At 34.8% G+C, this 72,089-nt stretch overlaps 1 pseudogene; it reads right to left on the bottom strand.

The window, feature by feature from the left end:
* Positions 1 to 44,926: 44,926 nt before the first annotated feature.
* LOC114035766 lies at positions 44,927 to 45,330 on the bottom strand (annotated as a pseudogene).
* Positions 45,331 to 72,089: the final 26,759 nt, after the last annotated feature.

Below are 72,089 nucleotides of genomic sequence, written 5' to 3'. Positions count from 1 at the left end.
AGAAGGGAGGAGTGACTGAAGGAGGTGGTGGTCAAAAGCAAAGCAGTAGTGAGGGGAGAGAAGGAGAAAGACACAGAGAGTAATCATAACTGTGACTATGAATGGCATGAACTCTCCCATAAAACAGAAGCAGATAGCAAAATGGATTAAAAACCACAATCCTACAATATGTTGTTTACAGGAAACTCATTTGAAAAAGAGTGACACACACAAGGTAAAGGTAAAAGGCTGGAGCAGAATATATTATGCTTCAGCTGAAGTAAAAAAAAAAAGCAGGGGTAGCAAATCTGATCTCAGACAAGGCAAAAGCAAAAATAGATCTTATCAAAAGAGATAAGGAAGGAAACTACATCCTGCTAAAAGGCACCATAGACAATGAAGTAATATCATTACTACACATGTATGCACCAAATGGCATACCATTCAAATTCTTAGAGGAGAAGTTCAGGGAGTTACAGGAAGAAATAGAGAGTAAAACTATACTAGTGGGGGACCTCAATCTCCCCCTTTCTGAACTAGATAAATCTAACCACAAAATAAACAAGAAAGAAGTTAAGGAGGTGAAGAGAACATTAGAAAAGTTAGGTATGATAGACCTCTGGAGAACATTGAATGGGGATAGAAAGTAATATACTTTTTTCTTGGTGGTCCATGGCACATACACAAAAATTGACCATGTACTAGGGCATAAAAACCTCACAATCCAATGCAGAAAGGCAGAAATATTAAATGCATCCTTTTCAGATCATGATGAAATAAAAATTATATGGAATAAAGGGCCATGGAAAGATAGACTAAAAAAAATTGGAAACTAAATAATCTAATCTTAAAAAAATGATTAAGTCAAACAACAAATCATAGAAACAATCAATAATTTCGTTCAAGAGAATGACAATAATGAGACAACATACCAAAAGTTATGGGATGCAGCAAAAGCAGTTCTTAGGGGAAGTTTTATATCTCTAAATGCTTACAGAAATAAAATAAAAAAAGAGGAGATCAATGAACTGGGCACACAACTGAAAAAAAACTAGAAAAAGAACAAATTAAAAATCCTCAATTAAACACCAAATTATAAATATTGAAAACCAAAGGAAAAATTAGTAAAATTGAAATTAAGAAAATTATTAAACTAATAAATAAAACTAAGTGCTGGTTTTATGAAAAAAAAACAATAAAATGGATAAAATTTGATTAATTTAATTAAAAAAAAGAAAGAAGAAAACCAAATTCCTAGTATCAAGAATGAAAAGTGTGAAACTACCATGAAGGAAGAGGAAATTAAAACAATAATTAGAAACTATTTTGTGCAACTGTATGCCAACAAATTTGACAATCTTAGTGAATTGGATACATTTTTACAAAAATATAAATTGCCCAGATTAACAGAAGAGGAAGTGAAATACTTAAATAACCCCATCTCAGAAAAAGAAATTGAACAAGCCATTGATGAACTCCCTAGGAAAAAATCTCCAGGGCCAGATGGATTTACATGTGAATTCTATCAAACAGTTAAAGAACAATTAATTCCAATACTATATAGATCATTTGGGAAAATAGGTGAAGAAGAAGCCTTACTGAATTCTTTTTATGATAACAATATGGTGCCAATACCTAAACCAGGAAGAATCAAAAGAGAGAAAGAAAATTATAGACCAATTTCTCTCATGAATATAGATGCAAAAAATTTAAACAAAATATTAGCAAATGGATTACAGCAACTTTTTATAAGAATAATACACTATGACCAGGTAGGATTTATACCAGGAATGCAGAGCTGGTTCAATATTAGGAAAACTATCAGCATAATTGATCATATCAACACCAAAACTAAAAAATTACATGATCATCTCAATAGATGCAGAAAAAGCTTTTGACAAAATGCAACACCCATTCCTATTAAAAACACTAGAGAGCACAAGTATGAATGGAATCTTCCTTAAAATAATAAATAGCATCTATCTAAAACCTTCAACAAGCATTATATGTAATGGGGACAAGTTAGAAGCATTTCCAATAAGATCAGGGGTGAAAGAAGGATGTCCATTATCACCATTGTTGTTCAATATTGTACTGGAAATGTTAGCTTTAGCAATAAGAGAAGAAAAAGAAATTGAAGGTATTAGAATAAGCAAAGAAGAAACAAAGCTATCACTCTTTGCAGATGACATATTTGATGATATACTTAGAGAATTCTAGAGAATCGAGTAAAAAACTACTTGAAATAGTAAACAACTTTAGCAAAATTGCAGGCTATAAAATAAACCCACATGAATCATCGGCATTTCTATATATTACCAACAAAGCCCAACAGCAAGAGATAGAAAGAGAAATTCCATTTAAATGTACTGTAGACATTATAAAATATTTAAAAGTTTACCTCCCAGAACAAACCCAGGAACTCTATGAACACAATTACAAAACACTTTTCACACAAATAAAGGCAGATCTAAATAACGGGAAAAACATCAATTTTTGCCCACGGGTAAGCCAAGTTAATAAAATAAAAATGACAATTCTACCTAAGCTGATTTACTTATTCAGTGCCATAACAATCAAACTACCAAGAATTATTTTATAGAGTTAGAAAAAATAATAACAAAATTCATCTGGAAGAACAAAATATTCAGAATATCAAGGGAACTAATGAAAAGAAATACAGGGGAAGGTGGCCTAGCCATTGCAGATCTTAAATTGTGTTATTAAGCAGCAATCATCAAAACTGCTAGGTACTGGCTAAGAAATAGTGTGGTGGATCAGTGGAATAGTTTAAATAGGCAAGATACAGTAGTCAATGACTGTAATGATCTATTATTTGATAAACCCAAAGATCCCAGCTCCCGGGATAAGAACCCACTCTTGAAAAAAAAAAACTGCTGGAAAACTGGAAAAGAGTGTAGCAGAAACTAGGCATAGAACAAAATCTCACACCATATAACAAAATAAAGTCAAATGGGTTCATGATTTAGATCTAAAGATTGATACTATAAACGAACTGGAGAGCAAGGAATAGTTTACCTATCAGATTTATGGAGAACAGAACATTTCATGACCAAATAGGAGATAGAGAATATTATGAAAAGCAAAATGGATAACTTTGATTACATTAAACTGAAAAGTTTTTGCACAAACAAAGCCAATGCAACTAAGATTAGAAGGAAGGTAGAAAATTGGGAAAGAATTTTAACAACCAGTCTCTCTGATAAGGGCCTCATTTCTAAAATATATTGATAATTCAGTCAAATCTATAAGAATACAAGTCATTCCCCAATTGATAAATGGTCAAAGGATATGAACAGGCAGTTCTCAGATGAAGAAATTAAAGCCATCTATAGTCATATGAAAAAATGCTCTAAATCACTATTGATTAGAGAAATACAAATCAAAATATCTCTGAGGTACCACATCACACCTATCAGATTGGCCAACATGACAAGATAGGAAAATGATAAACGTTGGAGAAGATGTGGAAAAATTCGAACACTAATGCATTGTTGGTGGAGTTGTGAAATGACCCAACCATTTTGGAGAGCAATTTGGAACTATGCCCAAAGGGCTATAAAAATGTGCTTACCCTTTGACCCAGCAATAGTACTTCTAGGGCTATATCCCAAAGAGATCATACAAATGGGAAAAGGACCCACATGTACAAAAATATTCATAATAGCTCTTTGTGGTGGCAAAGAATTGGAAATTGAGAGGATGCCCATCAATTGGGGAATGGCTGAGCAAGTTGTGGTGTATGAATGTAATGGAATACTATTATGCTGTAAGAAATGATGAACAGGCTTACTTCAGAAAAAATCTGGAAAGACTTGTATGGTCTGATGTTGAGTGAAGTGAGCAGAACCAAGAGAACATTATACACAATGTTGTACAGAATAACAGTGACATTGTGCAATGACTAATATTGATAATCTTAACCCTTCCCAGCAATACAAGGATCTAAGACATCTCCAAAGGCCTCATGATGGCAAATGCTATCCACATCCAAAGAAAGAACTATGGAATTCAAATTGCTATTTTTTTATCTTCTGTTGAGTTTTGTTTCCTCTTTCTGGTGGTTCCTCCTCTTGGTTCTAATTTTTATTTACAATATCACTAATGTGAAAATATGTTTAATAGGAATGTATATGTATAGCTTATATCAGATTGTGTGCTCTTTTGGGGAGGGTCTTGGAGAGGAAGGGGGAGAAAAATTTTAAACTCAAAAGTGTATGGAAGTGATTGATGATAAATCAAAATAAATTAATAAAAAATTAAAAAAAGAAATTATTTCCTGTTCAAAAAAGAAAGTATAGAGAACATCAAATTATAGATCAAATGGAAATTACCACACTTTTATAGAGGTTTATGGGTTTTCTCTGAAGATTAGCCTTTGTTACAGATTATCTATTCCAGTCAATTAATAAATCAATCACTAAGTGGCTAGAAATAAGGAAACTGAAATACAGAAATGTAAATTGACTTACACAAGGTCACAAAGGTGATTGGAGGTAGAATTTAAACCTGTGACATTTGACTTTAAATCCAGAGAACTTTTCCCCTGTATAATGTTTCCCCTATATATCTCAAATATTTTCTTCAAGAAAAATATTAGAAAGCATTAGACATTGAGAAGAGCAAGCAACATGACAAAAATTAAAATTGATCACATCTTAACTGAAAGGTAATAACTGGTTACTGATAGGGCAATCATTTTAATTCAACTCAATTTGACAAACATTTATGAAGCAGATACTACATACAAAATATAATCTCTCTCTCCCTCTACATATATATATATATATCACAGAATTAATATTACTCATATTTCTCCAATTCTGAGCAATATGATGCAAATATTAATATTCCTCTTTTTAAGAGAAAAACAAAACTGAAACACAGGGAGGTTAAGGCCATTTTCCTAGGATCGTAAAGTTAGTATTAATATCCACATAAAAATAACATGAAAAATGCCTATTGTATTGGGTTAATTTAATTTACATAGATTTTCTTTAATCTATCTAAAAACTATCCCTATAATGTAACTGAATCAGAGGACTAAAATGAATGTTTTCATTATAATTTTTATAGTAATAGAAAGTACACTGCACTTGGTAACCAAGGGTCTAGATTCCATTCTTGGCTCTATCATTGACTATTTAAGTGACTTTCCTAAGGTCACATAATAACTTTCACTCATTTTACACAATGAAAAAGTTGTAATGTATTACTGAGAAGGTTCCTTGCAGCTCAAAGACTGTAATATCTGAGATGGTACATATCATACCCAACAATCCTATCTATCAAAAATTCTACCAAATACCTACCAAAAATCCTACATTGTCACCAAAAGTAATTTCTCAAGCTTTGAGTTTTCATATGTTGAACATTATAGGGAAAATCATATGTTCTCTTCTATAACTGGACATTATAGTTCTTGTATTAAATGAGTGCAGTCATGAAATGTTTTACTTGATAGGATCTTGGAGGTCATCAAGTCCAACTCCATCATTACAAAATTAAGGAGTTTGACCTTGAGAGAGGAAAAATGACTTTTAATAGTATTTTCTTTTTCCCATTACATGTAAAGACAATTTCAACATTCATTTTTAAATAAAATTTTGAGTTCCAAACTTTCTCCCTCACTTCTTTCCCCCACAAGGACAGCAAGGGATTTCATATAGGTTACATATATGCAGTAAAAAAAACATTTCCACATTAGTCATTATAAAAGAAGAAACAGAAAAAAAGAAAAAAATAAGATAAAATAGTATGCATTTAGATCTGCACTTAGATTTCATCAGTTCTTTCTCTGAATATGAAAAGCATTTTTCCTCATGAATCCTTTAGAATTGTCTTGGATCATTGTATTGCAAGAAGAGCTAAGTCAATCACAATTGATCATCACTGAAAGCTGCTGTTATTGTGTACAATGGTTTTTGTACCTGGTTTTGCTTACTTCACTTTGTAGCAGTTCATTTGAGTCTTTCTAGATTTTTCTTAAATTTGCTTGCTCATCATTTCTTATAGTACAATAGTATTCCATTACATTAATTTACCACACCTTGTTCAGTCATTCCCCAATTGATTGACATCCCTTCAATTTCTAATTCTTCACCACCACAAAAAGAGCTGCTATAGATATTTTTGTACATGTAGGTCCTTTTCCCTTTTTTATATCTTTGGGATACAGATAGTAGTGGTATTGCTGAATCAAAAGATATGTGCAGTTTTATATCCCTTTGGGCATAGATCCAAATTTCTCTCCAGAATAGCTGGATTAGTTCACAACTCCACCAATAATACCAATTTCCCTGTATCCTCTCCAACATTTATAATTTCCCTGGGAAAAGGATTTTTAAGTTCACAGAGGGAAACAATTAACCATAGTCATCATAATTACTCATAGAAACATTTGGAAAATAGTTCAAATTGCAAGTCTAAGTGTAAATAAAGGTGATAGTAATACTAGTCACTAATTTATTTGAGTGGAGTCTCAGATTTGAACAACTTGATTTAATTCCATCTTGCTAAATTAAACCCTCTTCCCAAAACATATCTAAAAATTGTTACTCATTTTTTCTGACACCCACCTGAGTTACAAAAAATGATTACACAGATGGTAATCAGATTTGGTTTGTTTTTGGAGAAGGGCAAAAAATATGAATATGCAACACATAGAAAACTATAAAGATGCTCTAAAGAGCCCATTCAATGCCTCATTACAAAGAGAACTGGTCACCAAAACCATTTACTTATAGGCAAAAAGATAAACATATTTAGCCTACTATTAGCAGTTAAGCCTATGGCAAAGATCATTTATTCCCACCTTACTCCAACTGACATTCTGTCAAAATCATAGAGCACCTGGTCAGTGCATCCAAGCAGGAGGACAGTACTACTATGGTTATTCCCTTGGTAGCCTTCCTTAAGGAAGTTAAGTATTAAAAATGTAATCTTTGAACATTATTTGAACTCTAGCAATAAAATATATGTGGTATTTAGAATATTACACACTTGAAGTGTCACCTGCCTAATATAATATCTAGCAAGCTGTTGTTTATACATAATTGGAATTCAGTCAGCTATTCAATAAAGTCAACAAGCATTCATAAGGTGCTTACTATGTTCCAGGCATTGTGCCATGTGTGGAGATCCAGACAAAGACAAAAATAATCCTTTCCCTCCAAGAGTTCACAAGCTAATGACTGAGACAACAGGCAAATAACTATGAACACAAAATAAATACCAAGTAAATGGAAAGCAATCTGAGAGGGAAGGCATAAGTAAGAGGGTAGAGGAGACCTCCCACAGAATGTGGGACTTCAATAGAGTATAGAAGAAACCAGCATTACTAGAAAGTAGAGGTAAAAAGGGACAAAATTATAGAATAGGGAATAACTCTTTAAAAGGTACAGGGTGGGAGATGGAGTGCCCTATGCAAGGAACAGCTATCAGGTCAATACTGCTAAATTATAGAGTGTGCAGAAGGCAATAAAATACAAGAAGACTGGAAATTTTTGAAGGATCCACACTGTTAAGGGCTTTAAAAGTTAAAGGAATATATTATAATTGATAAAAGATGTAAAGAAGTTTCAATTGAGGTAACTGGGGTGACTGTGCTTTAGGAAAATCACATTGGCAACTGAGTGGGTGATAGATTGGATTGGGCACAGACTTGAGATAGGAGATCAACCAGAAATCTATTGCAAAAGTAGAAGCTTTCAGTGATGAAGGTCTATACCAGCGTGATGACTTTGTTAGTGGATATAAGGGCATATATACAGGAAGTGTAAAGGTTCAAATGATAAAAAGAAAACAGATTGGATATGTAAGTAAGTGTGAATAAAAGGTCAAAGATGACACCAAGATTAAAAGCCTGGAAAAGTGGGAAAATAGTGCCCTCAAAAATAAACAGGTTTATAAAGAGAAATGGGAAACATCCATCCTAAGGTATGTATGTATAATTCACAATAGAAAAACAGAAGGTATAGAAAGACAGGTAGAAGGAGAACTAGAAGAAAACATATTCAGGGAAGTCAAGAGAGTAGAGTGTATCTATGAGAAGAAGATGGTTGACAGTATAACAAACTACAGAGAATTCAAATAGGATTAGGATTGAGATAAAACCATTGATTTACTAGGTAAGAGATGATTGGGATAACACCAAGAATAATTCCCCACTAAATTAGCAATCAAAGGTTATGAGTAGTTTTCAGAAGAAGAGTTTCAAACTATAATATTTACAACATATACAATACATGTAGGTCTTTATACAAACTATATGTGAATATATATACATATATTTAAACTATATGACTAAAAGAAAATACACACAAAATCACCTATAGTAAGAAAAATTTAAATTAAAACAACAGATTGCACCTCAAGTGATTCAAATTGAAAAAGATGGGAACAATCAGAATTGAAGAGTGTGAGAAAACAGTCACACTTATACACTGTTAGTGTAGCTGACTTTGAGTGAGCAAGATAACTATTTAGATACTATGTATGATACATCTTAGCTGTGTGAATATGGACAAATCACTTTAACTTTCTGAGTTTCAGTTTCTTTTTTATGCAAAGTAGAGGCATCTAGGTGGTGCCTAGGAAGAGTGCCAGACCTGAAATCTGGAAGACATAGATTCAAATCTGGCCACTAAACAGTTTTGTTATCCTTCATAAGTCACTTAACTTCTTTCTACCTTATTTTCCTCACTTTAAAATGGAGATAATAATAGCACCTACCTCTCAATGTTGTTAGGATAAAATTTGAGACAATCTTTTTTTAAAATTTGTTTTACATCATAAATTCTAAACTGCCTCCCTCCCTCCCTACCCTGCAGTAGAGAAGGCCACCATTTAACAGAGATTTGTAAATATATGTAAAACCATACTATGTGTATTTCTATTTATCAGTTCTTTCTCTGGAAGTGGAAAACATCTTCCTTCTTCATTTATAGGTTCTTATGGTTAATTTGAGAATTTATAAGACTCAAGATAAATTGATTGTTCACAATTTTCTTCAAACAATATTGCTGTTACTTTATCAAAATGTTCTTTGTTCTGCTCACTTTATTTTTCAGTATTTCACGCAAGTTTTTCCATGTTTTTTTCTAAAAAAAAAACTCATTAAACAGCTCATCACTTCTTACAGCACAGTATTATTCCATCATAGCAGATAACTGTAAAACATTTTGCATGTCTTAAAGCTATGACCAAACACTAGCTATGATGATGATGATGATTAAGATAAAGACATACCTTTAGTCCCAGTCTCATAGAGTTATTTGTTGGGGTAAATGACAAAATTTGGTTCAAATTTCAAAGAAATATGTAAGTAGAAGTTATGATTATTAGTGAGGAACATGGCAGTCAAGGGCAACACTAGTTTTGAATATCAGTTTATATGGAATAAAATACATTACAAAAGAGAATTATGATACATTTTGAGTACTGTAATTTCATAAAAAATGGAAAGAATTTGGTTTGAGGCATGACTAATTTAAGTTTTTCTTTTTCTTTCTTTTTTTTTTTAGGCAACACAGCTAGTGTCAAGTGTTTGATCTGAGGCTAAATTTGAACTCCAATACACCTGACTTTAGGGCTGGTACTGTATTGGTGGTCCTCAGTACCACCTCCCTTCTATTAGCCCTCTAGCTAATAATGCACCACCTAGCTGCCTTGACTAATTTAAGTTTTTCTGAGAGATTTATAGATATGATTGAATAGGGATGCTAATATTGCTCTACCAAATTTTTGGACTCTAAGATCTAAATATTTGATGATGAGTAATGGTACTCAAATAGGTGGAAACAAAACAAATTATTCTGCAAACAATATTATTTCCTAGTAAGGTAACTGAAAAGATTAGACAATAGTTGTATCTACTGAATTTTTCCTCCATAATTTTTTATTAAAATGGTCTACTTACATATTAAAAGCATACTTGAAGAAAATATGAGAAGGAAACATAGAAGATTTTTGTAGATAATTCCCTGCAGTGACTACATATTCAATTAATTTTAAAAAAAAAATAGAGGTAGAGAAAAGATAAGATGATGTTCTCCTTTTTAAACTTTTTTATTAATTTATTTTGATTTATCAACAATCATTTCCATAAGCTTTTGAGTTTTAAACTTTTCTACCCTTCCTTCTCCAATTCCCTCCCCAAGACAGCACACAATCTCATATAGGCTATACATATACATTCCTATTAAACATATTTTTGCATTAGTGATATTGTAAGTAAGAATTAAAACTAATAGAAGGAACCACTAGAAAGAGTAAACAAAACACAACAGAAGAAAAAAAGTAGTGATTAGTATGCTTTGATTCGCATTCAAACTCCATAGTTCTTTCTTTGGATGTGGATAGCATTTTCCATCATGAGGCTTTTGGAGATGTCTTAGATTCTTGTATTGCTGAGAAGGGTTACGTCTATTAACATTAGTCATCGCACAATGTGACTGTTACTGTACATCATTCTCCTGGTTCACTCACTTCATTCAGCCTCAAACCATACAAGTTTTTCCAGGTTTTTCTAAGTCTGCCTGTTCGTCATTTTTATAGCACAATAGTATTCCATTACATTCATATATCACATTCACAGTTATGATTACTATCTGTGTCTTTCTCTCCATCCTTCACCCCCCTGTTTATTCTTTTCTTTCTCCTTTCTCCTTTTCCCTCCTCACTAATGTTTTGCTTTTGACCACTGCCTGCCTCAGTACCACCTCCCTTCTATTAGCCCTCTCCCTTTTCTTCCCCTTTACCCTTTCTGCTTCTTCCCTCCCTGCTATGACCCCCTCCCTTTTCTTTCCCCTTTTCCCTCCTACTGCCTATAGGGAATGTTACATTTCTGTACCTAACTGATTATGTTATTCCCTTCTTGAGCCAAATCTGATGACAGTAAGCTCATTTCCCTCCCTTCTTTCTCTCTGCTGCAATAGGTTTTTGTGCCTTTTCTTGATGTAATTTACCCTTGTCTGCCTCCTCCTTTCCTTTTCTCTGAGTGCATTTTCATAGTTAGATCAGATTAATCCACTTACTTGGATCCATTTAACTCACCTGATTAGATTTTTTTTCATCATTACATCAAAGTCAATTTATACCCACCGCCTTTATTTATACCCCTTTAACATGGTATAATAACAATACAGTTCTCAAGAGTTACAAGTGTCATCTTCTTTTGTAGGGATGGAAACAGTTTGCCTTTATGAATAACATGCTGTGTCTATCCCGTTTACCTTTTTATGTTATTCTTGAGTTTTGTATTTGAAGATCAAATTTTCCATTGAGCTCTGGTCTTTTTATCATGAAGGTATGGAAGTCCTCTATTTCATTGAATATACATCTCCTCCCCTGAAAGATTATGCTTATTATTGCTGGGTAGTTGATCCTTGGTTGTAGTCCAAGCTCATTTACCTTAGAGAATATCATGTTCCATGACCTAAGGTCTTTTAATGTAGAAGCTTCAAGGTCCTGTGTAATCCTGACTGTGGTTCCATGATATTTAAATTGTTTCTTTCTGGCTGCTTGCTGTATTTTCTCTTTGACCTGTTAATTTTGGAATTTGGCTACTATATTCCTTGGTGTTTTCAATTTGGGATCTCTTTCAGGAGGTGATTGTTGGATTCTTTCTATGGATATTTTTCCATCTGTTTCTAGGACCTCAGGGCACTTTTTCTTGATGATTTCCTGAAAGATACTGTCCAGACTCTTTTTTTCTTTCGTTGTGATTTTCAGGTTGGCCAATAATTTTTAAATTGTCTATCCTGGATTGATTTTCCAGGTTAGTTGTTTTACCAATGAGGTATTTTACTTTTACATCTATTTTTTTCTTTTTCTTTTTCTTTATGTTTGACTGATTCTTGCTCCCTCATAGAGACATTAGCTTCCATTTGCCTGATTCTAATTTTTTAACAAATTGTTTTCTTCTATTAGATTTTGTACCTCCTCCCCCATTTGGCCAATTGTATTTTTTAGGGACTTGTTTTCTTCAGTGTACTTTTTCTCCAGTTGCCCAATTATATTTTTTAGGGACTTGTTTTCTTCAGTGTACTTTTTTTTTTCCAGTTGACCAATTGTATTTTTAAGGACTCTCCTTCCTCTCTCATTTGACTTTTAAAATCCTTCTTGAGCTTTTCTAAGAAGGTTTTTTGTGCCTCAGACCAATTCATATTCCCTTTGGAGGTTACAGATGTGGGTTTGTTGACAATGTTTTCCTCTTCAGAATTTCTGTCAATCTTCCCTCTTCTCATAATATGAATCTATGGTACATTTCTATTTATTCATGGTGTTTCCTTGTTCACTGGCCTTTAAAGAGATTGAGCTCTCCTGCTGGGGAGCAGAGGGCATTGACCCAAGCTTCTTGTGTTGGGAGCCTAGGTCATGGTCACTGGCTTTGTGTGCTGGGGCCTCTGATGTTGGCAATTGGAGGCTGTAGGGTTCTGGAAGCTTACCTAGTGTTGGGCTGGAATCAGCAAGGCTGGAACTCTCAGGCAACTCTAGGTTGTCTGCTTTTCTTTTCCTTCCTTTAGCTTTCTTCATCACCTTTCAGGTGGATGTTGTAGGGTGTTCATCTGCCTGGGGCCCTTTGTAGTGCTGCTTCCACTTTTTGCTGAGGCACTGGGAGACTCATTTGCTGTAGAATGCTGAGGCACTTGGTGGTTTTCTGAGCTGTTTTCCACTGGTTCCCCCACCCTCACTGAGGCACTTGGAGGTCCAGGTGTTGGTGTTTGCCTTCACCACCTCGGCTTCAGGATCTCCTCCTGGTGTGCTAAAGTTGGACTTTCTGATAGCTTGCTGGGACGCCTTCTGTTCCATACTGCTCCCCTTCCTCCAGGGGAAGAGGGACGTTTTCCATTAATCCCTCAAGCTACCTGGGCTACTGCACTGCTACTTCCCACCTTTCTTCTGGTTCAGCTGTTCCAGGGTTTTTCCTGGGGCAATATTTTCTGAGCTTTCAGACGTTAATGATGTTCTCTTTATTATTTGTTGATTTAACAATAAAAATGAATCTGTATTGGTAGAAAAAAAACTGTAGTCTTAATGTCTCTCATTCCAAAATGATAAGATCTCCTAATAGAATCATATAAATAATTTGTTTTTTAAATTACATTTTACTTACTTCATTAAATATTTCCCAATTACATTTAAATTTTTTTTAAATTCTGATATAAATTCTCTCTTTCCATCTTACTGCTCTCTAGGAAGTGGGCAATATGAAAATAATTGTATATATGAAGTCATGAAAAATATATTTCCACATGAGTCATGTCAGAATTTTTTTAAAAGCAAGAAGGAAAAAGAAAGTAGGAAAAAGGATGTCTCAGTCTACTAAGAGTCATCAGTTCTCTCTACAAAGGTGGATAGTATTTTTCACTGTGGGTCCCTTGGAATTGTCTTGGATCATTAGCTTGATCAGAGTAGCTAAGTGTTTGATAGTTGATTATTACAATATTGCTATTACTGTGTGCAAAGTTCTTAGGTTCTGGCCATAAAAAGGCTTCCCGATTTTTTTTGACACCATTCTACTCATCATTTCCTGTAGTACAATTGTATTCCATCAAAATCATATATCAAAACTTGTTTAGCCATTACCCAATTAATGGGCATCCCTTCAATTTCCAATTGTTTGCCACCCCAAAAAACTGCTATAAATATTTTTTTGTGCAAATAGGTCCTTTTCCTTTTGTTTTGTTTTTGTTTTTTCTTTTTGTTTTCTCTTTGGGATATAGACATAGTAGCGGTATTACTGAGGCAAAGGGTATGCAGTTTTATAGCCCTTTGGGCATTATTCCAAATTGTTCTCCAGAATGGTTAGACCAGTTCACCGTTCCTCCTACAATGTATTATTTTCCTTATTTTTTTCATATTCCCCTTCAGCGTTTGTCATTTTCCTTTTTTGTTATGTTAGCCAATCCAATGGGATTGACTTGGTCTCTCATAGTTGTTTTAAATTGCATTTCCCTAATTAGTAGTGGTTTAGAGCATTTTTTATGTGACAATTGATAGCTTTGATTTCTTTCTTCTGAAAATTATTCTTTCAAATTTGATTCAGTTCCCTATATATTTGAGAGATAATACCTTTATCAGAGATTCCCAGATTCCTGCTTCCCATCTAATTTTGGCTCCATCAGTTCCCTTGTCAATAGATATTATGGGTAAAATTTTCCATGTTCTCTTAATACGTTTATGATAATATATTTAGTCTGAATAGTTTACCAATTGATCTTGTTTTGGTATACTGTGTGAGATGCTGGTCTATGCTTAGTTTCTGCCAAACTGCTTTCCAGTTTCCTCAATAATTTCCATGAAATTGTAAGTTCTTGTCCCAAAATCTTGGATCTCTGGGTTTATTAAATATTAGATATTTATGGTAATTTAGTACCCTATACTATGTGCATAATCAATTCCCCTGACCCACTGCTCTATTCTTTAGCCTCTATTATATTTTTTTGATGATTAACATTTTGTAATACAGTTTAAATCTGGTACTGTTATGCCACCTTCCGTCACATTTTAAAAAATTGATTCTCTTGATATTTTTAAACTTTTGTTCTTCTAGATTAATTTTGTTATTTTGCTTGCTATACAAATAATTTTAGGTAGTTTGATTGGTATGGTATTAGTTATGTAAGTTAACTTAGGTATAATTGTCATTTTTATTATATTGAGCAGGCCTACCCATAAGCAATTAACATTTCTCCAAATACTTAGATTACCTTTGTTTGTGTGAAGTGTTTTGTGATTCTGTTCATATAATACCTGGGATTGTCTTGGCAGGTAGACTCCCAAATATTTTATATTGTCTATAGTTATTTTAAGTGGAATTTATCTTTCTATCTCTTCCTTCTGTGTCATCTTGGTAATGTATAAAAATTCTAAAGAGTTATGTGGGTTTACTTTATATCCTGCAACTTTTCTGAAGTAGCTAATTATTTCAACTCAATTTTTGTTGATTCTCTAGAATTCTCTAAGTACATTATCATATCATCTGCAAAGAGTGATAGTTTCATTTCCTCATTATTTATTTTTATTCCTTCAATTTTTCTTGTCTTATTGCTATAGTTAGAATTATTAATACAATGTTAAGTAATAGTGCCAATAGTGGACATCCTTGCTTCATCACTGATTTTATTTGGAAGATTATTTTATTTCCATTTGCAGATAAAGTTTACTCTTGATTTTAGATAGCTACTGCTTATAATATTAAGAAAGTTTGAATTGATTCCTACATTTTCTAGTGTTTTTAATAGGAATAAATAGTATATTTTGTCAAAAGCTTTTTTTCTAATTCTATTGATATAATCATGATTCTTTTTTTTTTTATTTTATCAGTTATGCTTACAGTTTTCATAAGATTTAACCAGATCTATAGTCCTCGTACAAATCCAACTTGGTCATAGTGTATGATCTTTGTGATATAGTGCTGTACTCTCCTTGATAGTATTTTATTTAAAATTTTTGCATCAATGGAAAATTGGTATACAGTTTTCTTTCCCTGTTTTTGCTCTCCCTTCTTTAGGCACCAAAACAATATAAAGGAATTTGGTAAGATTCCTTTTTTTTCAAATAGTTTATGTGGTATTGAGATTAATTATTCCTTAAATGTTTGCTAAAATTAATTTGTAAATCCATCTGGTTCTGAGTATTTCTTTTATAGGAAGCTCATTTATGGCCTGTTCAATATATTTTTCTAAGTAAAATTATTTAAATATTCAATTTCCTCTTCATTTAAGCAATTTATATTTTTGTAAATAGTCATCCATTTCACTGGGATTGTCAGTTTTACTGACATATAATTGGGTAAAATAACTCCTAATAAGTGCTTTAATTTTATCTTCATTGGCGACACATTCACTCTTTTCATTTTTTAGACTAATAGTTGGTTTTCATCTTTCTTTTCTATGAATTGGATTAACCAATGGATTATCTATTGTTTTTTTCCCATAAAGCCAGCTTTTAGTTTTATTTATTTTTTTTACTTTTAATTGTAATCATCTCTTCTTTGATTTTCAGAATTTCCATTGTGATGTTTAATTGGAGATTTTAATATTTTCTTTTTCATTTTTTTTAGTTGCAAGACCAATTCATTGATATGCTCTTTTTCTTTTTTGTTGATGTGTTTAGAGATAGAAAATTTCCCTTAAGTCCCTCTTTGGTTGAATCTCACAACGTTTCATTTGTTATCTTATTCTCATCATCCACTTCAATTGAATTATTGATTGTTTCTTTGATTTGTTCTTTGACTCAATTATTCTTTAGAGTTAGATTAAGTTATGATGAATTTTAATCTCTGCTTCAACAATTCTTTGTTGAATGTATTTTTATTGCATTGTGGTCTGAAGAGGGTGCATTTAATATTTCTGTTTTTCTTCATCAGTCCATTTTTATATGCTAATACATGGTCATTTTTGTGATGGTGCTATGAATGTTTGAGAATAAAGATATACTCCAGTATCTTTTCATTAATTTTTGCCAGAGATCTATCCATATCTGTTTTTTCCTAAATTATATTCATCATCTCTTTAACTTTTTTCTCATTTATTTTATGGTAAGATTCATCTAGCTCTGAGAGGGTAAAGTTGAGTTCCTTTGTTATTTTAATTTTATTACCTATTTTGTCCTTTAATCGATTTAACTTTCCCTTTAAGAATTTGATGCTATTTCATTTAGCACATATTATTTAGTATTCATATTATTTTTTGTCTGTGAGACCTTGAGCAAGATATAATTTCTATAATTAGTCCTTCTAATTGGGTTTTTCTCTTTGTTTTTGCTTTGATATCATGATTGCTACTTCTCTTTTTTACTTCAGCTGAAGCATTGTAGATTCTGCTCCAGACTTTTATTTTAAATTTGTGTGTCTTCATTTCTTTTAAACAAAATATTTTGGGGTTCTAGCTCCTAATCCATTCTGCTATCTACTTCCATTTTATTGGTGAGTTCATTCCATTCACATTCACAGTTATGACTACTAAATGTGCATTTCCTTCTATTCTACTTTCTTCTGTTTATCCTTCTTTCTCTTTTTTATCCTGTTCCTCCTCAAAAGTCTCATTTGCTTCTTATGGCTGCCTTCCCTTATCTGTCCTTTTTATCACTCCCTCCTTTCTCTTATCCCCTCCCCTTCTACTTTTCCACTGGATACAGTAGATTTCTATACCCCACTGAGTGTGTGTGTGTGTGTGTGTGTGTGTACATCACTCTTGGAATCAATTCCAAGGAGAATGAGGTTCAAGCATTGCCTGCCTCCCCCCTTCCCACCCACCCATCATTTTCTATTCCACTGTAAAAGTTTTTCCTTGGACACTTCCTTTATGTGAGATGATTTCCTCCGACCTTCCCCTCCATTTTCCCCTCTCCTGCTAGAGTCCTCTTTTTTTTTTTTACTTTTCCATTTTTATACCATCCCAACACAATTAACTCTGTCTCTGTCTGTCTGTGGTCTCTGTCTATATAGATGCCTTATAATTGCTCTAATAATGATGAAATTCATGGGAATTATATGTATTATCTTCCTATATGTGAATGTAAATAGTTTGATCTTATTGAATATCTTATGGTTTCTCTTTCAATGTTTACCTTCTATGCATTTCTTAAGTCTTGTATTTGAAAGACAAAATTTCTATTCAGCTCTTATCTTTTCATCAAGAATGCTCTAAAGTCCTCTATTTCATTAAATATTCATTTTCCCCTGAAAAATTATACTCAATTTTGTTAGGAAGGTTATTCTTCATTGTAATCCTAGCTCTTTTGCCTTCCAGAACATCATATTCCAAGCCTGTATGATCCTGATAATAGCTCTATTCTACCGGAATGGTTTCTGGCTGCTTGAAATATTTTCTCTTTGACCCAGGTGCTTTGAAATTTGGCTATAATATTCATAGGAGTTTTCATTTTGAGATCCATTTCAGGTGATGATTGGTAGGTTCTTTTCATTTCTATTTTGTCATCTGCTTCCAGAATATTGAGCCAGTTTTCCTTTGTAATTTATTGAAATATAATATCTAAGTTTTTTCTTTGACCAGGGCTTTCAGGTTGTCTTGATTTTCAAATTATCTATAACCAATCTATTTTCCAAATCAGTTTTTTTTTCTGATGATATATTTTACATTTTATTCTATTTTATTAATTCTTTAGACTTTATTTTATTTTTTCTTGATGTCTGGTGGAATCATCAGCTTCCACCTATCCAATTCTAATTTTAAAGGCATTATTTCATTTAATGAGCTTTTGTACATCTTTTCTTTTTTTGCACTTGGCCAATTCTGCTTTTTTAGGAATTATTTTCATCACTGAAGGTTTATATCTCTTCTACTCTTTGGTCAATTACATTTTTAAGGTATTATTGTCTTCAGTATTTTTGTGCCTATTTTACTCCTAATTATCTTTTCATATTTTTCTTTCATGACTCTCATTTATTTTCTGAAATTTTCTTCTACTACTTTTATTTGATTTAAATTTTTTTTAAATCTTCCAGTATTTCTTTTTGGCCTTATGTCCAATTCACCTTTATTCTTGAGTCTTTGGTTATGGCTTTGTAGACATCAATGTCTTCTTATGATATTTTGTCTTGATCTTTTCTATCACCATAGTAGTTTTTATAGTCCAGTTGTTTTTGGCCCATTTTTCGATCTTATTTCTTTACTTTGAACTTTGTGTTAAAGTTGAGCTCTGCTCCTGAGGTGGGAATGGCGAACGGGAACTATCCCAAGCTTCAGTCTTTATTACACTGCCATTTTCAGTTAGTTCTGGGTATTTGGAAGCTTTTGCTTCTTTTAAGGTGGTATGACCTGAGGAGAAGTGCAGTCACTGCTATCTTACTCTTCTTTCTGGTGCTCATCCAGGAATGACCCTTTATCCTTTATGATTACAATATATACTGCTCCTCAGGGCCTCTGCTCCCATGTGACTGAAAGTGATACTTTAGATAATTTTGTTAAGTTATCAGAAGAGCCTAACTATCAATGGCAGCTAACTGTAACTAAAACAGGGAGACATATACTCAAGAAAGGTTTTCATCATTGTTTTATAAGATGCCTACCAAAGCACAAATAGAAGAAATATTCTTATGGGGTAAAGTGATATAAATAGTTGCTTCTGCTTGTATATAATGTTAAGTATGTCAAAATAAAAAATCTTTGAATATTGTTGATCTCTCTTAATGAAGTCTAAGGACAGTCCACATATATTGTTTTCTTAAACTGTGCAGAACAAAAAAAAAGTGAATCAAAAATGTATTTTGCCCAGATTACGAAATGTAGCTTGGATTGACGGTTCATAATATTATTATATCAGAACATGTATCTTAGAGAGGTGAATCAGGTGGAGGATGAATTGTGCCCAGAATTACATAGGAGGAACAGAATAAGATGTATCATATTTTGGAGATTGAACAGTACTTTCAGTTATTCCCTGGCATCTCCCTTTCAACAAATAGCATCTTTTTAAAGCTAAAATATGATCATTAATCCTGAGAAACACTGACCTCATAAGAATAAAATTTCCCATGACTCAAAAGATGATGGAAATTTCCTGATGGTTCAAATAAAGTTAAAAAAGAAAGATAAATAACAGAGGGAAAGTTTGAGAGTTTCACTAGCATCTACAGAACACTATATACAATACAAGTGCATACATAAGTGTGTATATATATATATATACACACACATATATACATATACATATATATGGACAGAGACAGTGACAGAAAGAGATACACAGAGAGAGAGAGAGAGAAGGGATGGAAAAGAATTGTATAGAATGAGAAGTTATGAATAGTTTAGAGTCTACAGTAATAAAAGGGATGTGTATCCACAATGATAAGATCAAAGTTAGTGTGAAAAATTTAAATATTTTTGGAGTTAAAAATTTATCTGTAGAAGCCCAGAAGAATATATGTGGTACACAGGAAGCATAATATTCCAACCCCATAACAGGTATTATTAACTATTATCACTTAAGTACTGATGAATAGGACTGGCACGCAAGACAGTTAACTACTGCATGGAAAGGAAAGATGAAAAGTTTGACAGCCTTGGAGAAGACAGGTACTGGGAATCTAGTATGATGGAACAGCTGCTATGTGTTGAGCTTTGTGCTAGACTTTGAGAGGGCATGCAAAGATGACTAAGGTATGAAACATGCTATTAGGTATATTTAAAATAGGCTATTTGTGCATGCATGCTCCCTTCCATAAATTTTTGTTGGAAGAATGAATGACTATAAATTTTTTTGAATAAATTATTTTTTCAAGATCACACAAAATAACAATAACAATAATAACATAACTTTTGAACCTCAAACATTCAGAAATAATTTTAGAGAGAACGTATATCTTCCTATCAAAAACTTTCCTAATTTAAACAAATTCATGGTCCTGGATGATTGGGATATAATCTTCCATGGGGCACTGTAAATTTATCTAGGACAGATAATGACATAGATCATAAAACCATTGAATATTAGCTTTAGAAGGGAACCCAACATTTATGTATTTCAATCCTCTATCATTACAGGTGAAGAAAATAAGTAATATAAGAGGCAGCAAGGTGGCACATTGGATAGAGTACTGGACATAGAGTGAGGAAGACTTGTGTTCAAATCTGGTCTCTAGAAGATGACAGATTATAGGCAGCAACCCAGCTGAACTCTCCCAACATTCTCCTCAAAAACAACTTTAAAATAATGCCTCAAACCAAATTTTGGAGTGGTGGCAGAGCCAACAAGAGGTAGCAGTGATATATTTTAGCAGACTAAGACAACTTATAAAGTATAAAGGCAAGATCAAGAGTCAGTTCACAACAATATATTACAGCCTCATTGGTGGGCCTTAGCAATAGCTGCAAAAGCAGTAGCAGCAGCAGCTTTGAAAACTCTTAGCCCAAAGGCAGAAAGAGGGTCAGACAACTAGTCAGAAAGAGTTTACAAGGGACCCTATGCTGTCACTGGGTGCAGCTGGCCCTGACTGGTAACTCTATTATCATAAGCAGTTCTAGTTTACAATTCCTAGGTAGAGGAGAGCTTGTGTTTAGTCACAAGGGAACAGGAGGCCCTGGTTACATTTCCAGGGCCAAGAGAAGTGGTAGTGCTTGTATCTACAAGGGAGCAGGGGCACTTTCTGTGTAAAGACCAGAGCACAGACCAAGAGAGCAGTGAACACACCTCTCCCAAGATTACAATGCCTTAAAAGTACTGAAAATTTCCAGACCCCTAGAACTAGGTCTGAAAACAGCAGTAAAACAAAACAAAATAAAACAAACAAACAAAAAGCTTTAAGATTGAGAGAGTGCCTCCACACCTCCAGATGAGCAGGGTAGACCTTTAACATAAACTTTAAAATCAATCAATAGAATGGAAAATGAGCAAATTAAAAAGAACTTGACCAAAAAAGTTATTATGGTGACAGGGAATACCAAGACACAAACTCAGAAACCAAAAGCATTACAACAGCTACACAAACTCAGAAACCAAAAGCATTGCAAAGCCTGAAAGAATAATGCTAATTAGATGCAAACCCAACAAGAATTCCTGGAAAGAATAAAGAAAGATCTAAGAGTGGCAGAAGAAAAATTGTGAAAAGAAATGAAAGTAATGCAAGAAAATTAAGAAAAAGAGAATTAAAAGCTTGGCAAAAGAAGCACAAAAAAACCCCCTGGTATATGATAAGTCCAAAGAGTCAAGCTTTTGGAACAAAAACTCATTATTTCAGAAAAACTTCTGGGAAAACTGGAAAACAGTATGGCAGAAACTAGATATAGACCAATATGTCACACAGTATACCAAGATAAGATCAAAATGGGGACATGATTTACACAGGGAGGGTGATACTATAAACAAGTTAGGAGGGAAAGGGATAGTTCATCTGTCAGATCTATGGATGAGGAAAGAATTTATGATCAAACAAGAGATAAAGAACATTACAAAATGTAAAATAGGTAATTTTGATTATATAAAATTAAAAGGTTTCATACAAATGAAACCAATGCAACAAAAATTATAAGGAATGCAGAAAACTGGGGGGAAAATCTTGCAACAAGTATCTCTGATAAAGGCCTCGAATGTGAAATATATAGAGAACTGAGTCAAATTTATAAAAAATACAAATCATTCCTTAATTGATAAACGGTCAAAGGATATGAACACGCAATTTTCAGACACAAAATTGAAACTATCTATAGTTGTATGAAAAAAAGTTTTAAATCACTATTGATTAGATAAATATAAATTAAAACAACTCTGAGGTACCACCTCACACATATCAGATTGCCTAATATGACAAAAACAAAAGAAAATGGTAAATGTTTGAGGGGATGTGAGAAAACTGGGACACTAATATGCTATTGGAGTGGGGTTGTGAACTAATCCAACTATTCCAGAGAGCAATTTGGAACTATTCCCAAAGGTTTATAAAACTGTACCTATTCTTTGATATAGCAATACCACTCCTAGGTCTATATCCCAAATACATCAAAATAAAGGGGGAAGACCTATATATATATATATATACAGAAATATTGATAGCTGCTCTTTTTGTGGTGGCTAAGAATTGGAACTCAAAAGGGTGTCCATCAACTAGGGAATTACTAAAGAAGTTGTGATATATGATTTTAATGGAATATTGTTGTGCTATAAAAAAAAATGACAAGCAGGATAATTTTAGAAAAACCTGGAAATACTTACATGAACTGATGCAAAATGAAGAGAATAGAACCAACAGAACATTGTACACAGTAACAGTAATATTGTTTGATGAAGAACTGTGAACAACAGCTATTCTCAGCAATATAATGATCCAAGAAAACCCCAAAGGACTAATGATGAAGCATACTACCTTCCTCCAGAGAAAGAACTGAGAAGAGTGAAAGAAGAACAATGTGGAAATTTAATCACATAAAAGAGACATACAAGGAAGAGTGGAGGGGAAAAGGGAAGGGTGGCAAGCAATGCTTTTTTTAAAAAAATGGTTTTATTAATTTATTTTGATTTATCAACAATCACTTCCATAAGGTTTTGAGTTTTAAATTTTTCTCCCCCTCCCTCTCCTCTCCCTCCCCAAAGTGTCATGCAATTTGATATAGTCTATACATATACATCCCTATTAAAAATATTTTCACATTAGTGATGTTGTAAGGAAGAATTAGAACCAATAGGAGGAACCACAAGAAAGAGGAAACAAAACAAAACAGAAGAAAAAAATAGCAAATAGTATGCTCCTATCTGCAATCAAACTCCATAGTTCTTTCTTTGGATGTGAATGGCATTTTGCATCAGTGAGACTTTTGGAGATGTCTTAGATCCTTGCATTGCTGAGAAGGGCTAAGTCTCTCAAAGTTAGTCATCATGCCACATGGCTGTTACTGTGTACAACATTCTCGTGGTTCTGCTCTCTTCACTCAGCATCAGTCCATACAAATCTTTCCAGGTTTTTCAGGAGTCTGCTTGCTCATCGTTTCTTATAGCATAATAGTATTCCATTACATTCATATGCCACAACTTGTTCAGCCATTCCCCAATTGATGGGCATCCTCTCAATCTCCAATTCTTTGCCACCACAAAAAGAGCTGCTATAAATATTTTTGTACATGTGGGTCCTTCTCCCATTTTTGTGATCTCTTTGAGATACAGCCCTAGAAGTGCTATTGCTGGGTCAAAGGGTATGCATTTCACAAGTCCACCAACAATGCATTAATGTTCTCCAACATTTATTATTTACCTGTTTTGTCACATTGATCAATCTGATAGGTGTAATGTGGTATTTCAGAGTTGTTTTGATTCACATTTCTCTAGTCAATAGTGATTTAGAGCATTTTTTCATATGACTATAGATGGCTTTAATTTCTTCATCTGAGAACTGCCTATTCATATCCTTTGACCATTTATCAATTGGGGAATAACTTGCATTCTTATAAATTTGACTTAGTTTTCTATGTATTTTAGAAATGAGGCCCTTATCAGAGACACTGGTTGTAAAAATTCTTTCCCAGTTTTCTGCTTCCCTCCTAATCTTGGTTGCATTGGCTTTGTTTGTGCAAAAATTTTTCAATTTAATGTAATCAAAATTATCCATTTTGCATTTCATAATGTTCTCTATCTCCTATTTGGTGATAAATTCTTCTGTTCTCCATAAATCTGACAGGTAAACTATTCTTTGCTCTACCAGTCTGCTTATAGTATCAGCTTTTATATCTAAATCATGAACCCATTTTGACATTATTTTGGTATATGGTGTGAGATTTTGGTCTATGCCTAGTTTCTTCCATACTCTTCCAGTTTTTTTTTTCTAGCAGTTTTTGTCAAATAGTGAGTTCTTATCCTAGAAGCTGGGGTCTTTGGGTTTATCAAATAGTAGATTAGTATAGTCATTGACTACTGTGTTTTGCATACCTAACCTATTCCACTTATTCACTACTCTATTTCTTAGTCAGTACCAAGTAGTATTGATGATACAAGCAATGCTTGAATCTCACTTTCCCTGGAATTGATTCAAAAAGAAAATGACTCAAGTACAAATGTATTAATGGCAGCTCAGTTTTTGTGGTGGCAAAGAATTAGAAATTGAGGGGATCTTTATCAATTGGGGAATGGCAGAACAAATTGTGGTATATAATTGTGATGGAGTACTATTTTGTTATAAGAAATGATGAGGGGGGTGTTTTCAGAAAATTAATAATAAACCATGGCAAAATGTAAATAAATTGATATAAAATGAAGGGAGAAAAACCGGGATATCATTGTGCTCAGTACTAGCAATGTTGTAATGATATTCTACTATGAAAGATTTCACTACTCTAATTGATGCAATTATCCAAGACAATTTAGAAGGACTCATGATGAAAAAGGCCTATCCACCTCTCTAGAGAGAACTGATTAACTCTGTGCAAATTGAAATATAGTTTTCTCACTTTTTTGGCTTTTTTATGATATGGTTAATATTGAAATACATTTTATATGATTTCACAAGTATACCTGATATCATTTTACTTATCTTCTTAGTGTCTGAGGGAAGGTATGGGAGTGAATTTGCAACTCAAAATTTAAAAAAGAAAAGGCTGCTAAAAACAAATTAATAATTTATTTGAAAGATAAATTAAAAATCTGGTCTTTGACACTGCATGACAATGTATTTAACCTCTCTTTGTCTCAGTTTCTTCATCTGCAAAATTAGGTAATAATAGCACCTACATGCTATTTTTATTTTGAAGATCAAAATGGATCATAATTGAAGAGTACTTAGTGTAGTCCTTGGCACATAGCAAGTACTATATAAATGTTGTTGCTATTAATATAAAGAAGTAATTTGCTTAAAGTCACATAGTGAGTCAGTTGCAGAGCCAGTAAAAACAGCAGTACTGTGAATGTTCAGAGTCTAGTGCTTCCAAGAGAAGATTCTTAGTTATAATCACTTCATCTTCAAGAGCAACTGATAGCATACTCTAGGATAAAAAAAAAAGAATTACTATGAAAGGCCATATTATATTGTATTGATGGGGAAACATCACTACACTGCATCCTAATTACTGTCTGATAGATAATTTCACTGCTAGTAATGACTGTTCACATCACATAGCACTTTTCCCCTTTATTTTAATGCTGGGTTTTAAATCTAAAGAGGCAATGTCTTATTTTCTTACAATTCAGTTCTTCTTAGTTAATTAAACTCAATTTCCAAGTGTATGGCAGTGTGACAAATGACACTATTTGTCATTTATGTCATTTAACTTCCTACTTTTTTCCATTGGAACTGACAGAGAAGAAACTCCTAAAATCACACACTGAGAAACCAAACTCCCTTCTCATCAGTTTTCACATTTTTATAATAATTTCATATTTCAAATGTTTATTCAGGTTTCATGATGGCCAAAGGTGAAACTACTTGCTCAACATTAGAGTTGGAATACTTTGAAAAGTGATTAACTAGTAAGCTAGAGAGTGTTCAAAGGAGGATGACCAAGATGATGAAGGTTATTGAGTTCATGGCACATAAAATTGGTTGGAATAATTGGGACTATTTCAACTAGAAAAAAATAATATGTGTGTATGTGTGTATACATGTGCATACAAACATGAGCAAGACTGTTTTTACAGATCTGGAGGCCTGTCAAAATAAAGAGAAAATTTTTTTCTTTTTCTTCTTCTTGGCCCTACAAAGCAGAAGAAGTAGCAATCAGTAGAAGGTGTGAAGAGGCGCATTAGCCTTGATGCAAGGAAAAACTTCCTCATAGTTTTCTGAAAGTGGCATAAGGCTTCACCCCAAGGTAGTTGGGTCCTTCCTGTTAGATATCTTTAAAGAATAGCTCAATATCTAATATCTAATCCTATTTATTCCTTCAAAATCTGAAATTCTTTCTCCTGATTTTGAACTAGGTCTTAGGCCTGTATGTGCAGTCCATGTGAACTCTTCCCTGGCCAGACTACATCAAGAGTACTTCGTTCAGTTCTGGGTGCCACATTGTAATAAAAATGTTATATCATATCATATGGGAATAAGTTAAAATAACAGAAGATATTTGGTCTGGAAAAGAGAAGACTGATAGGGTATTATGACAGCTATCTTCAAGTATCTGAAGGGCATGCAAGCAGTGGGTAGTTTGAAGCCCACCTCTGATACTAGGTATATGGCCTGGGGAAGGCATTTCAATATCTCTCAATCCTAGTTTCTCTATCTTTAAAATGTGGATAATTGTGATTATTATATGAAATAATTTATTATATAATGTGTATAATGTATTAGAAAACTTAAAATGATATATAAATATGAGCTGATTACTACTAAAAACCAAATGGCCATGTGTCAGGGAGGTGGTAGATTCTTGTTTAAGTTTGAGTTAGATTGGATCTATGAGGTCCCTTTCAGTTCTGAGATTCTATGAAACTATGTATGTGTTTGTGTGTGTGTGTGAGTGTATATATGTATGTATACATATATGTATATATTTGGAATATGTTTGTATATTTTGAATTCAATCATGCAGGTGTTGTTTTTGGTGCACTGACTACAAACAAAGTCCAGTTTGTTTTTTCGCTAATGGAAGTTAATATCTCTGGGAACCTAGAGAGGCAGCTACATTGTCTATGTGGTTTGAAAGTCACTTTCCTCCCACATTGTTGCTGATTGGTTCTTCGCTTTTTATTGAAAAGTGAGCTAGCTCTCTATACTAATCAAAAGATGATGGAAAACAAAAGAAAAAATAGAAAGAGCAAGAGTGGAAGTTCTTGAAGAAAGACACCAGAGAGTTATCAGATATGCACTTCTGATACTGAAAGACCTGATTACATGCTGGACAGAATTTGGTTTTCAGTATGTTAGTGCCAGGAGAGGTTATTGTGTGAATGGCTGAATCTCCAGGTACGCTATGCATTACAGGTTATGAACCATGATTGAGACAGGGCTCAGACATGTCCCTTCATTATTTATTTATCCAGTGCCCAATTCAAACCAGTCTGGAAAATCTTCAAGACTTGCCATCCATTGCAATTCTGTTTACTCAAGTGAAGTTTCTGCAAAACACCCTACTCAAATCACATGCCCCTCTCAGGCATTTGAACCCTTCCTGGATCTTGTGGCTCAAATTGATTTCTGTTGGGAGGGTTGCACACATTAGATCCTATTTGGAAATGAGGGCAATTCAGTCATGAATTCAAAGCTATCACGAAAAGACAGATATTTCTTTCACTTTTAAAATGTTATTACATGTGACTTTCTCCTTCCCAAGGGTATTATACAGACAAGATTGAGCATGTGTTTCCAAAGTGGGGGCTATTTATAAAGCTACTCATTTCAAGGTGGCAGAAGCTGAGTGAACAGTTGTCTGTGACAGTCATTGTGATCCCTTCAGCAGCTTTGACAAGGACCTACTTATCAAGGATGGCATTTTATGACGCCCCTCATGTAAAGGACTATAGAGCCTTGCAGGAGAAGTCGCACATGTAAGAGAACTTGTCATTTGCAGATGTTCATGTTGCTCTGGCTGTTACTGGATCTGTTCATTCCTGAGATTGTGGGGGAAGGAAGACATGATAGATGGTTTGAAATTAACTCTGTCTTTGAGATGTCAGAGACAGATATGAGCTGAATGCCCTTGTATATCATTGGTATGGACCCTGATTCCCCCTTCTCTGCTTACACATTTCAATGTTTCATTTCCTGCCTTCACCAAAACAGTGCAAGACCATATGGATTGTTGCACAATACTAATACTGATTTGAAAGAAGGATGGTACTGATAGGCTGCTGTCTAACGAGTGTATACCAAATACCTTAGCTGATGCTGTGGCTCCCAAGTTGTATTTCTGTAGAAAATAATAGTGTAGGGGAAGAATAACAACAATAAAAAGTGCATTTCTCATAAAAACCAAAAAGTGTCAACAGAAAAAGCAGTTCCACATATTTAAAAAATTCTAGATATGGAAATAGAGGCCCAAAGAAGGTAATTTGCCCAAGTTCACAGGACCTAATGTGTCTTCTTTTTTAGACACAATTTAGTTAGTAATATATTTATTAATATATTACTCTTACTTATATCATCTAAAATGATGTTTTTTTTCCCAAAATTTCCTTTGCACTGTTTGCATCAACTTGCAATCTTCTAAGAAATCTGACTGATTTCTGAGAATAGATGGAGGAAGAGAAGGGAATAAGCATTTGTAAAGTGTTTGCTATGTGCTGGACACTGGGCTGAGCACTTAACTAACATTATCTCATTTGAAATATATATATATATATATATATATATATATATATCCTTCATTGAGTTCCAGAACTCCCTGAGTGTGTTTTTTAGAGTTCTTAAGACATTTTGCAAGGCTCCTTGGAGTAACTACCATTCATTTCTCTCTATATAACCAGGTTTAAAGATTGAGCTTTCTAACTAATTGTCCAATTGATTAGAAATGGTGGCTTTCTGGACCTTACTTTGGCATATTTGAGACTTTTTGCTTAATAAATGTTATTTATTAATATGTACAATAACAATGATGATTATGATGACCATGATGATAATCATAACTCATACTGGTATAACATTCTTCAGAACTCTTTTTTTTAATGCCATCCACCATAGGTGGTATAATTATTTTTCCATTTTATAAATTAGAAAAGTACAACTCATGGAAATAAAGGGATATGTCCAACATTACAAAGCTACTATATGACTGAGCTAAGACTCCACCTCAGCTCTTTTACCCATGAGTTTGATGTAATTTTATTGCACCGCAATGACAATTTTAGGAATTAGGCATAATTATACAAGTGCTGATTTCTCCTCTGGACACTATTATTTAAGTGCAATTCTAGCTTGCTATATGAAAGAAGGAATAGGGAGAGATAATACTTTATTATATTTTTACACACATAACATCCTAGCAACTAGAATTACAAGAGAGTACAAATACCTACATGCATTTATGCTAATACACAAAATATTGTTTAAAAATTTAATCTGAAACATCTCTGGGATTTAAAAAAACAACCTTCACATTCCAAGGGAATTGTATCTATAGCCTTATAAACATACTCATTAAGTGAGAGCTCAGGGGATGCTACACAAGAGGAGAGAGTGATAATATTTGAATTGCAAATAGTTACTGCAACCATTTGTCTCCCTCCAACATTTTCCAGGATGAAAAAATTGGAGTTTTTTTAGGCACTTCCCATTGAAATACATTTCTTTTAATCATGAACATCATGAAACATAACTAACAAGAACCTGAAGTTTCTTGGCCAATGGTAGAGTTTGCTAAAACATGTCTGTCTCAGAAGCAATCTCAGTATTATACATTTACTTATTTCTACTTCCTTGAGTATAAGCAAATAAAAAACAATAAAAAAAAGATTTGGTAGAATAATAAAATTCATTACAGAACCACCTTTTGTCACTCTCCAACCTTTTTATGCTTGTTTCATCATAATGTGAAATAAAATCCAGCAAGTTGCCCTTTTGCTGTTAGCAATAAGCTAGAAATATGATCTGTGCAGGACATCTGGGTAGAACGTGAACCATGTAGTTTTAGAAGTATGTTTTCAATAGACATCTCTTTTATTATATTAAACAGAAAAATTATATTAAACTACCTTTATCTCTGTGATAAACTATAGTACATAAGAGCCAGTGATAAGTATTTGGCCACCAGGAATATTAATATCTTCTTTGGACTGAAATACTGAAAGAGAAGCAAAACAGGAATTAAGAGAAATGCAATGAATGGTTAATGAGAGCAACTTTCATCCATTTGGTCTGTGGTTACTCATTATGGCTCTGAACTGCTGCACAAAAATATAGGATTGCTCCAACAATTACGAAAATCACCCATATCTGCCAGGAAAGGAGGAGCACTTATGGGGCTTGAACTGCTCTTTAATGCTATTCTTTAATAGAGTTACAGAGACAAACCATGTAAAAAAAGTAAATATCTGTACCTGTTAGTTGAAATTACCTTTAATTTCATTTCTTAGTACATGTTGACTGGATAATATTAAATGTATCAAATCTGCAAAAACAATAATTTTTGGAGTGTATAGTAAATTGGGGAATTTATTGATGTCTATAAGAATAAAACTTTCATATTATCCAATGTGCAAATGTTATGCTAGATGTTACATTCTGTACCCAGAGAATATACAGATAGAGGAATGTTTGGGATAGAGGGAGATAAAGGTCTCTTTTTTTGGTGGTACTTGATGCTATTGCAGATTGCTGAGGGGATTATGGGAAGTCTCCAGGGCCCTGAATTACACCACATATCTATGTGTCTTTTTAAGCAACAATAATAAGGCTTTCAGTTCTACAGCTCCTTTCATCTGAGGATCTCAAAATACTTCACAGATATTGACTTTTTCTCAGTTTATCACTGTAAAATGGAGAGAGAAGCTGGGGTTTGATAATATCTGTATTTCCATTTCATAAAAGTAACCACACAGGGAAGAGTACAATGGGACTTACCCAGCTGGATGTTATGTTCATACAACACTATTGAACTGGCCACATGAGGTAGATTTATCTATTTATTTATTTTCCTTTTTTAAGGGTATTTTTGGATCAGTCATAGCACAGCTCAGATCAAATAACTGAAAAGACAGAACAGCTATGCATCCCCTGGGAGAAATTTAGGCGTTTGGGGAAATGAATTCCTTTTGGTGGTCCTCTGGAAGGCCATTTAATTTGTAAGAATAATTCAGCACCATTATTGTGTGGAGAGAATGGGGGTAGCTGTCCTTGGTACTGATTTTAGTTGGCAGGGGTTTGAAAAGAGGGGAACGGCAGTCCCTTCTTTGGAACTCCGTTTTTCTTAGATAGGCTAATCACAAAAATGGTATTTTCTGAAGACTTTGTGAGGGATAGCTTCTTAAATATAACACCCATAATAAATAAATCACAGGTCCCAAGTTCTGTTCCCCGAGCTTCATGTAAAATGAATGCTGTCATGGAAGAGATATTAGTTCACATATTCCTTCAAAGGATGAATGGTCTGTTCTGTGGTGCAACTTAAGCATGGGCTTTATAAAATGAAGCTCTGTGCTTCCTGAGCTATAGGATAAGACTAATATGAGAAGTGCTAGAAAATATCTAGATCATGGATGTAAAAAGCTAAGAAAATAATAATATAGACATGGGGGTCATTTTAAAACCATAACATTTATCAACCTATCTTAAAATGAGGTTTCCACTCTCATGCTTCACTTGTCACAAGCCCTGTTATGTTGCAGGTGTAACAGTAACAAGGAAGGACAAATGCAATTCTGTTTAAGTCTTTAAGCCATGTATTAATATACTTTCCAACATTTCCATCTAGAAATACACAATTCATTTTTGCAGAGTTGATCAATGAGATAATATGGCCAGCTTATTAATACTATTCCAGTTGATGAACTGAAATTTTCTGTCCTTGTCTATACACTCCTTCTATTATGTCTTCACTCCTAATTATCTCATTTCTAATTCAATCTTTCCTCTGCAGGATTAACACTTTTATTTATCTATTCAGGTCAGCACTTAACAATATTTTTTTAAAGCTTCCCTAATCCTTTAGCATTTAAAATATATACAGAATCACAGAGAATATAAAATGTGAAAGATTTTAACATGTACAAAAAAAGGAGTTCAATTGTTTCTTCTGCTCTGCATAGTACAATTGGAATAAATGGACATTCTGATTACATTAATATTGGTGAGACATTTTAAAACTAGAAATGGAGGTATATGGATGCAATATAGTCTATATCAATATTATTCATTTAGTAAATGAGCTGTGTGCATGTCAACCTTATTGGCCTCTTTCCTCATCCTTCTTAGAGATGAGTGCATAGATCTGGATACCTACTGCAGTAAGAAGTTTAAGTAGATGGCAAAACACTTACATCTTTGAAAATTTCCATACATATGGAATCCACTGGGATTCTCTGATGGAGATTGAAGTGTGGGAGAATACAAATGGCATTAAACACCCCAGTTCTTTTCTAAGCCTATGGAGATGGCAAAAAGGTGGTCAGCTAGAGGGAATATTAATGCATGTGTGTCTTTCCACATGAACATTGTAGTAAAAGACTACAAATACTAAATCATTAAATCATTGTTTATAGTTGGTAAACAATCACAAAAATGGAAACCTAAGGACTTCAGAGGAAGCATTATTGAACAGGTAAAAATGAAGACCACAAAGATTGAAAGAAGTAAAAGTATGAAAAGTATTTTCTTCTGAGTGACCAAATTATCAAATATTCATTTCATTCTCTTATAGCATGATAGAATGGCATATCTTTCAAATGGGATGGAACCTGTGAGATCGTCTAGGAAAATGTTGGTTATTTTACAGTTTAGAAAACTCAAGTAAAAAGTAATTTCACAAAGATCATAGATGGTTGTAGACCTGAGATTTAATGAAGACATCTGACTCCCTGTGTTGTTCTCCCACCACCCCACCCCAGTATAAATACTTGTTGTGCACCATCCAACCCAAGGACAGGGTGGAGGAACCAGGGAAACTGAGACACTGGGAATGTAGCAGTTACCCATAGGTAAACATTTCATAATAAGTTATCTATAATGGCCTTTAGAGCTTAATAAACAATTTCTTCACAGTGATCTTTTAAAATATGAATTGTGCATTTTATCATCCCAATTCAACACTAAAAGAAATTAAAATTTAGAGAAATTAATTGACTCACTCAGAGTCACAGGGCTAATATGTTGACAGAGGCATGATTCAAACTTCTAATTCCAACAAACTTTCTTCTATACTATCAGTAGTCATATAAAAGAATGTAAAAGAATTTTTACAACCAATGTCTCTGATAAGGGCCTCATTTCTAAAATATATAGAGAATTAAGTCAAATTTATAAGAACACAATCTATTCCCCAATTGATAAATGGTCAAAGGATATGAACAGACAGTTCTCAGATGAAGAAATTAAAGCCATCTATAGTAATATGAAAAAATACTCTAAATCACTATTGATTAGAGAAATGCAAATCAAATCAACTCTGAGGTACCACATCACACCTATCAGATTGGCCAACATGACAAAATAGGAAAATGATAAATGTTGGAGAAGATGTGGGAAAATTCAAACACTAATGCATTGTTGGTGGAGTTGTGAAATTATCCAACTATTTTAAAGAGCAATTTGGAACTATGCCCAAAGAGCTATAAAAATGTGGATACCCTTTTGACCCAACAATAGCACTTTTTGGGCTATATCCCAAAGAGATCATACAAAAGAGAAAAGGACCCACATGTACAAAAATATTCATAACAGCCCTTTTTGTGGTGGCAAAGAATTGGAAATTGAGAGGATGCCCATAAATTGGGTAATAGCTGAGCAAGTTGTGGTATATAAATGTAATGGAATATTGTTGTGCTATAAGAAATGATGAAACAGGCTGACTTCTCAAAAACCTGGAAAGACTTGTATGGTCTGTTGCTGAATGAAATGAGCAGAATGAAGAGAATGTTGTACACAGTAACAGCCATGTTGTGTGATGACTAATATTGATAAACTTAACTCTTCTCAGCAATACAAGGATCTAAGACATCTCCAGAGGCCTCATGATGGAAAATGCTATCCATATCCAAAGAAAGAACTATGGAAGTTGAATTGCTATTTTTTTCTCTCCTATTGAGTTTTGTTTCCTCTTTCTGATGGTTCCTCCTATTGGTTTTAATTTTTACTTACAACATCACTAATGTGAAAATATGTTTAAAAGGAATGTAATTGTATTGTCTATATCAGATTTTATGCCATCTTGGGGAGGGTGGTGGGGAGGAAAGGGAAGAAAAATTTTAAACTCAAAAGCATATGGAAGTGATTATTGATAAATCAAAATAAATTAATTAAAAAAGAAAAAAAAGAAAATGATTCCTTAAAAACATAATTGGCCAGAGAGTTGTGCTTCCAGGAACCAAGATGGTGGAGTAAGAAGTAAGTTGGTCTCACCCTCCCTGATTGACCTCTGAAAGCCCAGAAAATATTGCCCCAGGAAAAACCCTAGAACAGCTGAACCAGCAGAGAGACAAGGTGCAGCAGACTTGTAGTCCAGGAAGCTTGGGGGATTAACGGTAAAGTCCCCTCTCACTCTGGGGTAATGGAAGCAGTACAGAATGAGAGGTGTCCCAGCAAGCTAGCCTCAAGTCCCACCTCAACATACCAGGGGGAGATCCTGAATCCCAGGGTGGTGAAGCAGGCAAGCACCAACACCAGGACTGCCAAGTGCCTCAATACAGGCAGGGTAATGGTTGGACACTGTCACAGAAAACTACCATATGCCACAGTTTTCTCTGGGAGCCAAGTCTCCTAGTGCTTCAGCAAAACTCTTGGAAGCACAATTCCAAGAAGTGAAGCTCCAGGATGAGAGATATCCTCCAGAAGCAAAACATCCCTATGCAAGACTTGAGTGAGCAGGAACCAAAGAAAAGAGTGCAAAGCCTGAGTGAGCAGGAGCCAAAGAAAGGAGTCCAAGGCCTGGGTGAGCAGGCATCCTTCAGGGGCCAGATTCCCCACCCCTAACCTTAGAGCTTCAGTGTTGCTGATTCCAGCCCAACACGAGGTAAGCTTCCAGAACCCTATAGTCTCCAACTGCCAAAACCTGAGGCCCCAGGACAAAAAGCCAGTGACCAGGCCCTGGGTGCCAAGCACAAGAAGCTTAGATCAGTGCTCCCTGCTCTCCAGCATGAAAGCTCATTTTTTTTAAGTCAGGTAATAAGCAAACACCATGAGCAAAAAGAAAGGTACAATGACCATAGATTCTTATTATGGGTACAGGCAAAATCAAGAAATTAAGAAGAGGAAAACATTAATATACCAACATCTGAAACCTCAAAAGGGAATATGAACTGGTCTCAAGCCCAAAAAAACCTTCTTGGAAGAGCTCAAGAAGGATTTTAAAATCAAATAAGAGGTAGAAGAATTGGGAAAGTAAATGAGAGGTATGCAAGAGAGAGTCAATAGTTTGGAAAATGAGGGACAAAAATTACCTGTAGAAAATAAGTTCTTATCAGGATAACACAAGATTTAGCAGCTTCTACATTAAGGGATTAGAGAGCTTGGAGGTCATAATATTCTGGAGGTGAAAGGAGTTGGATTATAACCAAGAATCACCTACCCAGCAAAACTGAGTATAATCCTTCAGGGGAGAAAATAGTCATTCAGTGAAATAGAAAACTTTCAAGCATTCTTGATGTAAATACTAGAGCTGAATAGAAAATTTGACTTTCAAATAGAAAAGTCAAGGAAATCAAGAAACAAGAAAGAGAAATCATAAGGGAATTATTAAAATTGAATTGTTTACATTCCTACATGGAAAGATGATACTTGTAACCCATGACACCTTTGGAAGTATTAGGGTAGTTGGAGGGAAAAAAATACATGGATAGATAGAAAAATAGATAGAGGGCACAGGGTGAGTTGAAGATGAAGGGGTGATATCTGAAAAATAAAATTAAGGTGTGAGAGAGGATTATACTGGGAGAGAGAGAAAGGGAAAATAGAATGGGCTAAATTATCTCACATAAAACAAACAAGAAAAAGTTTTTACAGTAGAGGGGAAATGGTGAAATGTGAGAAAACAAGTCCTTAAATATACAATTGGCCAAATGGAAAAAAAAAGTACACTGAAGAAAACAACTTCTTAAAAAGTAAAATGGGCCAAATGGAAAAGGAGGTACAAAATGTAATAGAAGAAAACAATTCATTAAAAATTAGAATTGGGCAAGTGGAAGCTAATGTCTTTATGAGAGTGTGAGAATCAGTCAACTAGAAACAAAAGAATAAAAAAAAAAGATGAAAACACAAAATACCACATTGGTAAAACAACCTAGAAAATAGATCCAGGAGAGACAATTTAAAAATCATTGGTCTACCTGAAAACCATGATGGAAAAAAAAAAGAGCCTGGACAGCATCTTTCAAGAAATCATCAAGGAAAACTGCCTTGATGTCCTAGGACTAGAGGGTAAAATACTCATTGAAAGGATCCACAGATCACCTCCCAAAACAGATCCCAAATTGCAAATGCCAAGGAATATGGAAGTTTGAAAATTACCAGGTCAAAGAGAAAGTATTAGATGCCGTCAGTAAGAAACAATTTAAATATCATGAAACCACAGTTAGGATTACACAAGATCTTGCAGCTTCTATATTAAAATATCATAGAGAGTGGAATACAATATTCAGCAAGGCAAAGAAGCTTGGATTACAACCAAAGATCAACTACCTAGGAAATTAAGACTAATCTTTCAGGGGAGGAGATGGATATTCAATGAAATAGGGGACTTCCAAAACTAAACAGAAAATTTGATCTTAAAATACAAGACTCAACAGAGTCATGAAATGGTAAACAAATCAGAAAATGAACAAAGAGACAACATAATTAATAAGGGCAAGTTGTTTATATCCCTACAAGGGAAGATGACACTTATAACTCTTGAGAGCCATATTTTCATTACACTATTTATAAAGGGTATACATAGATAGAAAGGGTGGGTATAAGTTGACTTAGATGTAATGATAAAAAAATCTAATTAAGTGGGTTAAGTGGAGCTAAGTAAGTGGATTAAGTGGATCTAATTAAGGGATTGTACTGGGAGAAAAGGAAAGGAAGAAGCAGGCAAGGGTAACTTACATTACATGAAAAGGCACGAAAACCCATTACAGTAGAGGGAAAGAAGGGAGGGAGATGAGCATTGTTTGAACCTTATTCTCACCAGATTTGATTCAAAGAGGGAATAACATAATCAGGTATAAAAATCTAACTTAATCTATAGGAAGTAGGAGGGGAAAGTGAAAAGAAAAGGGAAGAGGAATAGAAGGGAGGAAAGAAATAGTAAGGGTAAAGGGAAAAGAAAAGGAAGGGGGCTAATAGAAGAGAGGACAGACATAGGGAGGTGATGGTCAAAAAGAAAACACTAGTGAGGAGGGAAAGGGAGAAAGGAAAAAGAAAAACATAAACCAGGGAGGGGGAATAGGATGGAGAGAAAGACACAGAGAGTAATCATGACTGCAAATGTGAATGGATGAACTCTCCCATAAAACAGAAATGGAGAGCAGAATGGATTAAAAAGCATAATCCTACAATTTTTTTGTTTACAAGAAACACATTTGAAACAGAGGAATACACATAGGGTAAAGGTAAAAGGCTGGGATAGAATATATTATGCTTCAGCTGAAGTTAAAAAAAAAAGCAGGGGTAGCAATCCTGATCTCAGACAAAGCAAAAACAAAAATAGATCATATTCAAAGAGATAGGGAAGGAAACTACATTCTGCTAAACAGCAACACAGACAATGAAGTAATATCATTACTAAACATACATGCACCAAGTGATATAGCATCCAGATTCTTAGAGGAGTAGTTAAGTGAGCTATAGGAAAAAAATAAAATGCTAAATTATATTAGATAAATCTAATCACAAAATAAAAAAAGAAAGAAGTTAAGGAGATGAATAGAATTTTAGAAAATTTAGCTAAGGTAGATCTCTGGAGAAAACTGAATGGGAGTAGAAAGGAATACCTTTTTCTCAGTGAAACATGTCATCTACACAAAAATTGACCATGTACTACAGTATGAAAACCTCACAATCCAAGGGAAAAAGGCAGAAATATTAAATGCATTCTTTTCAGATCATGATGCAATAAAAATTATTTGTGATGAAAAGCCATGGGAAAATAGACTGAACTTTGGAAACTAAATAATCTAATCTTAAAGAATGAGTGGATCAAACAACAAAACAGAAACAATCAATAACTTCCTCCAAGAGAATAACAATAATAAGACAACATACCAAAACCTATAGGATGCAGTCAAAACAGTTCTTAAGAGAAATTTTATATTCCTAAATGCTTACATGAAAACAATAGAGAAAGAGGAGATCAATGAATTAGGCATGCAACTAAAAATTCTAGAAAAGGAACAAATTAAAAAACCTCAATCAAATAACAAGAAATTTTGAAACTCAAAGTAGAGATGAATAGAATGGAAAGAAAACTATAACTAAGAAATAAAACTAAGAGTTGTTTTTATAAAAAAAATAGATAAACCTTGAATTAGTTTGATTAAAAAAAGAGAAAGAAAACCAAATTACCAGTATCAAAAATGAAAAGGGTGAATTCCCAACAATGAAGAGAAAATAAAAACAATAATTAAAAGTTATTTTGTCCAACTGTATGCCAATAAATCTGACAATCTAAGTAAATTGGATGAATATTTATAAAAATAGAAATTGCACAGATTAACAGAAGAGGAAATAAAAAGTAACCACATTTAAAAAATAAAATGAATAAGCCATCAATTAACTTTCCAAGGAAAAAAAAAATCACCATGGCCAAATGGATTTAAAAGTGAATTCTACCAAACATTTAAAGAACAATATTTTTTCTTCATTTAAAGATCCAATATTTTGTAACTATTTGAAAAAACTGTGGAGTCCTACCAATTTCTTTTTATGACACAAATATGGTGCTGATACCTAAACCAGGAAAAGTCAAAAGGGAAAAAGAACATTATAGACTAATTTCCCTAGTGAATATTGAGGTGAAGTTATAAATAAAATATTAGCAAAGAGATTACAGCAATGTATCACCAGGATAGTACACTATGACCAGGTGGGATTCTTACCAGGGATGTAGCACTGTTTCAATATTAGGAAAACTATTAGCATAATTTACCATATCAATAGCAAATCTAATAGAAATGATATGATAATCTCAATAGACACAGAAAAAAATGAAAAAAAATACAGCATCTATTCCTATTAAAAACACTGGAGAACACAGGAATCAGTGGAGTTTTCCTTAAAATTATAAGTAGCATCTCTCTAAAACTATCAGCAAGCATTATATGCAAAAGGATACACTAGGAGCATCACCAATAAGATCAGAGGTGAAACAAGGATGTCCATTATCATCATCATTAAATATTGTACTAGAAATGTTAGCTTTAGCAATGAGAGAATAAAAATCAACTGAAGGAATTAGAATAGGCAATGAAAAAAGAAAGCTATCACTCTCTGCAGATGATGTGATGGTATGCTTAAAGAATTCTAGAGAATCAACTAAAAAGCTATTTGAAACAATTAACAACTTTAGCAAAGTTGTAGGATATAAAATAAACCTACATAATTTATGAACATTTCTATATGTTACTAACAAAACCCAGCAGCAAAAGATAGAAAGAGAAATTCTACTTAAAATAATGGTAGATAATATAAAATATTTGGGAGTCTACCTGCCAAGACAAACCCAGGAACCATATGAACACAATTACAAAACACTTTTCACACAAATAAAGTCATATCTAAATAACTGGAAAAAATATTTGTTGCTCATGGGTAGGCCAAGCTAATATAACAAAAATGACAATTCCACTTAAATTAATCTATCTATTCAGTGCCATAACATTCAAACTACCAAAGAAATTATTTTATAAAGTAGGAAAAATAATAACAAATTCCATATGGAAGAAAAAAAAGCCCAGAATATCAAGGGAATTAATGGAAAAAAATGCAAAAAAAGTAGCCTAGCCATACCAGACTTAAAACTATATTATAAAGTGACAATCACCAAAACTATTAGGTACTGGCTAAGAAATACAGTGGTGGATCAAGGGAATAGGTTAGCTACACAAGACACAATGGTAAATGACTATAGTAATCTACTGTTTGATAAACCCAAAGACTACAGCTTCTCAGATATGAACTCACTATTTGGGGGGAAAAAAACTCCTGGTAAAACTGGAAAATAGTATGGCAGAAACTAGATATAGATCAGCATCTCCCATTGTATACAAAGAAGGTCAAAATGGATACATGATTTAGTCATAAAGGGTGATATTATAAGCAAATTAGGAGAGCAAGGAATAATTTACCTGTCAGATCTATGGAGAAGAAAAAATATTGTGACCAAATAAAAGAAAACATTATGAAATGCAAAATGGATAATTTTCATTACATTAAATTAAAAAGATTTTGTACAAAGCCAAAGCAACCAAGATTTGAAGGGAGACAAAAAGCTGGGAATCAATTTTACTGCTAGTGTTTCTGATAAGGGCCTCATTTCTAAAATATATAGAGAACTGAGTCATAATTTTGAGAATACAATCATTCCCAGTTGATAAACTGTCAAATGATACGAACAGATAGTTTTCACATGAAGAAATTAAAGCTTTCTATACTTACATAAATCACAACTGATTAGAAAAATGCAAATTAAAACATCTCTGAGGTACTACCTCACACCTATCAGATTGGCTAATATGACAAAAAAGGAAAATGATAATTGTTGAAGAAGATGTGGGAACATTGGAACACTAATACATTGTTGGTGGAGTTGTGAACTGATCCAAACATTCTGGAGAACAATTTGGAACTATGCCAAAAGGGCAATAAAACTGTGTATACCCTTCGATTCAGCAAACTAATACTTTGTCTGTATCTCAAAGAGATCATAAAAAAACGAAAGGACCTACATGCACAAAAAATATTTCTAGCAGCTCTTTTTGTGGTGGCAAAGAATTAGAAATTGAGGAGATGCCCATCAATTGGGGAATGACTAAACAAGCTGTGGTATATGAATGTAATGGCATGCAAGTGTGGTATAAGAAATGATGAAGAGGAGGAATTCAGAAAAACCTGGAAAGGCTCACATGAATGGATGCTGAGTGAAGTGAGCAGAACCAGGAAAACATTGTACACAGTAATAGCCACATTATGTAATGATCAACTTTGATAGATTTGACTCTTCACAGTAATGCAATGATCTAAGACAATTCCAAAGGACTCATGATGGAAAATATTACCCACATCCAGAGAAAGAACTGTGGAGACCAAATGCAGATCAAAATATATTATTTTCGCTTTTTTGTTGTTTTTATCTTGTTGATTTTTCCATTTGTTCTGATTCTTCTTTTATAGCATGACTAATTTGGAAATATGCTTAATATGATTTTACATGTATAGCTAATATCAGATTGCTTGCACTTTTGGAGAGGGGAGAGAGGAGGTGGGATGGAGAAAACATTTGGAATTCAAAATATTATAAAAGTGAATTTTGAAAACATAAAAAATAAATGAATAAATACTTTCTAAAAAGTACATTCCAGAGGGGCAGAGCCAAGATGGCAGAGGGAAAGCAGTGACTTGCTTGAGTTCTCCCTCAAACCCCTCCAAATACCTATAAAAAATGATGCTAAACAAATTCTAAAGCAGCAGAACCCACGAAAAAACAGAGGAAAACAAATTTCCAGCCCAAGACAACCTGGATGGCTGATTGGAAAAGCATATCGCACTGGGCTGGGAGAGGAGTGCAGTTTGGCGTGGGCACACAGGCCGTAGCAACCCTGCAGCAGGCCTCAGAGGACTGAATTATGGGCAGGTGTCATGGTTTCCAGACTTCTCAACCCATGCACGCCAAAGACAATGTAGAAGGTCAGTGGGAAAAGTCTGTGACTGTGGTGAGAGAAGAAGCTAGGTCTCAGCCACCACCAGGGCAGCAGCTGCCTCCTGAGTTTCTGGCCCACATACTGAGGGGGAATCGAGTGGTTGATCAGAGAGGGATTGCAAGGATCTCTTTGCCAGTGCTGATGTAGGAATCTCTTGCTTTGCCTGTGCTTGGTTCTGGGTCACAGTTCTGAAGGGCGGTCCTGGGCAAGGAGGAGCACTGGTGGTAGAGTTTGTTGTGGTGGTGGAGAGGAAACACTTCTCCCCTTATCATTAGCACCTTGAAAGAACTGAAAATTTTCAGGTCCCTAGAAGTATCTCTGAAAACAGCTGTACAAACCTGCGAAGCTTGGGAGCAGTACATTCTCCACATTGGAAACAGACTCTTACCTTAACAAAGAGTTTCAAACTCAAGTAATTGGTTGGGATCATGAGCAAGCAGAGCAAAAAGAGTCAGACTATATTATCTTACTCTGGTGACAAAGAAGATCAAAACATACAACCAGAAGAAGAAAACAAAGTCAAAGCTCCTACATCCAAAGCCTCCAAGAAAAATATGAATCAGTCCCAGGCATTGGAAGAGCTCAAAAGGGATTTTGAGAAGCAAGTAAGAGAAGTAGAGGAAAAACTGGGAAGAGAAATGAGAGTGATGCAAGAAAATCATGAAAAGTAATTTAACAACTTGCTAAAGGAGAACCAAAAAAATACTGAAGAAAATAACACCTTAAAAAATAGCCTAACCCAAATGGCAAAAGAGGTCCAAAAAGCCAATGAAGAGAAGAATGCCCTAAAGAGCAAAATTGGCCAAATGGAAAAGAAAGCCCAAAAGATTACTGAAGAAAATACTTCCTTAAAAATTAGAATAGAGCAATTGGAAGCTAGTGACTTTATGAGAAATCAAGACACTTTAAAACAAATCCAGAAGAATGAAAAATTACAAAACAATGTGAAATATCTCATTGGAAAAACACCTGATCTGGAAAATAGATCGAGGAGAGAGAATTTAAAAATTATTGGACTATCTGAAAGCCATGAACAAAAAAAGAGCCTAGACATCATCTTTCAAGAAATTACCAAGGAAAACTGCCCGATATTTTAGAACCAGAGGGCAAAATAGAAATGGAAAGAATCCGCCAATCTCCTCCTGAAAGTGATCCCCAAAGGAAAACTCCTAGGAATATTGTAGCCAAATTCCAGAGTTACAAGATCAAGAAGAAAATATTACAAGCAGCCAGAAAGAAACAATTCAAGTGGAATTGTGGAAACATAATCAGGATAACACAAGATTTAGCAGCTTCTACATTAAGGGACCACAGGGCATGGAATATAATATTCTGCAGGGCAAAGGAGATAAGATTACAACCAAGAATCACCTACCCAGCAAAACTGATTATAATCCTTCAGGGGAAAGAATGGTAATTCAGTGAAATAGAGGACTTTCCAGCATTCTTGATGAAAAGACCAGAGCTGAATAGAAAATTTCAGTTTGAAATACAAGACTCAACTGGAACATGAAGAGGTAAACAGGAAAGAGAAATCATAAGAGACTTATTAAGGTTGAACTGTTTACATTCCTGCATGGAAAGATGATATTTGCAGCTCATGAGACCTTTGTCAGTATTAGGGTAGTTGGAGGGAAAAAATTATATGTATGTATGTATGTATGTATGTATGTATGTATGTATAGATAGATAGATAGATAGATAGATAGATAGATAGATAGATAGATAGATAGATAAATAGATAGAGGGCACAAGGTGAGTTGAATATGAAGGGGTCATATCTGGAAAATAAAATTAAGGGGTGAGAGAGGATTATACTAGGAGAAGGAGAAAGGGAAAGGTAGAATGGGGTAAATTATTTCACAAAAAACACCCAGAAAAGTTCTTACAGTGGAGGAGAAACAGGGGAAGGAAAGAGGGAATGAGTGAATCTTATTCTCGTAGGATTTGGCTTAAGGAGGGAATAACATACACACTCAATTGGGTATGGAAATCTGTCTTACCCTACAGGAAAATAGGAGGGGAAGGGTACAAGAGAGTAGGGGGATGATAGAGAGGAGGGCAGATTGGGAAAGGGAGTAATCAGAAGCAAATACTTCTGAGAAGGGACACGGTCAAAAGAAAGAATAGAATAAATGGGGGGGCAGGATAGGATTAAGGGAAATAGAGTTAGTTTTTCACAGCATGTCTCCTATGGAAGTGTTTTGCATGACTACACATGTATAAGCTGTATCAATGAGGGTGGGTGGGGAGGGAGGAAGGGAGAAAATTTGGAACCCAAAGTTTTAAAAACACATGTTTAAAAAAACGTTTTCACATGCAACTGGGAAATAAGAAATACAGGAAATGGGGTATGGAAATTTATCCTGCCCTACAGGAAAATAGAAGGGGAAGTGGGGGAGAGATAGCAGGGAAAGCAGACTAGGGGAAGGGGTATTCAGAATGCATGCCATCTTGGGGTGGGGGGGGGGGGCGTAATGGGGTGAAAATTTGGAACTCAAAATCTTGTGGAAGTAAATGTTGAAAATTAAAAATAAATATATATATATATATTTCCACTAAGAAGCTTCTTACTTTTTTTCATGGGATTCGTTTGGGAATGGTGCTCTGCCACGTTAGGGTTCCTCCCTGTGGGGAGTCGAGGGTCACAGTCTGTTGCGTGAAAGCAAGGAAGTCTTAACTGACCTCTCCTTTGTGGACACGCAGCCATCATGACTGGCTAGGCCCTCCTGTGACTGGTTGAGTGCCTCCCTGCATGCCCTGGACACACCCTGGACCTGAGGCTTTCATGTGGAGTGGGATAGCTAGGACTGGCTGTAGGGCTTTGATCACGCGATCCCAAGGTGCCTTGAGGGCTATAAAGGTCACACGCAGCTTACAATAAACAGGAGATTCTGCCTTCTTGCTGTCTCCCGCCTCATCCATGCGTCTCCGGGTTACTGAGCATTGAGATGGTCTCATGCTCACCACTGCAGCGGCTGGGACAATTTTTATTTTAGGATCCGGGTTACTTGAGAGGGATGAAACGAGAGGAATGGGTGGCTCCAATACCCAGCTGGCCATGTGTGTTTCACAGGCTTGTAGGTGATAGAGAATTCACCCAAGTAGTGTCCAATCACGTCGGGCTTAATTTCTACCTCATTGAAGGTCTTGCCGTTATAGATGCCCACCATACTTCCCACCATCTCTGGCAGAATGATCATGTCCCGAAGGTGTGTCTTTACAACCTCGGGTTTTTCCATGGGAGGTGCCTCCTTCTTGGCCTTCCTCAGGCGCTTCAGGAGGGAATGCTGTTTGTGCCGCAGACCCCTGTTGAGTCGCCGCCGCTGTCGAGCACTATACAACTGCATGAGCTGTTCATAGGACATGTCCAGCAGCTGATCCAGGTCCATGCCGCGGTAGGTGAACTCCCGGACGGTTTGATTCTTCTGCTCCACTTCCGCGGCCCCTCAATATACGGCGGCTAAGGCCCCAGGGGCCCTCCTAGGGGAACCAGAGTCTCCTAGCCTGGCCGGGCCACCTTGACTCTAGATGGGGATGGAGACAAAACACCTGCCCGCTCTCTCCGGGCCTTTCAGCGCCAGCACCTCTAAATACATTTATTAATTAAAACAAAAATAAAAATAAAATTATGGGGTTAGATATAAAAAAATTAAATAAAAATGCTTTTTCTGTCAAAAAAATAAATAAATAAAACCTTAAAAAAAATACTGGGTCCTAACCCCTCCCCTTTAAATTCAATTTTTTTTAGTCTTGAATTATCTCTTTCCTCCTCTTCCTCCTCCTCCCCCACCCATTGAGGAGGTTAGAAAAAACAAAACTCATTACAAATGCGTAATCATGCAAAATAAATTTGCTCATATGCCATGTCCAAAAAAGAAAGATACAAAAAACAAAAACTAAATCAAATATGCTTCAAAAAAAAAATAAAAAGTACATTCCAGGCATTGGGGTAGGAAGTGTTAGGGGGAAGTCAGTGAAAATGTACTAAGTAGGGAGATGGAATGTCTTGTGTAAGGAACAGCAAGAAATCTAGAGTCACTGAATCACAGAGTATATGAAAGTGAGTGAAGTGTGAGAAGACTAGAAAAGGAGCTATATAGTTCCCAAGATTTAAAAGATTACTGCAGCATTGAGTATTTCATGCAAGGGGAAATCATTTGTTGTAACTGGAATACTGACACCTTTTCTACTTGGAATGTTAAAGGCCACATTAGAGTATTGATGAGATATTGGTTCTTTCATGTTTTGACTCTTTCACTAACTCCTCCTTGACTCTGACTCCTCCTTGACCTCATTATTCCCCTCATCTGTTTGTTCTAGAAATTCAGTATTACCTAGGAACTCACCAAAATTATTTGTACCCCACAATTATTCTCCTGATCACTGATTGACCCCTTTGTTCTGCCATTGCCATTGCCATTTCCTCCAGCTTCTTATCTTCACCCAGAAACTTCTTACTATTCTACTGATGCCACTATCTGTTGCCATCTCCTTGGTTACAGGGTTCCCTACTTTCCTAGGGCCATGATTTCCTTGTTGACATAATTCCCCAGAGGAGCATGGGACAATGCTAGGTTCTAGGGAACCTTATAGAGTCTGTGTTTATTTGGTCAATTTCTTCTCATCATCTCATATTTCTTTGTCTTCCTCTCTCTTTTCTCACTTTTGGAGATCAGGTCTAGATCCATACATTTTCAATGAAATATCATCAATGGCAGAACAAAAAGCCTCAATGTGGTTTCAGTGGAGATGTTCACAGGTTGCAGAGGGAGACACCTTGCAAGCCAGACCAAAGACGTCATGCTTTAACCTTATTAAAATATATTAAATTTCACCAGATTTGGTCTGCCCTACACTTTCTACATACCTCTTTGTTTTCCTTTCTTCTTCTCCTCTTCCTCCTCACCACCTTCAAGGCAACATGTCAAAGTATATAGAGAACTGATATCAGGGTCATGAAGAACTGAGTTCAAATATAAACTTTTATACACATTGGTTGTGTAGTTCTGGTTATCTCACAACCAAAAGTATTACAAAGAATTCTACAAGCTTTTAAGTCACAGAAGATTGATAATTAGCATTGGCTAAGGATGTTTTTAAGTGGGAGTTCCCTACATCATTGTATAGATGTAATCACAGGCCTAGGAAAATGATCATGACAACAAATGACAATAGCAAAAAATTGGCTTACATTTATTTATATATTCTGATGATCTTGTACATCGTCTTGCTTCTGGTTGGTTGGACAGAGGAGATGATTCTTAAGTTAAAGTGGTATCTTTCAGAATTGAGCTATTTACAAGCCTGGGCAGCAAGGAGTTGATTTATAGCACTGGAACAATATCTCACATTGTTCATCTTTTTTGTAAGTGTTTTTGTCTTCTTTGGAGTGTGTGCATTCAATTTGGGTGTTCTTGGGAGGGCAAAGACCCTCTCATAAATGATCCTATAGTCCCTGCCTGTGGGTAGAATATTTGAAATAGATGCTAGACTAAGTCAAATATATTATTAAAGGAAGTTACTAATAATGAAACATAGCTCTAAGATAGATCACAGCTGCTTTTATCTGAGAGAAGAGATAATAAGTGATGATGATAATGATGATGTTGATGTGACAATGTTTGACCCTGTGATTTCTTTGGTATAGGGAACTGCCACTGAGAAAACCAATGCAGATCATAAACTGTTCTACAAGTTTTGTTTTAGTCTGAGTAGTTGCTTGGGTCACTGAGACATTCAGTTGCTTGACTGGCATCAAACAACCAATAAGTACCTGAGACAGAATTTGAATCCAGGCCTTCTTCTAAGACTGGCTCTCTATTCATTATACTATGCTTCCTCTTGCCAAAAACACCTAATTGTTACCCCCAAATATGGAACCAAAGAATTCCTATGTACAGAGTGCTGTGCAAGGCAGTGTTAATCAATCAAGCAATAAGCATTACTATACAACTGGCAATATGCTTAGCAATGGGGATACAAAGAGAGGGATGAGAAACAAATAAGTTGACTCCATTCTCATAGAATTTACAATCTGGTAGGTAAGATCATACATGTAGATACGTATAAACTGGATATGTATTAGTAAGGTATTAAAGAAGTGTTATGGGAATTTAGAGGCAGTAGAAAATCCATATTTAACCTGGGGCTGAGGGATGGTGATGAAGGGGGATTAGGTCAAGCTTCAGGAAAGAAGTGGAATTTGAATTAAGCATTGAAAGGTGGATATGTTTTTAATATTTAGAAATAGGGGAAGGAGGAGAGTGAGTATAGCATAGGAAGGGGAAAGGATATAGACAATGATGCACAGATTGGCTTAGCTTCTTTTTTACTTATGTGACATGATACCATTAATATAGGGATCTACCACCAGGGAGTCAGGTGAACAATAATGTGAGTCTTTAGCCCTTATCTGTATCTCTTACTAGCACATATGGCACTTGATATTATCATATTTCTGTGTGTGTGTGTGTGTGTGTGTGTGTGTGCATGTGTGTCCATGTATCTCCCAAATTTCATTGTAAGCTCTTGGGTGAAAAGAGCAATTCATTTATTCAGAAACAGTTATTTAGTGACTATTAAATGCAAGGCATTGTGCTAGTCACTCAGGAAAAAGAGAAATTACATCATCCTGATCCTGTAGGAACCCATGATGCAATAGTCTAGGTGGAATATAGTATGGATTAGGTATTCAATAATGATCTCTTAAACATCTCAGACTTTCTGATATCCCTCCCCTAGCACCTAGAAAATACTTAAGTGATATTCAAATACTTTTAAAAATTATAATATTTAGGTTCAGAAAGGATCTAAGATATCTTCTAGTCTACCCACCTCCCATTTATAGATGAGGAAATCGAAGCACAAAGGGATTAAATGACCTGCCTCAAAAATCACCAAACAATAATTGGAAGTCATGGTTCCAACTCATATCTTCTTATTCTAAACCTGGTAGATTTTTCACTGCACTTTTCTTGACCTGTTTTATAGGCAATAAGAGCTTTCATCACTAGCCAAGGTCATTGTATTCATCAAGTTTTCTCACCTGTCCATTATATTTTATATCCTTATTATACCATTCATGTTGAAATGACTGCTACTTAAACCCCAGATTCCCTCCCACAGGAAGAATTAGACTCCACAGGCACTTAGGTCTTCAAGCAATCAACTACCCTGAAACTAGCTAAGTTTGCCATTTATCCTGAGGACACTTTCTGACCTTCACAAACAAATGCCAAAGACTTATGCATACATGGAGATGGAACTCCTGATGAGGGAGGGAATGCCCTTGGATAAATAAATAAATGTGGGCCCTTTTAGAGCCTATGAAAACTTTTATCTCAGACTCTGATTTCTTCTTCTTCTGCTTAGCCTGACGTTTTTGTAACTAATTGCAACCCTGTTGATTATTCTGTCATATATCCTTCTAACCTGCTATCCTGAACATTCCCCACACCTGAACCCAACCCAGCCTCCTGCTCCAATAGGGAGCAGGCATAACATAATAAAGGCATCATTTTATAATGGAAATAGCACTCATCAATTCCTTTCACCTCTCTGACCCTCTATTCTCTCATTAGTAAGACAGAGAATTATTCGACCACCTCATGGAGATGTTATAAGGAACCATGGATAAACCTCCTTGCCCACACAATCTCTATCTCTTCCTCTCCATCTGCCCCAACCCAAGGATTTTCCTATTCCCCTGAGGTCATTTTCTAACAAATTCTCTAAAAAACTAGAAAATAACAGGAATTATATATCATTAGGTACAACTCAAGATTATGAAAGTACTTACTCAGGAAGAAGAGAATGCCAGAAATATGGCCACATGGTATTCATTTCCCTTCCATGTTTCCTGTGTGAAAGCTTGTGATACCCAGAACACAAAAGGGTGCCCCTGATTAAAAAAATACTACTTGGTTATTTGGGCCCCCAAAATAAATATCACTTTCCCCTGAATCTATTGTTAGTCAACATTACCCTGACTCTCACTTGGGACCTTGTAATTATTGAAGATAGAGCTAGCCCAGGTAACACCAGAGAAACTATAAATAGTGCTTAGAGGTTGCTACAAAAGCTTTTTAATTTGTTACTCTATAGCTTATTTACATTGTGCACGGCGTGTCAAAAGTGTGTTTTCTATAATGTGTAATAGGAAGGAAACAGCCAGTAAGGTATGCATGTGCCAGTATATGTTACAGTTGTTTTTTGTTTGTTTGCTTGTTTTTCATCAGCATCACTGGGCTACGTCCATCATGTAAAAAAACAGAGAAGCTTAAAGATGTCGTGCATAATTCTAGAGACCTCAGATGATTCTGAGAAGTAAGTGTGTGAGCATGTGTACAATTAAACAGTTGACCAGTCATTTGGAGAATAATTGAGGCAACTTTGTAGCTTCCAGGCAAAGGCAGGTAGTAGCCCAACTGGAGAGCCACTTCCTTTTCTTTCCTCTGTGACCTGGAAAAGAGCGTAATGAGGAGATAACTATTATGACTTACTTTTTCCTCATGGAACAATCCAGGTTCCAGGAACCACAGACGAAGGAAAATAACAACTTTCAATCACCATTCACCTTAAATTCTGCCTATAAATCATTCTGATTTATTCCTAATAGTGGGTTTGTGGTTTTATAGATGCTTTTACCACACAGACTTCTGAAGGTAGGAGCTGATTGTGAATGCTAAGCCACACCGCTTTTCAGCAATCTGAGAGGAATACAGTTTCCAAACCCTTCAATTTGCACATTCCAAAGAGGCTCCCCAGGAGCTTTATAAATCCTCCAAATTTTACAATCTTATGACTGATTCCCTTGTCCCCTGATACAGTTACATACCCTTTAACAACTCTCTAATAGTGTCAGTGCTTCCTAGATTAAACCTACTGACTCATAAATCATTATTTTTCAATTACAATAGAAGCTACCACTAAACCCTGAACATGGAAGGAAGTGGTACTACAATGGAGGTAATGTTCTCCTGGAGGTCCATTGGAGCAGGCCCTTGATTGTTCATCTCCTTAACTGGAGACCTATTTCTATAATAGGTATATTAATCATGACTTTCCATTCTTTCAACTTTCCATCAATAACTTATTTCATAGATCTTAACCTCTTCCTTTAGCTCCAAGACAGTTTTGTGCCTCATACCTTAAATGTCATCAGAGGGCATAGGGAAAGAAATAATATTTGTACCCAGTAATTTGATTAGAGGGATATGGTGCCTACTTTTAAAAAGTTGTCATTGAATCCTCAACTCTTTAAATTTAACCTCAGAGCCTGAACATTATTATTTTTTTTCTCCACTTGAATGAACCACTTCACACAGCAGGTTGCATAGAGGCTGGCTATGCCCAAAATGAGATAAACTCAACTAATCATAAGCGTACTTTGTCATTGTGTCCAGGGTCTTTTATTTCATTTGGTTGCAACTTAGAACCACATAAATATATGATAATTGGGAGCTTTCATCTAATACATTCTCCACTCATTTTACAGAGGAGGAGAGTGAAGCTAGAACATAGAAGTCATTTGTCCAATGTCACACAGTCTGCTGAAGAACTAGGATTACAACACAGATCTCATCCCATATCTTATCCTATTTCCACTGACAGTGCTATATTGTGGCCTAGATAGACATTATTTTATCTACCCATGTTCCATTTGCATTAGATATTCTTTGTATATTCTTACAATTAACTATGAATCACTCCCACTTCCACCTTCATACACCATCACCACCATGACCAATACCACTACCACCACCACCGCAACCACTAACACCATCAACAAACTAAGGTTCTATGATAATTGGAATCTTTCTTGGTGAATTAAATTAAGAAAAAAAAATAATAATTCAAAATTCAGGGACCTCCTTGATCTAAACACAAACTATCCTTCCATCTTTATCTCACATCACTGACCAATTTATACTCTGTTCTACAACTAAACTTCTCAGGAATCCCCAGACAAACCATACATTTTCAACAAAAGCCTTTGCTCATGACATTTTCTCCTCCTGGTATATATTTCTCTCTTCTCCCATCTGAACCTAACAAAACTTACCCTTTTGAAGGACTAATGCAAATCTTATTTCATTCATGAAGCCACCCTTCATCAACCCAACCAAAAGATAATCCATAAGGGACCTCTCCATCATTCAAACTCCCACATCAGTATCTGTACCTTTCATGTGACACGTAACATAAGCTTTCTTGTATTTTAGTTATTTGCAGTCTTCATCTTCTAACACGTAGTACATTATATACTTTTGGGAGGCAGAAACCATGTCATATACATCTGTGTGTCCTTCCTCAGCATACTGTAAAGGGTCTCTTGGGAGGTTCTCAAATAGTGTTTTTTGAATGGAAATGTGGATAAACTAAAATAATTTAGCTTGGACTTAAAAAAAAAAGAATTTTATGTTCTTCTGGTCAGATTAAAAAAAAAACAAATGACCTGAATTCACATTTCTCCACTACTTTTCCCTATACACACACACACACACACACACACAACATCACCACCAACCAGAATAAGATCAAAAGCTTTGGTTGTACATTCTGTAAACTAACTATTGAGCTTAATAATCTTTGAGTACCCTCTAGAGATCACTAAAATTTTACAGGACTTAACGCATATGGTATAAAAGTATATAATATGTGTTAATACTATTTTAAAATTATTTAATACATGATTTAAGATGGTAGAATTAAAACCAGATATCAACTTAACTATTTCATCCAGCACAATCAACAACCTCCTTTCAATTTTGAACAGGTCATGTTCCCAAGTGGTAATTGAAGTGAATGGGGTAGAATCTTGTTTCATGAAGGCAGCATATGTTTATTCCCGGCACTTACTATGTGCAAGGACTAAGACTTTTTTTTTTCCTTACCAAATTGAATAGTACAATATTCTATGTTGTCATTGATCCAGACTTCACAACACTAAATAATTGGGAAGCTCTTCTGATTCTTATCGGTCATGTGGGCCATCTCAAGCTAGGTGCTAAGGCAGTTAGGTGACTGAGTGGATAGAGTATTGGGCCTGGAAGCAAGAAGACCAGAGCTCAAATTCATCCTCAGATACCTGTTATGCAATATTGGGCAAGTCATTTAATATCTGTCTGCCTCAATTTTTTCAGCTATAAAATGGGCATAATAATAGCATCTACTTCCCGGGGTTATTATGATCAAATGAGATAATATCTGTTTAGCAATTAGCACATTGCCCAACAAATAGTAGCCATTTAATAAATATTTGTTTTCCCTTCCCCCCACCTTTTTCTAGTTTTTGTATACTACAGAGTTGGGTACTATTGATAATACTAAAGTCCTTTTTTCTGGTGCTGAACAAACTAATTAGACTACAGGGTGGATGTGAGGGTCAAAAGAGGGCATTTAAGAAGAAGATACAAACTGACAGATTTAGGGAGCTCAGGAAAACTGCTGGAGGAAAAAGGAATTATTGGCAATGACTGTAATGTACGGTAATGTATTTTATTCTACTGGATTCTGCCAAGAGAAATCCATATGTGGAGCCAACTAAATGGACTACAGAACACAAACCAAACCAGCTTTTAAGAAGATTATTACTAAATCTGAATTTTAGAGAGAAAAATCAGTTCATTTACTTAAAAAAGTAACTGGGTTGACAAAATAAATGTGAGAGTAGAACAGAATTTATGAACTTGGTGAGAATGGAAGGCCGTTTCTAATATAGTAGGTACCATAAAGGGATTGTTAAATGAATAACTATTTCATGTAAATTTTACCTGTATTCTTTTTCTCGAGGGCAAATCCGTATCTTGTCTGCTGGTGAATGATATGGACAGCACATAAATTATTTTCTGTAGAGTGTTCAAATAAATCCATTGCATAAACATAATTTCAGAATTAAATGATAACAATTTGATCATGACATTATGTCTATGGCCAATGGAAAGATTTGGAGCCACCATGCTTTCCTGAGTGGCTCTACCCTATCTCTGATACTTACTAGCAATGTGACTATGAACAAGTCATTTGACTACTTTGAACCTCAGTTTTCTCATCTATAAAATGGGGAAGAGAGGCAACTTAGTTTAATAGATAGATTTGTCTAAGGAATCCAGAAGCCCTGTGTTCAGGCCCTTCTAATACACACTAGATATGTGATCTAGAGCAAATGATAATTTCCCCAGTACCTCCTGAGAATTCTTTAAGATTATACTGGGAGCTTCCCACACTGATAAAATCACAAGTCTCTCCCAAGAGGGGGGAACAGGTATAATAACACTTGAATTAGATACCATAGAGGATTTCTGTGAGAGAAAAGCTTTGTAACTGTAAAGTGTTATATAAATGTGAATAAGTTGTGGTTTTTATACATGCTATACTGTGTTTTTAATTTTTTAAATACCTTTTGATAATCTGCTAATGCTGTTAATGTGAATTCAGTTGCTGATATTGATGGACATAGTCATGGACATAATGTTGATATACATATGTCTTTTTTTTTTTGAGGGGCAGAATTTTAGCTGCAATCTAACTTAAATTTTTCTCATTTGCTTAACTACATTAGTTACATTTGACCATAAGCTATGTATATAGTATTACCTATACCTATTATAACATAGTACCTATGGAATATAGTATTATTTATGTAGTATAGAGTATTACATAGAGTAGAATTAGTACCACACATGTAATTTCATTGGTGTAGGACCTTCCGGGATAAGGAAATTTCTTCTACACTGAAGATAAGTACTTTCTCTGAAACTTGCAGCATAATCTCAATAAATAGGCAAGGGCATGCAAAGTTAAGTGAGTCACCATAAGTTTCATAGCCAGTGTGTTTCAGAGGAGAGACTTGAACCCAAGTGTTCCTGACTTTCAATCTATAATTCCTCTCTCAGTCTGTTACAGTAGAAACTTAATAATTTTTTTCTGTTGTTGTTGAACTGAATTGAGATGGAAAATTTGAGCCTGTCTGTTGGAAAAAGATGTTTCAATTTAGCAACAGGCAAAATTTTAAATCAAGATGTTTAAATGTCTTTGAAAGATTTTCTGGAACAGCTCACCACTTCTCTCCTAAAATGTGAATTTTAAGGAGGCAAATATATTCCCTAAATTCAGTATTGTCATCATATACTTTCATACTTCCAAAGAGATTTCAATTGAAAATTTCCTAACAAAATTAGAAGTGTCAAGTATAAAACACTAGCCAGGACAGTGTTCCTTCCTTTGAATTGGTCATGAAATAGACAGAACTTTAGGATGTGATGGGCAAGATATTAAGCTTCTGTTCAATGCTCAGACTTACCCTAAATCAGTCAATTTGTCTTACTGTCAAGCCATGTGGAAGTCCAATCTTTCCTTGACTTTCCTAGACCATCTTTCTTGACTTTTAGCTTCCACATAAACTTGCCCTGAAACCAAACTTCCTTCATAGAACTGAAAAAAAACGAAGTCATCATTTTCTTCTGCCCTAAGTAGAGATTGCCCATGAAAGTCTGACAATGTCTGCCATACCTCAACTTAAGTTTGAACATATGGATGAAATAGGTTTATGCAGAGAACTATTCAGCTTTAACAAGGGTTGACAGATTTTCCATCAATGTCTTTATAAACTTATTTTCTATCACACATACAACATGTGTGGTACTAATTCTACTCTATGTAATACTCTATACTACATAAATAATACTATATTCCATAGGTACTATGTTATAATAGGTATAGGTAATACTATATACATAGCTTATGGTCAAATGTAACTAATGTAGTTAAGCAAATGAGAAAAATGCAGTGGTATTGTAGGTGATCAATTCCATAAATTAAAAAAATGGTAAATAAAAAGAAGCTATTTGTCCTTAAACAACCATAGAATCATGACAGTTATGTGGCATGACAGTTTCTGACCAGGAGAAATTTAGTAGTTCAATTCTTCAATTTAGCATTGTAATATTTTTAACAGGATGGAGGGATAGATAGAGAAAGAGAGAAAGAGAGAAAGAGAGAAAGAAAGAAAGAAAGAAAAAGAAAGAAAGAAAGAAAGAAGGAGAGAAAGAAAGAGAAGGAAGGAAGAAGAAAGAAAGAAAGCAAAAGAAAGGAAGGAAGGAAAGAAGGAAAGAAAAAAGAAAGATGGACAGATGGATGGATGGATAGATAGATAGATAGATAGATAGATAGATAGATAGATAGATAGATAGATAGATGGATAGATGGCTGGTTGGATGGATCGATGGATGGATGATTAGGGACTGGGACTAGGACTGGGACTGGAATTTCATTGCTATAAGGAATTTTAAGGTAAGAAAACTTCCTCTACTAAGGTAGATTGGCACCTTCTCTGAAACTTGTAGACTTATAAAATTGCCTAGGACACAGAATTTACCTGATTTGAACAGTCACATATTAGAGGTAGGGGTTGAACTTAGGTCTTCATGTTTTCAGGGTTAATTCTCTATCCACCACACAATCCTGCCTCTAATTGTTTTTGGTCATATGATCATTAAACAAATTATTAACATTCTGAGAGTCTTTGTTGCTATTTTTATCTATAAAAAGAGGATGTTCATACTTTATTAGTACTTTCTAGAGTTGTTTTGCAACTCAAATTAGCTAATGCAAGTGCAATACCTTTACCTTAAGACACTATAAACGCCAACTCTTGTTTTGGTAAGCCATCTAGTTATCTTAGCTTTGTTCATTTTACTGAAGACAGAGGAAGATCCTTTGTATCCAGGATGAATTATTTTTCATGTGAATCTTAGAGAAAAGCATAGCATGATGATGATGATGATAATGATGATGATGATGATGATGATGATGATGATAAAACTGAGAATTGAGAAACACAAATTTTATTTCTTCAGCATTTCTCAGTTGTGATATCAAGCAAGAGGCTTCGCTTCCCTAGGCCTCAGTTTCCTTATTTATATAAAATGAACTCGACTCCATAAATTCAAAACTATGATTTACCCTGTTGTTAGGGCCATGTTTCTTTGATTGATATGTGGCTTCATTGAATTTTGCTCCATTTAAAAAATCAGATCTAGAGATGATTGATGAGTTTTAGGAGCCCTTAAAAATAGGTAACCTTGTGAAAAATGAGGTAACCTATTTCCACTTTATGAATACTCCATTTAGGGAATAATTATGTTTTAGGCACAGTTTTTGCATTATCTCCATTAGCCCAACGTCCCCAGGCCCATCTTGTCTCACTGTTCTCAGCAAAAATTTCTTGATCATTCTGTATTCATTCTCAGTCATCCTGGGTGTTTGCAACACCTCCCAATCTGATGTCCTCTTCAAATTTATTGAATATGACTGTTTTTTTTCTACTATTCCACCACGTTAATAGGGACATTAGATTTAGCTGGATTTTAGCTGGATATCAAATCCAGAAGCAAGGGTGAATGTGAAGGGAAAGGTTCCAAGGAGTGAGTGAAACCTGTGTTTCATATATACATATACATATCTATCTATATCTATCTATCTATCTAATCTATCTGTCTATATATACATGTAATATTTTATATATACATATATGTATGTGTTTATATGTGTATGCATATATGTATGTTTGGACATGCATATATTGTACTGTTGTTTTTCAGTTGTTTTTAGTCATGTCCAACTCTTCAAGACCACATTTGAGATTATTGGGGCTTTTTTTGGCAGAGATTCTGAAGTGGTTTGCCATTTTTTTCTCCAAGTAATGTAAAAGGTGAGGAATCTGAGACAAACAGATTAAGTGACTTGCCCAAGGTCATACAACTAGTAAGTGTATGAGATCAGATTCGAACTCAAGGAGATGTCTTCCTGTCTCTATACACTGTAGCACCTAGCTTTCCATAGCTAGTTAGCTAGCTAGATAGATACAAAGATACATACACACACACACACACACACATTATATATACACACACATATATATATAATTCCACATCCATACACGTGTCTCTATATTTATATACACACATGTATGTATAGATGAGTATAGATGTGTATATACATATTTATCAGAATGATATATCTAGAAATGTATATATTATATATATATGTGTGTGTGTGTGTGTGTGTGTATACCACACACATACATATATGAATATATACAAAGATATATATACTTCTGGGTGTATGTGTATACACACATATATTAGGACAAATTTGAGAATTGAGTATGAGGTGCACTTACAGTGAAGCAAAGTGAGCATAGAGTATCTAATGCCAGGAAGAGATGTAATGAATAACTCAGTATTAGGATGCCTAATCTTTTGAGTTGTTTTTCTATACATGGAGATGATTTGTGATTAATCAGTCTACCAGTTTCATCTATACTTTTCCTTTTTGATCTCTGACTTGTCTGGCCAAGGATAGGGTTTGTGGTCATAGAACAAAAAAAAAATGTCCAGTTCTGACATTCTTTCTTTTCCATTATCATGAAAACTACAATAGTTCAAGCCTGCATCACATTACAGCTGGCTGGTGAGAATGATTTCCTCAATCAGTCAATTAGAAATTATCCATTTTCCTTTATTAGATTGCCATCTTATATCATTCTTTTACTGTATACCTCATGACCCATAATCATTTTCTTCATCTTCACCATGCCCTTCAATCTTTCAGCCACTCAGTTTTTTTCACAGGCTATTAACCTTGCATTAACTACATTCTCTATCCTTCCCTACTTCAAGACTTTGATGAATTAATTCAACTCTTCAATATTCTTGAGACATTAATCCTTTGTCCCCTTTCCCTATTGTGATCATGGTTTTCCAAACTGCAACCTTTGATGACTCACAAGATTACTCTGACAATTTCTCCTATTCACACATTGATGAATAGTGCTAGAGAAAACAACAACACTGTGCTAACTGGTCCCCTGTGAATTTACATTGTATAACCTCAACTGGGTTCTCACTGGTCCTTGGCAATCTTCTTTCCCCTCTCTAATTGATTTGTCATCCCACTTTTCACAGCTATTCTAAATCATTTCATTCCTCTTCAAACCTTCCATATTGTCTCCTTCTAACCCCCTCACAGCTGAGTATATTTCCTCATTTTTCACCAAATATTCTTGGATCATTTGCCAAGAGTTCCCTCTTCTTCTCTCCTCATCTCATATCACTCAAATATTTTCCTCCAGGAGTTTCTTTAATGTCCAACATCTTGCCAATTTCTATACTTTGACATTCACTTTTGATCCCCTCCCCTTCCATCGTCACTGTCTCTGTCTCTGTCTCACTCTCTCTGTCTCTCTCTCTGTCTCTCTCTCTCTCTCACCAAAAGAATGTCTCATTCTTCACCCTGAATATTTCTGCAGGAAGTTGGTAACATGTTTCATCATTGGTCCTCTGGAATCATAGTTGGTTATTGCATTGATGAGAATTCTTAGATCTTTCAAAGTTGCTTCTTTTTATAGTGTTGTCATAATATAAATTATTTTCTATAAAAGCAGAGAACTGATCCTACAGAAAAGTATTAGTAAACAGAATCATGTTAGATATTCATGAGAAGTGATTGTTTTTTTAGTGAAAATGAGTGAAACTATGGGAGAGAGAAAGAAAAAAAAATAAATGAAAGGGAAAAAAGGAATATTTTTCTAAGGTAGTTTGCCACACTCAAAAAGTCCTCTTGGAGTGACCAACAATGCCCACAGTAATTTCATATCCCCTAATCCTTTGCTTTCTAGGTACTCCTCATCAAGTTTCCATCTATCAATAAACAAATTCCTTAGCCTAATACATCAAATTCACACCTGGGTGTTTCATGTTAAGACTCATTCTTAAGAGAAGATATCTACTATCTTTTTTAAAATATTCTTCATTTGAAGAGAGGGGTGCCAGAGACGGGAAGGTCATAAAGGAGAAAATGTCACATACTGATGCTAGGTGATATCTCTTACCTACCATTAGACTAGCTTTCCAGGATTGTCTAGAGTTATCAAAACCTGCAAAACATCTTTCCCTGTGAATACTTGAAAATAATTTTCACAGACCAATAGATATATAGGCTTTGTGAATGATGGGTTCTTTTCAGGCTTTGCAGATATATGGTCTGGTCAGTATAATGACAGTCCATAGTATGGAGATGTGTTCCATAGAAAATAATGGGGTAAAAACATTTACAACCCTCCTTTCCAGCTAACTGCTCTGATTGGCCCTGTAAGACGGTCACTCTTTGCTGCCCCCTTGCCATTTTATCTTAGAACTGCTGCTTGTTAAATGAAGGCTTGTCACTTTTGCTCAGAAACAAATTCCAACCCCTATTCTTTTCTCTGGAGTATGGGTCCATGTGAGGAGATATGGAAATGAATAAGGTGTTCAAAATAATCTTCCTATCACAGCAAAGGGGTTTTTCCTGTGAAATGTTGACAACAATTCTTGATTTGTTGTAAAAAAATGAAAACATGCCTATTCCATGAAGTGTTTTACGTCCATTCTTTGACAATTTGGTTAAAGTATTTTAAAGAAAAATATGGTAGACAGAATTTAATTAAATTGTTATTGTTAGAATCATAATAAAAGTCCATTATGTAGATGAAATAGAATCATGAAGTAACACTTTTAAAATTTATTATAAACATTTAAAGGAATTTCAGAATACATGAAAAGGTTGGAAAAATATTTTTTTCAGTGATAAGTTCAAAGGTATGACTGTCATTGTAGATGATGTGGAGTGGAAGAATAAGTAATGAGAATTGAACAATGGATTGGAGAACTAGAGAAAGAGGGCATAATTTAAATTTTATTTATTTATTTAGTTTTAGTTTTCAACATTCACTTTTATAAGATTTTGAGTTCTAAATTTTCCCCCTTCCTCTGCTCCCCCTTCCCCAAGATGGTATGCAATATGATATAGGATATACATGTACAATCATATTAAACATATTTGTACATTAGTCATGTTGTATAAGAACAATCAGAACAAAAGGGGAAAACCATGAGGTAGAAAAAAAAGAGAAAATAGTATGCTTCAATCTGCATTCAGACTCCATATTTCTTTCACTGGATGTGGAGAAGCACTTTCTATCACAGGCCTTTTGGAAATATTTTAGATCAATGCATTCCTGAGAAGAGTTAAGTCTATCAAAGTTGGTCTTGGAACAATGTTGCTGTTACTGCATACAATGTTCTCCTGATTCTGCTCACTTCACTCAGCATCCATTCCTGGAAGACTTTTCAGGTTTCTTCTGAAATCTGTCTACTCATCACTTCTTATAGAAGAACAGTGTTCATTCTTCCAAGCATATACACTCACATACTTGTTTGGTGTTTATTACAGAAGCAGGTGGTAGCAACACTTGGAAAGGTTTTCAATTCAAGTCAACATGTTTTAATTTTTTTAAATAATTTATCAACAGTCACTTCCATATGTTTTTGAGTTTAAAATTTTTTTCCCCTTCCTCCGCACAATCCTCCCCAAGATGGCGCACAATCTGAAATAGGATATACATATACATTCCTATTAAACATATTTTCACATTAGTGATGTTATAAGTAAAAATTAGAACCAATAAGAGGAACCACAAGAAAGAGGAAACCAAATTCAACAGAAGAGAAAAAAATAGCAAATAGTATGCTTTGATCTGCATTCAAATTCCATAGTTCTTTCTTTGGATGTGGATAGCATTTTCCATCATGAGGACTTTGGAAATGTCTTAGATCCTTGTATTCCTGGGAAGGGTTAAGTTTAACAATATAAGTAATCCCACAATGTGGCTGTTATTGTGTACAACATTCTCTTGGTTCTGCATACTTCACTGAACATCAGACTATACGAGTTTTTCCAGGTTTTTCTGAAGTCAGCCTGTTCATCATTTCTTACAGTACAAATAGTATTCTATTACATTCATATACAACAACTTACTCAGCCATTCCCCAATTGATGGGCATCTTCTCAATCTCCAATTCTTTGCCACCACAAAAAGAGCTGCTATGAATATTTTTGTACATGTAGGTTGTTTTGCCATTTGTATGATCTCTTTGGGATATAGCCCAAGAAGTGCTATTGCTGGGTCAAAGGGTATGTACATTTTTATAGCCCTTTGAGCATAGTTCCAAATTGTCTCCAAAATGGTTGGATCATTTCACAACTCTACCAACAATGCATTAGTGTTCTAGCTTTCCCACATCTTCTCCAACATTTATCATTTTTATGTTTTGTCATCTTGGCCAATCTGATTGGTGTGATGTGGTACCTCAGAGTTGTTTTGATTTGCATTTCTCTAATCAATAATGATTTAGAGCATGTTTTCATATGACTATAGATGGCTTTAATTTCTTCATCTGAGAATTCCCCGTTCATAAACTTTGACCATTCATCAATTGTGAAATGACTTGTATTCTTATAAATTTGACTTAATTCTCTATATATAGTAGAAATGAAACCCTTATACTGGTTGGAAAAGTTCTTTCCCAATTTTCTACCTTCTTTCTAATCTTAGTTGCATTGGCTTTGTTTGTGCAAAAACTTTTCAATTTAATATAATCAAAGTTATCCATTTTGCTTTTAGTAATGTTCTCTATCTCTTGTTTGTTCTCCATAGATCTGATAAGTAAGCTATTTCTTGCTCTCCCAGTTTGCTTATAGTATCAGCTTTTATATCTAAATCATGTACCCATTTTGACTTTATTTTGGTATATGGTGTGAGATTTTGATCAATGTCCAGTTTTTGCCATATTCTTTTCCAGTTTTCTGAGCAGTTTTTTTTCCCAAAGAGTGGGTTCTTATCCCAGAAGCTGGGGTCTTTGGTTTTATCAAAAAATAGATTACTATCATCATTGACTGCTTTGTCTTGCACACTTAACCAATTCTACTGATCCATCACTCTATTTCTTAGCCAGTACCAAGCAGTTTTGATGATTGCTGCTTTATAATACAATTGAAGATCTGGAATGGCTAGGCCACTTACCCCTGCAATTCTTTTAATTAGTTCCCTTGATATTTTGGACCTTTTGTTCTTCCAAATGAATCGTGTTATTATTTTTTTCTAACTCTTTAAAATAATTTTTGGTAGTTTGATTGGTATGGCACTGAATAAACAAATTAGCTTGGGTAGAATTGTCATTTTTATTATATTAGCTTGGCCTACCCATGAGCAACTGATGTTTTTTCCAATTATTTAGATCTGACTTTATTTGTTTGAAAAGCGTTTTGTATTTATGTCCATAGAGTTCCTGAGTTCGTTCTGGTAGGTAGATTCCTAAATATTTTGTAATGTCTGCAGTAAGTTTAAATGGAATTTCTCTTTCTATCTTTTGCTGTTGGGCTTTTTGGTAATATATAGAAATGTCGATGATTTATGTGGGTTTATTTTATAGCCTGCAACTTTGCTAAAGTTGTTTATTATTTCAAGTAGTTTTTTAATTGATTCTCTAGGATTCTCTAAGTATATCATCAAATATATCATCTGCAAAGAGTGATAGCTTTCTTTTTTGCCTATTTTAATACCTTCAATTTCTTTTTCTTCTCTTATTGCTAAAGCTAACATTTCAAGTTCGATATTGAACAACAGTGGTGATAATAGACATCCTTGTTCCACCCCCGATATTATTGGAAATGGTTCTAGCTTGTCCCCATTACATATAATGCTTGTTGAAGGTTTTAAGTAGATATTATTTATTATTTTAAGGAAGACTCCATTTATACCTATGCTCTCTAGTGTTTTTAGTAGGAATGGGTGTTGTATTTTGTCAAAAGCTTTTTCTGCATCTATTGAGATGATCATGTAGTTTCTGTTAGTTTTGGTGTTATTATAATCAATTATGCTGATAGTTTTCCTAATATTGAACCAGCCCTGCATTACTGGTATAAATCCTACCTGGTCATAGTGTACTATTCTTCTGATAAGTTGCTGTAATCTGTTTGCTAATATTTTATTTAACATTTTTGCATCTATATTCATTAGACAAATTGTTCTATAATTTTCTTTCTCTGTTTCAACTCTTCCTGGTTTAGGTATCAGCACCATATTTGTATCATAAAAAGAATTTGATAAGACTCTTTCTTCACCTATTTTCCCAAACAGTCTATATAGTATTAGAATTAATTGTTCTTTAAATGTTTGATAGAATTCACATGTAAATCCATATGGCACTGGAGATTTTTTCCTAGGAAGTTCATCAATGGCTTGTTCAATTGCTTTTTCTAAGATGGGGTTAGTTAAGTATTTTACTTCCTCTTCGGTTAATCTGGGCAATTTATATTTTTGTAAATATGTATCCATTTTACTAAGATTGTCAAATTTGTTGGCATACAGTTGCACAAAATAGTTCCTAATTATTGTTTTAATTTCCGCTTCCTGGGTGGTAGATTCACGATTTTGGGTCTTGATAATAGTAATTTGGTTTTCTTCTTTCTTTTTTTAATTAAATTGACCAAAGGTTTATCTATTTTATTGTTTTTGTTTTCATAAAACCAGCTCTTAGTTTTATTTATTAGTTTAATAGTTTCTTAATTTCAATTTTATTCTTTTTCCTTTGGTTTTCAATATTTCTAATTTGGTGTTTAACTGAGGAATTTAATTTGTTTTTTTGTAGTTTTTTTTAGTTGTATGCCCAATTCATTTATCTCCTCTTTTTCAATTTCATTTATGTAAGTATTTAGAGATATAAAACTTCCCCTAAGAACTGCTTTTGCTGCATCTCATAAGTTTTGGTATGCTGTCTCATTATTGTCATTCTCTTGAATGAAATTATTGATTGTTTCTATGATTTGTTCTTTGACCCAATCATTTTTTGGATTAGATTATTTAGTTTCCAATTATTTTTTAGACTATCTATCCATGGCCCTTTATTACATATAATTTTTATTGCATCATGATCTGAAAAGATGCATTTAATATTTCTGCCTTTCTGCATTGGATTGTGAGGTTTTTATGCGCTAGTCCATGGTCAATTTTTGTGTATGTGCCATATACCGCAGAGAAAAAAGTATATTACTTTCTATCCCCATTCAGTTTTCTCCACAGGTCTATCACACCTAACTTTTCTAATGTTCTATTCACTTCCTTAACTTCTTTCTTGTTTATTTTGTGGTTAGATATCTAGTTCAGAGAGGGGGAGGTTGAGCTCCCCCACTAGTGTAGTTTTGCTGTCTATTTCTTCCTGTAACTCCCTGAACTTCTCCTCTAAGAATGTGGATGCTATACCATTTGCTGCATATATGTTTAGTAATGATATTACTTCCTTGTCTATGGTGCCTTTTAGCAGGATGTAGTTTCCTTCCTTATCTCTTTTGATAAGATCTATTTTTGCTTTTGCTTTGTCTGAGATCAGGATTGCTACCCCTGCTTTTTTTACTTCAGCTGAAGCATAATATATTTTGCTCCAGCCTTTTACCTTTACCCTGTATGTGTCACTCTTTTTCAAATGTGTTTCCTGTAAACAACATATTGTAGGATTATGGTTTTTAATCCAATCTGCTATATGCTTCTGTTTTATGGGAGAGTTCATCCCATTCACATTTATAGTTATGATTACTATCTGTGTCTTTTTCTCCATCCTTCCCCCACCCTCCGCTTATGCTTTTCTTTCTCCTTTCTCCTTTCCTCCCCTTACTAGTGTTTTGCTTTGACCAGCACCTCCTTCAGTCCCACCTCCCTTCTATTATTCCTTTCCCTTTTCTTCCCCTTTATCCTGCTTCTTTCCTCCCTTCTATTCCCCCTCCCTTTTCTTTCCGCTTTCCCCTCCTACTACCTATAGTGCAAGTTAGATTTCTATACCTAACTGATTATGTTACTCCCTTCTTGAGCCAAATCTGATGAGAATAAAGTTCAAACAATGCTCATCCCCCTCCCTTCTTTACCTCTGATTTAATAGGTTTTTTGTCTTTTCCTGTAATGTAATTTACCCTTATCTGCCTCCTCCTTTCTCAGTATATTTTCTTAGCTCAGACTGATCCACTTACTTGGATCCATTTAACCCACTTGATTAGATTTTTTTTATCATTACATCAAAGTCAACTTATATCCATCCCCTTTGTGTATACTCCTTTAACATGGTGTAATAACAGTACAATTCTGAAGAGTTGCAAGTGTTATCTTCCCTTATAGGGATGTAAACAGTTTGCCCTTATTAACAACATATTGTATCATTCTGTCACATTTACCTTTTTATATCTCTTTTGAGTCTCATTCTTGAAGATCAAATTTTCTGTTGAGCTCTGGTCTTTTTTTCCAGGAAGGTTTGGAAGTCCCGTGTTTTGCTGAATATTCATCTCCTCCCCTGAAAGATCATGTTCATTTTTGCTGGGTAGTTGATCCTTGGTTGTAATCCAAGCTCCTTTGCTTTACAGAATATCATAATCCACCCCCTATGGTCTTTTAATGTAGAAGCTGCAAGGTCCTGTGTAATCCTGACTGTGGTTCCATGATATTTAAATTGTTTCTTTCTGGCTGCTTGCTGTATTTTCTCTTTGACCTGGTAATTTTGGAATTTGGCTACTATATTACTTGGTGTTTTCAATTTGGGATCTCTTTCAGGAGGTGATTGGTGGATTCTTGCTATGGCTATTTTACCTTCTGGTTTTAGGACCTCAGGGCAGTTTTCACTGATGATTTCCTGAAAGATATTCTCCAGGCTCTTTTTTTCATCATGATTTTCAGGTAGATCAATAATTTTTAAATTGTCTCTCCTGGATCAATTTTCCAGGTCAGTTGTTTCACCAACGAGGTATTTTATATTTTCATCTATTTTTTTTTCATTTTTTTTTTCTGCTTGACTGATTCTTGCTCTCTCATATAGTAATTAACTTCAATTTGCCCAATTCTAATTTTTAACAAATTGTTTTCTTCTATTAGATTTTGTACCCCCTTCCCCATTTGGCCAATTGTATTTTTTAGGGATTTGTTTTCTTCATTGTATTTTTTTTCCAGTTGCCCAATTGTGTTTTTTAGGCATTTTTCTTAAGTGTACTTTTTTCCAGTTGACCAATTGTATTTTTTAAGGACTCTTCTACCTCTCTCATTTGACTTTTAAAAACCTTCTTGAGTTCTTCTAAGAAGGGTTTTTGGGCTTCAAACCAGTTCATATTCCCTTTTGAGGTTGCAGATATGGTTTTGTTGACAATGTTTTCCTCTTCAGAATTTCTGTCTTGATCTTCACTCTTTTCATAATATGAATCTATGGTATGTTTCTTTTTACTCATGGTGTTTCCTTATTCCCTGACCTTTAAAGAGATTGAGCTCTCCTGCTCAGGAGCAGAGGGCACTGACCCGAGTTTCTTATGTTGGGAGCCTAGGTCTTGGTCACTGGCTTTTTCTGATGGGCCTCTGAAGTTGGCAATTGGAACCTGAAGGATTCTGGCAGCTTACCTGGTGTTGAACTGGAAGCAGTAGGGCTGGAACTCTCAGGCAACTCTAGGTTGCCTGCTTTTCCTTACCTTTTGCTTTCTTCAGCTCCTTTCAGATGAAGGTTGTAGGGTGTTTATCTGCCTGGGGCCATTTGTGGTGCTGCTTCCCTTAGTTTTGCTGAGGCACTGGGAGACTAATTTGCTGTGGAATGCTGAGGTACCTGCTGGTTTTCTGAGCTGGTTTCCACAGGTTTTCCCAGCCTCACTGAGGCACTCAGAGGTCCAGGTGTTGGTGTTTGCCTGCTCCACCACCTGGGTTTCAGAATTTCCTCCTGGTGTGCTAAAGTATTGCTTTCTGCTAGCTTGCTGGGATGCCTCCCATTCTGTATTGCTCCCCTTTCCCCAGGGCAAGAGTGGCCTTTCCTGTTAATCCCTCAAGCTACCTGGGCTGCTGCACTGCTGCTCCCTGTCTGTCTTCTGGTTCAGCTGTTCCAGGGTTTTTCCTGGAGTGATATTTTTTGGGCTTTCAGAGGTTGATATTGAGAGCAACTACCTTTTTACTCTGCCATCTTGGCTCCCAGAAGCTGAAGTGTCAACGCAACATGTTTAAAGGATTATATCATAGGATTGAGGCTGTAAGGAACCTTAAAAATCATCACATATAGTACCTCCTTGTTATATTCTCATTTTTTTCAAAGGTCCTCTCCTTAACTTATTTTCCATAGGTTTTCTCTAAAATAAAATGTCCCTTTGCATTCCAAAAAGAAGAAGAGGAGGAAGAAGAAGAAGAGTATTCAATTACATTCAAATATCACAACTTGTTCAGTCATTCCCTAATTGATTGGCATCCCCTCAATTTCCAATTCTTTCCCACCACAAAAAGTGCTGCAATAAATATTTTTGTACATGTGGGTCCTTTTCCCTTTTTTTTTTATGATCTCACTGGGATACAGACCTAGTACTATTGCTAAATCAATGGGTATGCACAGTTTTATAGCCCTTAGGGCATAGTTCTCAATTGTTCTCCAGAATAGTTGGATCAATTCACAACTCCATCAACAATGTATTAGTGTTCCAATTTTCCCACATCTCCTCCAACTTTTATCATTTTCTTGTTTGGTCATGTTAGCCAATCTGATAGGTGTGAAGTGGTGCCTCAAAGTTGTTTCAATTTGGGGCAGTTAGGTGGTGCAGTGGATAGAGCATCAGCTCTGGATTCAGGAGAACCTGAGTTCAAATCCAGCCTCAGACACATAATACTTACTAGCTGTGTGACCCTGGGCAAGTCACTTAACCCCATTGCCTAGCCAAAAAAAAAAAGTTGCTTCAATTTGCATTTATCTAATCAATGGTGATTTAGAACATTTTTTTTCATGTGACTACAGATAGCTTTAATTTCTTCATCTAAAAACTGCCTATTCATATCCATTAACTATATATCAGTAGGGAAATGACTTGTGTTCTTATAAATTTGACTCAGTTTTCACTGTAAAAATTGTTTCCCAGTTTTTTACTTTCCTTCTAACATTGGTTGCATTGACTTTGTTTATGCAAAACCTTTTTAATTTAATATCATCAAAATTATCATTTTTTTCATTTCATAATGTTCCCTATATTTCTTTTGGTAATAAAATCTTCCCTTCTCCATAGATCTGATAGGTAAACTGTTTCTTGCCCTCCTAATTTGCTTATAGTATCACCCTCTATGTCTAAATTTTGACCTTATCTTGGTATATACTGTAAGATGTTGCTCTATGCCTAGTTTCTGCCATGCTATTTTCTGGTTTTCCTAAGAGTTTTTGTCAGATAATGAGTTCTTATGCCAGAAGTTGGAGTCTTTGGGTTTATCAAACCATAGATTACTATAGTCATCTATTATTGTGTCTTGCGTACCTAACCTATTCCACTGATCCACCACTTTCTTAGCCAGTACCAAGTAGTTTTGATGATTGCTGCTTTATAATACAGTTTTAGATATGCTGCAGCTAGATCACCCTCCCTTGCATTACTTTTCATTAATTCCCTTGATATTCTGGATTCTTTGTTCTTCCACATGAATTTTGTTATTATTTTTTCCAGCTCTATAAAATAATTTTTGGTAGTTTGACTGGTACGGCAATGAACAAGTAAATTAATTTAAGTACAATTGTCATTTTTATTATATTTGCTCAGCCTACCCATGAGCAACTGATATTTTTCCAATACTTTAAATCTGACATTATTGGTGTGATAGTGTTTTGTAATTTTGTGCATATAGTTCCTGAGTTTGTCTTGGCAGATAGACTGTCAAATATTTTATATCATCTACAGTTAATCTAAATGGAATTTTTCTTTCTACCTCTTGCAGTCAGGCTTTGTCAGTAGTATATAGAAATGCCAATGATTTATGTGTGCTTATTTCATATCCTGCAATTTTGCTAAAGTTGTTAATTATTTCAAGAAGTTTTTTAGTTGATTCTCTGGGATTCTCTAAGTACACCATCAAATAATCTGTAAAGAGTGATAACTTTATTTCTTCATTGTCTATTCTTCCTTCAGTTGATTTTTCTTCTCTTATTGCTAAAGCTAACATTTCTAGTACAATATTGAATGACACTGGTGATAATGGACATTCTTGTTTTACCCTGATCTTATTTGAAATGCTTTTAGCTTATCCCCGTTGCATATAACATTTGCTGAAGGTGTTAGGTAGATGCTACTTATCATTTTAAGGAAGACTCCATTGATTCCTATGCTCTCTAGTGTTATTTTTTTTATTTTTAGGCAATTGGGGTTAAGTGACTTGCCTAGGGTCACACAGTTAGTAAGTGTCAAGTGTTTGGTCTGAGGCCAGATTTGAACTCAGGTCCTCCTGACTCAAGGGCCAGTGCTCTATGCACTGCACCACCTAACTGCCCCTTCTAGTGTTTTTAATAAGAATGGGTGCTGTATTTTGTCAAAAGTTTTTTTCTGCATCTATTGAGATTATCATATGATTTCTGTTAATTTTGTTATTAATGTGGTCAATTATGCTAATAGTTTTCCTAATATTGAACCAGTCTTGCATTCCTGGTCATAGTATATTGTTCTAGTGATAAGTTGCTGTAATGTCTTCATTAACATTGTATTTAAAATATTTGCATCAATATTCATTAGGGAAATTGGTCTATAATTTTATTTCTCAGTTTTGGCTCTTCCTGGTTTAGGTATCAGTACCGTATTTGTATCATAAAAATAATTTGGTAGAACTTCTTCACCTATTTTTCCAAATAGTTTATATAGTATTGGAATTAATTGTTGTTTAAATGTTTGGTATAATTCACTTGTAAATCCATCTGGCCATGGATATTTTTTCTTAGGGTGTTCATTCATTGTTTATTCAATTTCTTCTTGTGGAATAGGATTATTTAAGTATTTTATTTCCTCTTCTGTTAATCTAGGCAATAAGGAATTCTTGAATTATCTCTCCTGTATCTATTTTTCAGGTCAGTTGTTTTTTTTTTCCAATGAAATTTATTTCCTTCTATGTTTTTCATTCTTTTGGTTTTGTTTGACTGATTCTTGATGTCTCTTAGAATCATTAGATTCCGCTCTAATTCTTAAGGAATTGTTTTCTTCAGTTAGCGTTTATACCTCCTTTTTCATTTGTTCAATTCTCCTTTTTAAGGAGTTCTTCTCTCCAGTGAATTTTTGTACCTCCTTTTCCATTTGGCCAATTCTACTTTTTAAGTTGTTTTTTACAGTGGATTTTTTTTTCCATTTGACCAATTGTATTTTTTAAGGAATTGTTTTCTTCAGTCAATTTTTTGTTCTTCCTTTTTTTCAGCTGTTGACTCTCTCTTGCATACCTCTCTTTTTTTCCCCAATTTTTCTTCTACCTCTCTTATTTGACTTTAAAAATCCTTCTTGAGCTCTTCCAAGAAGGCTTTTTGGGCTTGAGACCAATTTATATCTCCCTTTGAGGTTTCAGATGGAGGTATATTGACCATTTTATCCTCTTCTGAGTTTGTGTTTTTATCTTCCCTGTCCCCATATGAACTATCTATAGTCAGTGTTCATTTTTGCTTTTTACTCATCTTGTTTGCCTATATTTTGACTTCTAAAGTTAAACTCTCCTGTTGGAGCATAGGGGACAGTGTCCCAAGCTTCTTGTGATGTGTGCCAGGGGTTTGGTCACTGGCTTTGTGTCTGGTTCCTCATTTGCTGGCAGCTAGAGGCTGTAAGTGTCTGGGAGCTTAACTGGTCCTGATCTGGGTTTCTAGTGGTGGTGTCTTGCATGTGCTAAGGTCAGATGTGGTTTTTTGCATTTCCATGGGGTATACCAAAGCACAAGGTGGTCCAACTGCTAGAGGACACCTGGCTACTTGAGGCTACCCTGAAGCACATGGAGGTCCACTGGTAGAGGATGCCTGCCTTCCCCGGGGCTGCAGAGGATCACGTGGTGGTTCTCCAAGCTGAAGTCTGACAGTTCCTTTGGCTATGCCAAAGCACATGGTGGGATCCTGGTGTTGGCATTTGTCTGTTCCACCACCCTGGAAATCAGGATTTGTACTGGTTTGCTTAGGTGGGACTTGCTGCTGGCTTGCTGAGAAGCTTCTTATCCTGGAATGTCCTCTCCTTTTACCTGAGTAAAATAGACCTTTCTTGCTGATCCTCTAAGTCTCCCAACATAAAATTCAGAAGTCAATATGGTAGAATGATGGCAATTTTCTGTTTACTTTGCCTTCTTGGCTCTCAGAAGTCCTACTGGAATGAGGTTATTTGATCAAATATCAATATGCATGTTGAAATCTCCTAGTAGGAGGGCAGAATTTGGGTTTGAGTGAAAGAATATGATCCCAGCAATGAAGTCATTAAGGAAGTGGGGAAAATGTTTTAGGTATCCAATTTGAGTTGAATCATAAATT

This window comes from Vombatus ursinus, unplaced genomic scaffold, assembly GCF_900497805.2.
Source record: "Vombatus ursinus unplaced genomic scaffold, bare-nosed wombat genome assembly UNPS02009205.1, whole genome shotgun sequence".
Classification (NCBI taxonomy): Eukaryota; Metazoa; Chordata; class Mammalia; order Diprotodontia; family Vombatidae; genus Vombatus; species Vombatus ursinus.
Note: the sequence above shows the minus strand (reverse complement) of the source record. Positions and strands in the feature narration are given on the sequence as shown.